Source organism: Grus americana, unplaced genomic scaffold (genome assembly GCF_028858705.1).
Source record: "Grus americana isolate bGruAme1 unplaced genomic scaffold, bGruAme1.mat scaffold_633, whole genome shotgun sequence".
In the NCBI taxonomy this organism is placed as follows: Eukaryota; Metazoa; Chordata; class Aves; order Gruiformes; family Gruidae; genus Grus; species Grus americana.
The window spans coordinates 1,025-69,623 of NW_026561860.1; the positions used below are offsets into that span (position 1 = coordinate 1,025).

The 68,599-nt window shown below is 53.4% G+C and overlaps 3 protein-coding genes and 1 pseudogene across 3 annotated transcripts; all 4 read left to right on the plus strand.

The window, feature by feature from the left end:
* The first annotated feature begins 1,247 nt into the window (after nt 1-1,247).
* LOC129200888 (NEDD8-like) lies at nt 1,248-2,530 on the plus strand (annotated as a pseudogene).
* Nucleotides 2,531-2,794: 264 nt separating this feature from the next.
* LOC129200889 (importin-4-like) lies at nt 2,795-33,276 on the plus strand. The gene is made up of 14 exons (XM_054812139.1): nt 2,795-2,890; nt 2,976-3,062; nt 3,140-3,219; nt 3,308-3,349; nt 4,615-4,793; nt 5,411-5,476; nt 5,774-5,890; nt 28,988-29,089; nt 29,550-29,729; nt 30,348-30,413; nt 30,708-30,809; nt 31,110-31,193; nt 31,497-31,590; nt 33,077-33,276. The coding sequence occupies exons 5-14, from the start codon at nt 4,773-4,775 to the stop codon at nt 33,274-33,276; spliced, it is 1,032 nt and encodes a 343-aa protein (XP_054668114.1). The 5' UTR covers nt 2,795-2,890; nt 2,976-3,062; nt 3,140-3,219; nt 3,308-3,349; nt 4,615-4,772.
* LOC129200887 (NEDD8-like) lies at nt 26,186-27,539 on the plus strand. The gene is given in 6 exon segments (XM_054812137.1): nt 26,186-26,203; nt 26,376-26,414; nt 26,876-26,912; nt 26,915-26,957; nt 27,256-27,407; nt 27,523-27,539. Coding segments are annotated over 6 exon segments (306 nt in total).
* Nucleotides 33,277-37,236: 3,960 nt separating the features above from the next.
* Nucleotides 37,237-46,207, plus strand: LOC129200890 (A-kinase anchor protein 1, mitochondrial-like). Its single transcript, XM_054812140.1, has 10 exons — nt 37,237-37,765; nt 39,662-39,795; nt 40,163-40,289; nt 40,679-40,809; nt 42,038-42,215; nt 42,907-43,057; nt 43,707-43,774; nt 45,268-45,341; nt 45,945-46,010; nt 46,148-46,207. Exons 1-10 carry the CDS (start codon nt 37,237-37,239, stop codon nt 46,205-46,207), a joined length of 1,518 nt encoding a protein of 505 aa, XP_054668115.1.
* Nucleotides 46,208-68,599: the final 22,392 nt, after the last annotated feature.

The following is a 68,599-nucleotide window of genomic DNA, read 5'->3' on the forward strand; positions in this document are numbered from 1 at the left end:
TGGGGTTTCACAGGTTGCTTCGTTGTGGGGCACCACCCGTACCCCTGGATTTGCCTTCATCAATGCATCCTTGTACTAGGAAAGAAACAGAAAATTACCAGTCGTGCCGGTGATGACATGATACTATCCACAGGGCAACAGAGCGCGCTGCTTGTAAGACAATTTAATACAGTAAATAATCCTTCCACACCTTGATTTTTTCACAGTTTCATCACATGCTTTGAGTCGGACCAGGATATCCTTCATTGAGGTTGAAAGTTAATCCTGAATCTGCAGCTAAAAAGTTACAAATAGTTTTTCATAGTTCCACGGTTAAGAATGTTCCAGATAGTTTTTCACCATTCAGGATGTCACAGAGAGTTTTGTAAATAGCGGCCTGATAAATAAATAAATACCCCCCTGACCCGCCCATGTCCTCTGCGCGTGCGTCCCCAGACTTTGTCGATGACGCCATCAGTGACTCCGAGGACGACGCTTACCCGCGCAGAAAGGTCTGGGGAGGGGGTGTGGGGGGTAATTAGTGATGAGGAATCGGGTAATTAGGGGCGCGGGGGCAGCTAATGGGACTTTTGTCGCCTCCAGGCCCAAGACCCGCCCCTTTCCCGCCGCACCCTGGTCCTCTTGGGTGAGTTCCCGGCTCTTAATTACCGCTAATTACGTTAATTGGCCTCCCCCACACCCACTCCCCTTGCGTCTCCGCCCCCCACCACCCCATTGGTCCATTCCATCTGTGCTCACACCCCATTGGTCCGCCAGGCTTCGAGTGGTCCCGCCCATCGCTGCCATTGCCCTCAATGAGGCTGTACCATGTCGGGGGGGGGGGGGTGGTATTCATTGGTTGAGAGGCTTCTAGGAGGGAATGAGGTGTCCAATGGGAGCGTGGCGGGGCAGAGGAGGGGCGTGCTGGGATTGAGTTTCTCAAATGCTAAATTTGGGGATAAAAAAGGCAATTTTTTAATTTATTTTTTTATTTATCCCCTCCCCCCTTTTACCTCCCGCCGCCGTGTTGGTACGCTCCAGTGGCTGGGCGGGCTTTGCGCTCTGATTGGCGGAGAGGCGGCGGCGCCGCCCAATGGCGTGCAAAAAAGAGGGAGGGGAGGTGCGGGACTACAACTCCCAGCATCCCCCTCAGGCGCCGCCATTTTCCCTCTCTTCGCGGCGGGGAGGGGAAGGGACGTAGCAGGCGGGGCATCGGGGAGGGCTCATTTCCGCTTCTGGCTGAGGGGAGAGGAGCCGAGGCAGCCAGGATGCTGATCAAAGTGAAGGTGGTGTCGGTGGGGGCCGAAGGGGGAAACCCCCCCCCCCCACCCCCAGCTGGGCTTCGGGGGTGCGGAGAAGGGGTGTAGGCCGCGCCGCGGGGTATTGGGGGAGCGTGTGGGGAGGGTGTTTGTGTGTGTCTGACTGGCCGGGGCTGTGTCCGTGTGTTTCCTTCCCCCAGACTCTGTCAGGGAAAGAGCTCGAGATCAACATTGACAAGGTAGGAGGCACCGCCCCCTTTCCAGCATGCTCCGGGGCAAGGGGGGGGGGGGGGATGTGTGTGTGTGTGACCAGAGGGGGAGCTCCCCCAGCATCCCATAATGCCTTGAGGAGGTCTTTCAGCATCCCATAATGCCATGGGACAGTCCCCCACCATCCCGTAATGCCCTGAGCAGGTCCTTCAGCATCCCACAATGCCATGGGGAGCTCCTCTACCATCCCGTAATGCCCTGGGGCAGTCCCCCAGCATCCCATAATGCCCTGGGGAGCTCCCCCAGCATCCCGTAATGCCTTGGAGAGTTCCCCCACCATCCCACAATGCCCTGAGCAGGTCCTTCAGCATCCCATAATGCCTTGGGGAGCTCCCCCAGTATCCCACAATGCCCTGGGGAGGTCCTTCAGCATCCCATAATACCCCGGGGCCAGTCCCCCACCATCCCACAATACCCCGGGGCAGGTGGAGCGGATCAAGGAGCTGGTGGAGGAGAAGGAGGGGATCCCCCCCCCAGCAGCAGCGCCTCACCTACGGGGGGAAGCATATGTGAGGGGTGGGGCCTGGGGAGGGGGGGCGGGGCCTGAGGAGGGGGCGTGGTCTGGGTGGGGGCATGGTCTCTGTGGGGGCGTGGTCTGGGTGGGTGGGAGCAGGGAGTGGGGTTTGTGGGGGGGTGTGGCCTGTAAGGGGGAGGAGCTTTTTTGTGGTGGGCGTGGCCTGTGTGTGGGGTGTGGCTTGTGTGTGGGCGGGGCCTTTGGGGTGAATGAAAGGGGGTGTGGCTGGAGGGGCGGGGCCAAGCGTGCCCTTTGACCCTACCACCCCCCACCCCCCCTTTTTTTTTAAAAAAGGAACGACAAGAAGACGGTGGCCAACTACAAGATCCAGCATGGCTCCGTCCTCCATCTTGTGTTGGCCCTGCGGGGGGGGGCGGGGCGGGGCAGTGAGGGGGCGGAGGGGGCGGGGCCTGCACCAAAAGCCGCCCCTCTCCCTCAGCCCCGCCTGTGAGGGGGTGGGGAGAGCCCAGCCCTGCCCTCCCGGTCCCGCCCCTTTCTAAAGTTTTCCTCCCTCGCATGCTCCCCTGTTTAATAAAGTTTCTTTGTGATGTCATGCCGGCAGCCTGTGATGTCATTTGATGCGGGTTTGGGGGGGGGGGGGAGAAAGGGACAAGCGCGCGGCATCGCCCTTTTAAGGGACTCTGTTGTGGGGCCCACCCCCTCGGCCCCTCCCCTTTAGAATCCCTCCCGGCCGCTTGGCGTTGCCCTTTAAAAAAAAAAACCAAACGGGCCTTGTGACTCCTCCCCTTCCGGCACTCGGCCCCGCCCCCTTTTTTTTCCCCTTCTTCCCTTTTTCAAAATGGCGGCGCCCGATCTGGAGCGGCTCCTCGCGGAGCTGCTGGAGCCCGACAGTGACGTCATCCGCCGGGTAACGGGCCCCTGGGGAGGGAGGGGGAGGGGGGGATGACGCAATAGGAATACGCACGCCCCTGACACGTCTTTTCCCCTCACAGGCCACCGCCCGCCTCCGCGAGGCCTTCTCCGACCCCTAGACCCCCGCCCGCCTCGGCCTTCTCCTCACCGGCTCCTCCCGGGCGCAGGTGCGGCCCCTCCCCCTTCTTCCTCCTTCCCCCCCTTTTTTAGTTTTGGGGTTCCCCTGACTCTGCCCCATCCCCAGATCCGGCAACTGGCCGCCGTCCTGCTGCGGCGGAGGCTCTTGGGCCGATGGAAGCGCCTGGACCCGGCTCTGCGCCAGAGGTGGGTGGGTGGTTGGGGGGGGCGGGGCCAGCCGGGAAGGGGCGGGGTTAATGTGCCACGCCCTTCCCCCCCACACCCCCCCCCGCAGGCTCCCGACGCTATTGGCCGAAGCTTTGGAGCGGGAGACTGAGTGAGTGCGAATGGCGGCGGTTTCAGGGGTCCCCCCCACCAATAGTGGTGGTTTCAGGGGCTCCCAAAGTGGGGGTGGTTTCAAGGCCCGCCCCCCCCCCCCGTGGTTTCAAAGCCCTTTGGTAATTTCAATGCTCCCCCCTCCAACTATTGGTGGTTTCAAGGTCCCCCTCCCAAAACTCTTGGTGGTTTTAAGGCCCTCCCCCCACCTCTTGGTGGTTTCAGTGCCCCCCTTTCCAAACTCTTGGTGGTTTCAATGCCCCTTTTTCCAAACTCTTGGTGGTTTCGATGCTCCCCCTCCAAACTCTTGGTGGTTTCAATGCTCCCCCTCCAACTATTGGTGGTTTCAAGGTCCCCCTCCCAAAACTCTTGGTGGTTTTAAGGCCCTCCCCCCACCTCTTGGTGGTTTCAATGCCCCTTTTTCCAAACTCTTGGTGGTTTCAATGCTCCCCTTTCCAAATTCTTGGTGGTTTCAATGCTCCTCTTTCCAAACTCTTGGTGGCTTTGATGCTCCTCCTCCAAATTCTTGGTGGTTTCAATGCTCCCCCTCCAAACTCTTGGTGGCTTTGATGCTCCTCCTCCAAACTCTTGGTGGTTTCGATGCCACCCTTCCAAACTCTTGGTGGTTTCAAGCCCCCCCACCCCGGTCTGGTTCCCCCCCCCCCGCCCCCCCAGGCACACGGTGACGGTGGTTCTGGCCCAGCTGGGGGCCCTGGTTCTGCGCCGGGGGGGGCTCAGCGCCTGGGGACCCCTGGGCACCTGGGTGCAGGAGGTGGCCCGTGACCCCCGGCCCCCCCACCAGGAGGTAAGGGTGCTTTTAGGGGCCCCCCTCATCCCCTTTGGGTGGTCGGGGGGGGGGGGTGGTTTCGAGGCTCCCCCTGTCCCACCTTGCCCCCTAAGTTGCCCCAGTAACACAGGACGGGGTGCCCGGGTGGGAGGGAGGGTAATCAGTGGCGGTTTCGATTCCCCCTCCACCCCCTTTACTCCTCTTGTGGGCCCCAAAGGGTGGTTTCAAGGCTCCCCGTGCCCCCCATGACGTGGGAGGGGGCGGTTTTGAGGGAGGGGGGCAATTAAGGGTGGTTTTTAGTGTCCCCTCCCCAAATTACCCCAGTAGCGCAGCAGGGGGGGCGCCTCAGGAGCGGGGGCAGCACTTAATGTCGGTTTCGAGCCCCCCCCCAAGTGTGCTGTGTGCCCCCCGAAGGGGTGATTTCGAGGCTCCCCACACCCCATTTTACCCCCCCTCATTCTCCCCCCCCCGCCCCCCAGGCGGCCCTGCTGGTGCTGAGTGCGGCGCTGGAGGCGGCCCCCCAAGTCCTGGCCCCCCACGGCCCTGCCCTGGCCGCCCTGTGTCGGGGGGCTCTTGCTCCCGGGGTGCCCCCCAGCCCCCCGGCGTACAGCCTGCAGGCCCTGGGGGGCTGGGGGCCATGTTGGGGGACACCCACACGGTGAGTGGGGCGGGTTGTCGGGGCGGTTTTCCTCCCAAAATGGCGGTTTCGAGTGTGTCGTCCCCCCTCCCCCCCCGGTAAACGGAGGTTTCGAGCTTCCCCGAAAGGACCGTTTTCAGCCCCAAAAGGAGGGTTTCGGGGAGCTGCGGGACTGCGATTTTATTCGCCCCGAAACGGTGGGTTTGGGGTTTCCCAAAACGGCAATTTTCAGCCCCAAAATGGGTGTAGGGCCTCTTCCGAACGGCGGTTTCAGGGAACCCCGAAAGAGCGGGTTTGGGACCCCCAAAACGGTGGTTTCCAGCGTTCCCCGAAGCGGCAATTTTCTACTTTTCCAAAATTACGCTTCAGTGCCCCAAGCGCTGCCTTAAAAATGCCAGATTCGGGGCTTGCCGAAATAGCGGTTTTCGCGCCCCAAACCGGCGGTTTCGCGACACCCCGCGGCAATTCCCGAACCCCTAAAAAAGGCTCCTTGAAACCCCCATTTTTAAGGCCAAACCCGGCCGTTTTGAGACTCCGGAGGGGGGGTTTTGAGGTGCCCCACGGTTGTTTCAGGGCCCCCCTGGTGGTTTCGTGGCCCCCCCAACCCCGTTTTTTGAGGGTTTTTTTACCCCAAACAGGAGCTGCTGCGCTCGCTGCTCCCCGACATCCTGACGGCCCTGAAGAAGCTGCTTGACGCTGACGAGGTGAATTTGGGGCCGTTTTCGGGGGGGGGGGGGGGAGGGGATTTGGGGCCGTTTCAAGGGATTTTGGTGGTTTCGAGGCTCCCCGGAGGTTTCCTGGGCTGGTTTTTGGGGGAGGGGGCGCTTGGGGACATTTTGGGGTGCCGTGGCATTTTTCAGGGGCGCCCCAGTGCCGTTTCGGGGCATTTGGGGCGGTTTCGGGGGGGGGGGGCTTTTGGCAGTTTCGGGGGGGGGGGGGGCTTTTGGCGGTTTCGAGGCCCCTCCCAAAATTCGGGGTGTCGTGTGTTTCCCCCCCGCTAGGAGCGGGGCACCGAGGCCCTGGAGGTGTTGGACGAGTTCCTGGAGGCCGACCCCGCCACCGTGACCCCTCACCTTCGACCCCTGCTTGACCTCTGCGTTCAGGTAACCCCGGGGGGGGTCCCATGGGTGCTGGGGGGGATCCCAGGGGTTTGGGGGGGTCCCATGGGTGCTGGGGGGGAGGGTGTCTGAGGGGGGTCCCAGGGGTGTTTGGGGGGGGTCCCATGGGTTTGGGGGGGGGTCCCATGGGTGCTGGGGGGGTCCAAGGGGTTTGGGGGGGGGTCCCATGGGTGCTGGGGGGGGTCCAAGGGGGGTCCCAGGGGTTTGGGGGGGTCCAAGGGGGATCCCAGGGGTTTGGGGGGGGTCCCATGGGTGCTGGGGGGGTCACCCAGAGGTGCGGCCCCGCAGGTGGCAGGGGACGAGTGTTGGGGTGATGCGGTGCGGGTGAGGGCCTTGGCCACCGTCACCTTTCTCGCCCAGAAACGTCCCAAGGTGAGGAGGTGGGCACTGGGATATACTGGGGGGCACTGGGAGGGGACTGGGATGTACTGGGGGGCACTGGGATATACTGGGGGGCACTGGGAGGGGCTGGGGGGGCACTGGGATATACTGGGGGGGCTGGGGGGGGCACTGCGGGGGGCACTGGGATGTACTGGGGGATACTGGGAGCGACTGGGGGGGGCACTGGGGGGGCACTGGGATATTCTGGGGGCACTGGGGGGCACTGGGGGGGGTACTAGGATGTGCTGGGGGGCACTGGGCGGTCACTGGTCCTTACTGGGCCGTACTGGTGCAGGCGCTGCTGCGGGGGGGGCTGCTGGGGCAGGTTCTGGGGGGGCTCCTGATTCAATCACAAGATTCATCCGCTCTGATTACTTCCCATTTTACTGTCTCGCCAACCACGAACAATCTTTACTATTATTTCGGTAGCACGCTCCTTCTTTTCCCAAGGGGTCCACACTTTACACTTAGCACACTCTACGGCTGTCCCAGATTGAATCCACAATCTCTGTTTATACCATAAAAATTCAAAAAATAATTATTGATTCACAATATTTTTAGGGTGTAAAAGGCAATATTCTGGCTCCCACATTTACCAACAATTCTACTTCAGGGGCTGCATCATTCAGATTTTTAGTTACTCTTTTAACACGGCAATAAAGGACATCCAAACTTACACGTCAATGCTACTATTAATCTCAGATAATTACCCACAAGGGTATCATTAATCATTTGCTTCATCCTTCTCCGGCTGTTTCCCTCGCTGGATAACAGAACCGCGGATCCGGACTCCACACTCGCTTCGTGCGTGATTTTACGTCTCGCACACTCCCACAAATTCAAACACATCAAGTTATATTTGAGGAAAAAAACCCCCAACTTCTTGAAACAGTAACTGTTAAGCTCCTAGACAAGCAGTACCTCCAGACAGTTACTGTTCCAATGTATGCGAATAAGACGCTAGCAGTCCCGCATACGCTCACCCTGCGTTATAACGTAACGACCTACGGGGAGCCAACAGACGAACCGGTTCCAGAAACAGAGTAGTAACTGTTAAACTCCTAAACAACCAGTACCTCCAAACAGTTACTTAAAGAAAATAAAAAAATAAAAGCAAAATGTTTTAAAGAATACCTTTCAATAGATGGTCCTTGTCTGTCCCCGCAGTGATCCGACTGAGGAGAGGAGTCTCTCCGGAGAAACCCCCGGGGGTACCCAAGAGAGTCCCCATCTCAATGGGTCCTGCAGCCGGGCAGAGAGGGTCCCATCTGGGTCACCAATCTGAAGCCAAAAAAAAATTCACTCGATAGCCAATGTGACTATTAAGCAGGTATCCTTCATTGCACCGGGATATTTCCACGAACGTGCGTCTCAGCGAGAAACAAATTGTTCGTGATTTATATTACAAAAAAATTTACATATTCATTATTATTCTGGGAACTCGTGAATATATGCTAATGTCCTGATACGCCTGCGCAGTTTCTTTCTCAGGTGGTTGTCAGGGGTCGTCCTCCTCAAATCTTCCTCTTTCTCCGCTTCTTCAGCGTACACAGTTGGGTGACCTCTTCTTCATGATCTCTGTTTTGCAAGCTCAGCAACCTCGTTATCCGTCCTGCCCAGATGGTCCCAGGCTTGTTGGCATATTGGGCCCCCTTTATCAGGTTGCCTCAAACTTTGTGTCTTTTTTCTAGTTCCTACCCAAGGACTATTCCCTAATTTATGTCTTCTCTTATCCTGTTTCTACATTCCAACTCTTTTACTAATTGTTTTCTTTTGTATTGGAGCATGAGACAGGCGAAGCCTGAGTTGGTGGGGCCTGACTCAAGTGTTGCCAAGTTATATATTCTGTTTTAAAATTGTTCTACGCTAATTAGTTTCCCTTATTCAACCCTGCATGGCCCACTGGTGCAGGAGGCTCTGCGGAGGCAACCCCGGGTCGTTCTGACCCACTTGCCGCTGCCGCCGGGCCTCGTCTCCTGCCGGGTGCTGCCCAGATTGGCCAAGGCAGGCCGCAGCAGGCAGCAAGCGGGCAGCAGCAAGCGGAGGACTTCCGACTGGATGCCCACCGAGTGACCTAGAGCCTGGGGGATGCCAGGGGGAAAAGGTCCTTCGTTGACCGCCGCTGTCAAGGCCCAGCAGGGCCCACCAGCTCCCGGCAGCACCAGGCCGCACGCTGCTGCAGCACCCCGGGGCAGCCCCCCAGGAGGCCCCAGGGCTGGGAAGAAGCCGCAGAGCTGACATACTGCCATGGCTGCCTGCCGTCCCGCTGACCCCGTGCTGTCCCTTGGGCAGTGGGGGGGGCCTTGTGGCTTTCATCGCTCCCCGTGCAGATGGAACTAGATGATCTTTGAGGTCCCTTCCAAGCCAAACCATTCTCTGATTCTCTGATTCTCTGAACCCCTCCAACTACATGAACCCCTTCATACTACATACCCTTCCAGGACAAAGTGGATCCCCTTAACTCCCCCAGCACAGATTTGCCACTGTCCCGTTACAAACTAGACCCCTTTAACCCCTCCCAGCAGAGACCTGCCCTGTCCCAGTTCTGGATCCCTGAGCGGGGCAGGGGCCAAACCGACCAGCTGACGTGGGGCAGCAATAACAACCAGCCCAACCCTGGGGCAGCCAAGTGGGGCAGGAGCAAAACTGCCAGTCCGGCCACCCCGAGGGGGAATCTGGTAAAGCTGTGGCAAATAGAAAGCTAAGAGACCCTGGAGGGAGCAGAAAATGTGAAGATGCGTAAAAGCCACCCACAAATGGTTTTGGAGCCCCAAGGTGAGAGAGCAGCTGGGTGGGGACATGGCAGCCAGACAAGGTCAACCCAGCACCGTTGCTGAAGGTGTTTCTTTGGCAATGCTAGTTCAGAGTCCGCATAGGGCTGTATCTCGGGGGGCAGGTCAAATTCATTGGAAATGAACCTCTAAGCGACCAGGTGCTTTGCTCCACGAGTCTCACGGACAGGGTCCTGTACCTGGGAAGAGTGGCACAGAACCCTCAGCATACGGAGCGTTCCAGCCAAAGCAGTGAACAGGCACGCTTGCAGCCCTGGGCAGGTTTTTATTGAGCCGGCTGGTGCGGCTCGGGGAAGAGGTGGGAGCTCTGCCGGCGGACAAAGAGCCCTTGGCCAGCAGCAGTGGGGAAGTCCAGCGGCTGATGGCTGGGGGAGGTGCCAGGGCCCTGGCAGCTGTGTGGCCTTGAGAGGACACGTCCCCGTGCGGCCCCGTGTCACAAAGGGGCAGTGATGCGGCACCCGCCCGGCGATTGTGACCTCACGGGACCGGGGCTTTATAAGCTGAAAAGCGGGCCAGCGAAAGCCAGTTGGGCTGAGCTGTCCTTTGGGATAACTCGGCTCCTTCCCTCGCTACGTGCACGCCTATACTGTTTTCCAACCATTTCTCCTTTACTGCCCACTTCTCCTCAACTTCCATCTTCTTTCAAAGGTAACTATGATTTGACTTTCCGGACAGATCACGCAGTAGGTAGATACGGGATCAAAGGATAGGCTGGCCTAGACCTTCAGAGCTCTAGGCTGAGCTCTTACTCCTTTAGAGGCTGGCCAGGGCTATGGGTAGAGTTCCTAGCTGCTAATTCTTCTTAGTGACCATATCCTAGGATAGGTGAGTAGGGGGGGGTGACAGTGTAGCCCGAGGCGTTGGGCTCAGCCTAGAATGACAGGAAGCTCAGCCTGCCTGATGGGGTAGGAAGGGAGACAGAGAAGGAGCAGGGCACAGGCAGCCGTTCAAGTAGCGGCCGAAAGCCGATAGGTAACTCCTGCGTACAAGGCGGGAAAGTGTGGGCTGGAGAGGCAGAGGGCTCTGCTGCTGACGGTAGCCACAGGTCAGCAGCAGGTCCTTGTCTCTCTTCCTGTAGAGACTCAAAGCAGCTTGCCCCCAGAACACACCTTCCTGAAAGCCCTGAAAATCTGGAGCGAGTGCTTGCTCAGCTCCCCTCTCGCACCTTGAGAATCAATTCTCGGGCTTCTCTGTGAACCTCATGCTGCCAACATTTCTGACCTTACCACTCTGTGAATACTGAAGGGTTGTTTGTCCTGCCTAGAGAAACAAGGTGATTTAAAACTGCTCTGGGACCCTAAAGCGAACAAGTAGAATCAGTTGACTGTCCTTGGCTTTTTTTTTTTTTTTTTTGCTTTTTTTTTCCTTAAGGTAGGTAGGTGAGTGTGCGCGTTCTTGATTCTTGTCCTCATCTCCCTGATCTTTATCGGGAGTTTTCCATAAATGAAGTCAGGATGCAGATTTGGAGAGCTGACTGTCCCCTACTCTCCCCTTGGTGTCTTAATCCCATCCGGACCTACCGTGGAGAATATCTAGCAAGTTGGAAAAGTCTCTTGTCCTAGCTGCAGCTCTAGGGCAGTGCCTTGGTAGAAGGTGTGACATTTAGACCAGATTCCTGACATGCCAGAAGGAAGTGGAAGTGACTGGTGGTGCGGGGCGGGGTGGGGGGAGCGCATACAGTGTGTGAGCTCCGCACAGGCTCAGCTCGATTTTTGGTGCGGGACTGCGCAGAGCCCTGCCTGTTGGGAAAGGACTGTCGTGCCAGGCTCCCTCCAGTTTGGCAGTGTTTAAGGCCATGGGATTTGACATGTTGCTTTTTTCTGTTCTGTTGCTGCCAGGAAAATCCCAGGCTTACTTCCCGCCATGTACTGAAATGATCCCATTGCCCCTGCAGTCCTGAACTGGCTGTCAAATTGGCAATGGAGAGAGGGTTTTGTGGCGCTTAAACGTGTTGGAAAACGAACGTGGGCTTTAGGAGCAATCCCATGGAGGAAATGAGAGAGAAGGATGTGCTGCATCTTCCAACCATGTGGTGTAGCAGGTTAAAAAAGTCTGTCGTGTGTAAGCATTGTCAGACACGAGGCGTTTTCCTTTAATTTCTGCTCCGTGAAAACTGTAAGCGCTCTGTAGCAAGGCTGTTTTGGGGATGTGGGTAACTGTGGAGCTTTGTGTTCCAGCTGTAGGCTTTCCTTAAGGAAAAGGAAAGGCATGTCAGCCCTGCCTCCTGTAACCCAGGTGAAGCTTGTAAATGGAGGAGCATGAGCGGGACACGAGTCTCAGCAGTGTCCAGGCAGGGAAGGGTTCACACTCTTTCTCTCTAGAGTAAGAGGCAGCTTTCAGCTCTAGAAGTCGGAGGAGTAGCAGCGGTTAACGTAGTCAGTTGAGATGTAGAACAAACTTTGGAGCTGGGTTCCGAAGTAGTGGTGTCTCTACCCAGGCTGCTTTCAAAGCTGGACAAATACCACTCCTCTAAGGGTGTTAGAGCATATTTCCCGTCTTCAGGAAGGCAACATCTTTCTGAGGGACTCGTGGCTCTTGGGAGACACTTGCTTCATCAAGCTGTAGGTGCTCTTTGTTTTGGAATTCCTGCACTGTGTGGGTCAAAGTCAAGGCAGTAGCTGCGTGTTGCTGTTTAGCTCCTGCTCAACTCCAGCCTTCTGTCGTGTGCCCGCGCACCGGTGTCTTGCCATGCTGTGGATGAGAACGTTTGCAAAGCACTTCACCTTCCGTGAGTTCTGTTTTAGAGCTGGAAGCGTGTGTTGTCACCCTATGAAAGTCTCAGGAAAGTGATGCTGCCTTTCAAGCAGAGAACTGGGGAGACCTGCAGTGTCTCAAGTCTGTGTCCTGGAAGGCTTGTGGTCCAGCTGTGTTGTGAACCCAGCCTGGCGCTGGAGAAACTCACAGTGCTGGATGCTGTCCTGTGTGTAGTCCTGACCTGCAAGGGTGAGGCAGGAGAAAGGTGGTGAAATGGCTGGAAGTGTAAAGGTGAGCTCATGTGAAATCGATGAGTCTAACGGTGACAAATGTCCAGATATCCCTAGTCTTAGGTAAGGATCTTGTTCTGTGCTCTGCTGGTAGAGCAGAGATGTGAATGTAAAGAGCGGCTGGAAGAGAAGCCTGTTCGTGCTAATGGAAATACCTCAAGACCTTGATGAAACTTCAGCCTTCCTCTTACCTTGCCTGTGACTCTCTTCACATGCTTTCTGCTGCTCCTTCTAGAGAGAATTGCTGAGGCTCTGGAGAATGCCTTCATACTTCCGCAAAATCATCCCATACGCCATACCCGGCGTGCTGGCACTTCTTGGCTGCTGGTGGATCTATTCCCACAGAAAAAAGCAGGCAAGCTCTTCTGACAAACAAGAAAGCGTAGCTGCTGAAGAAGAGCAGCAGCAAGAAGCGCCAGAGGAGGATTCACCACCAAAGGAAGAAGCGGGCGTTCCCATGAGAGAGGCAGTCTTTGAGGAAGAGGAACACCCCGAGAATGAAACCTCGACCTCCCTGCCATCAGCAGAGTCGACGACACCCTCTCTTCCCTGTCAAACTCATGAGAGGCCAGATCTCTCAGAGGACCATCCAGACCTGTCTGTGACCACACTGCAGCCCAGCACCGTTGCAGAGGACACTGCAAAGCCGGAAGCAACAGGACCTCCGGATGAAAGCAGTGGCCCTGCTTGTGTTTCTCTCCCCCTGACCTCGGAGTGTCAGGGCAGTGCTGCGGTGAGCCTGGTAGAGGATTCAAGCTCTGGTGCCAACCCAGATCAGTGTGCAGCAGGTGGGTATGCATTTGCTCTCAGAATTCCCATCTCTGTAGGATCCCGTGTTAGCTGGGTGATCTTCAGGGTCTGTTGCCAAGGGGCGAACAGGCTGGTCCCCTTTCGGCACAAAGTTAATTCTTGTCTAAAGCTAAGCGTGTGCTTGAGTAGCCCAGTGCAGTGGGCCGTGTCTGGATGTAGGCCAGGCTGTTGAAGACCTTGCTGGTTTGAGACGTGCTCATACAAATGGTTTCTGCTTCAGTTCAGGCAGCTTCTAGGAAGCACTGGGTTCCTCTCTGTGCTTACGGGCTGCTGCCGAATGGAAGCTGGAAGGCAGCAGGTTTCTGAGGGGCTGCTGGATGAAGCAGGGAAGTGCTCTGAGGAACTGTGATCAAATGAGTTGGTTGCAGACCACTTCCCCTGAAGCCTTGTGGTTTGGAAGGGTAGGTGCACGCCAAGAAATCCCTAGAGGGAGCAACGTCCGAGGAGTTCCTCCATCTGTCTCTGTGTTGCTTTTGCCTTCTACATCCTGGATGGTGTGCGCCTGGCAGAATACAACGCTGCCTGAGCAACTGTTAGTTAACCCGTCTGACCTTGGAGATGGATGTGAAAATCCTTTAGAAGAGCCTGTGGTGCCAAGAGCCCCTAATGAGGGGATGTCTTTGGTAGTTGCTACAAGCAGTTGGAACCAAGCTGCTTGCTGCAAGACATGGGGATTGAGTCTGCCGACAATGAAGGATGAAACCCAGCGAGCATTTTCACTTGTGAGAGCAACCCTAGGAAGAAGAGGGTTTTGCCTTGTTGTGAATGCTGGCGTGCCAGGAAGGTACGAGCGTGTGTTGCGGAGCCTGGGGATGGGAAGGGCTGAGAGCTCTGCACTCAGCTGAAGGGTAGGGAGAGGGGCTACAGCGGGTCAAGCTGATCATGGGGCCATGCTGGATAAGAGGTCCTAGAGCTGACCTTCGCCCCCAGGCTGTGAGACTTCAATCCTCATCCTTGTCCGGGAAGCCTATGGCAAACAGCTGCCCTCTTTGCCTTTGCCTTTCTAGGCCTCTGTGCTGTGTACCTAGGGAAGATGTGGCAAATGGGAAGCGGCTGTTGGGTTTCTTTTTCTCTTTGGTCTTGCACTGGATGGTCTGAGTACTTGCAAGCAAGTGAGGCTCTTCCTGCTTCTGCTGGTTCATCTGGAGGGAGGAAGGATCAGCCTTGTGTTACACTGACTGCACTGTATCTGGGCTCTGACCAGGAGGAAGGTGTTTGAGTTTGCCCCCTTGCCAAGTGGGAGGATTCCTGGTATCAGCTGATGGTTTGGAAACAAAACACGGCTCAGCTCTGGCACCTTCTTTCTTCAAGCATCGGAGAAATTTGGGCAAGAGGCAAGCCCCTACCCCAGCTAGTAGTGTGCACAGCTGGCATTCAGGTCACTGGGCAACCCCTCTTGGGGCAGGAATGTAATGTCAGTACAAAGAGCAGAGGAAGAGCTTGCATGTCCCGGGCCCCCCTCCCCGCATGCTGAACTCCCTGTGAAAAGCCCTCCTGAAGCCATGGGGAAAATGCAAAATACCTTGCTGCAGCAGCAGCAGCAGCAGCAGGAGCGCAGGGCTGATGTCAGCATAGCTCTCCTTCAGCTGGTAACTTTGACTTAGTGTCCTGTCTCTGCTGCTGTGTAAGGTGTTGCTATTTTGAAGGACTCCTGCTGAACTCAGGCCTCTGTTGCGTTCCTAGACCTACTTTTGGTCTACTTGACCCCTTCTGAAACAGTGGAGAACCTGATACAGGAACATCCCAACGGAATGCATAGGAAGAGCTCACTGTAAGCTCTCTAGGAAATGCTGCACTTTCCTGGCCTTGTGTCTGGTAGCTGGACTGTGTGGGCTGTCTGAATGCTAACACGTGTGCATGTCCTGTAGGTTTGGCTGTCAAAGGCATGGCTTTTGTGGACAATGACTGTGCCACGAGGAAGGCAGTGACACACCAGCACGCTCATCCAGAAGGAGGCTCCTGCAAGTCCGACTTCACTATCTGGGAAATAGAGGTCCCAAAGGTAACCACCGCTGGCCTGCTCACACCTCCTGCCCTGCCCTACAGAGCCATCTTCTGGTTCTTCCAGTCTGGTACCGGCTCCGTGCCATCCCAGGGAGATCAACAACCACTAAACGGAGAGGATTTAAGCGTTTAGCTCCCAAGATGTGAAGATGAATCTATGAAAATGAGCTGTGCTTACGGATCTCTATCTACCTGACCTTATCCCAGACCAGCTGAACTCTGCCCTGGTCCAGCATTGCCTTTATTATCCCGCCTGGCCCGACACTCCAGGAACTGGGAATGTGGCTGAAATAAGGCACAGAGAAGAGTGTTGTTTGATCTCTGTTCCTCTTCCTAACTGTTGGTTTCTCGACTCTTTCACAAAGGCTTTAGTTGGCCGCTTGATCGGCAGAAAAGGAAGATTTATGAACTACCTGAAGGAAGCGTCTGGTGCCAAAGTTTACGTCACAACACTCCCTTATTTCCGTGACTCCCAAGTCTGTCACATCGAAGGTAAGTGGAATGCCTCTCGATTTGTGCTCTACTATGTAGCTTGGGGGCATCGATGGGCAAGGAAATGAAACAGATGTTGTGGATTTCTGAGTCTAGTGCTTTAGAAAACTCTTCTGCTCAGTGCTGTTACAGCAGAGGTATCTGCCAAGTCTCCTGTGCCTTGGCACGTGAACCCTCTATTCTCGAGGTGAGAATGCTTTTTAACATCTTCGGCTGCTGTAGTTTAACCAATGCCTTTTGCAGGATCACTTCAGGCTTGAAGAAGGAGCTAGGGCATGCATCAGCCAATACAGCAGTCTTGCCTGTGAAGGATGTTAGATTAGATCAGTGGTGGGAGTGTCCTCAGCATATCTGTGCTAGAGACTGACTTTGGGCTTTTTGTCTTCCAGGCTCTGCACAACAAGTAGAAAAAGTACTGAGCCTGATTGGCCAGAAGTTCACAAAGCTGTGTCTCACCAACATCTACGCTCTACCTCCACCAACACCGTTGACACTTCATTCGCTCCTTATGACTGCCTGGGTAAGTCCAAGCTCGCTGGCTACGCTGATGTCCAGGTGGAAGGCTGTTGGTGTTGGTCACTGCTCGCGGAGCGGGCTAGATCCATGTGGCTGGTTCAGAGATGCCCTGTAAACCAGCTTGGTTTTGTGTGGCTCTCCGTTCTCCAGCTTGCGTAACTGTTACGGATCAGATTGATCTCCCTGGTCTTCCACTCCTGCTTCCATTCTGCCTGAGCTGAGAAATGTAGACTTATAGAATCATGTAGGTTGGAAAAGACCTTTCAGATCATTGAATCCAACTGTCAACCTAAGACTGCCAAGTGCACAACTAAACCATGGCCCCGCGTGCCACATTTACACACAGCCTTTAAAATACCTGCAGGGACGGTGATTCCATCACTTCCCTTGGCAGCCTGTTCCAGTACCTGACAACCCTTTTGGGGAAGACATTTTTCCTAATATTCAATTTAAACCTCCCCTGGTGCAACTGGAGGCCATTTCCTCTTGTCCTATCGCTTGTTGTTTGGCAGAAGAGAGAAACCCCCACCTCACTACAACCTTCTTTCAGGTCCTGGGAGAGAGTGATAAGGTCTCCCCTCAGCCTCCTTTTCTCCAGGCTAAACAACCCCAGTTCCCTCAGCCGCTCCTCCTCAGACTTGTTCTCTAGACCCTTCGCCGGCTTCATTGCCCTGCTCTGGACACGCTCCAGCACCTCCATGTCGTTCTTGTAGCAAGGGGCCCAAATCTGAACACAGTTCTCGAGGTGCAGCCTCACCAGTGCTGAGTACAGGGGGACGATCACTGCCCTAGTCCTGCTGGCCACACTATTTCTGATACAAGCCAGGGTGCTGTTGGCCACCTGGGCACACTGCTGGCTCACGCTCAGCCGGCGCTCGACCAACAGCCCCAGGTCCTTTTCCGCCAGGCAGCTTTCCAGCCGCTCTTCTTTCTCAAGCCTCTAGCGTTGCCTGGGGTTGTTGTGAGCCAAGTGCAGGACCCGGCCGAGAGTCTCTTCCTGTACAAGATGGGCCCCGTCCCTGGTCTGATTTCCTTGAGAACAGCATGGAGTGTCAGGGAATAGCTTTCTGCTCCTGATCCCAAGCAGCCTTTGCAAGTGAAATACCAGAGTGCAAGGGCCTTTCCACCCATGGCTGTAAGCCTCAGGAGTTGCTGGCGGAACATGGAGTTGCTGTGAAGGAAGCTTGTGTTGCAATGAACACTAATGAGACTTTCTTTCCTCCACACGGCAGCTCTTCCTCCCAGATGGAGTTCCTGTAGAAGTGGTCGTGGCAAACCAAGTCGATGCTGGACACATGTTTCTACAGCAGTATACACACCCCACTTTCCACGCCCTGCGTAGCCTTGACCAGCAGATGTCCGCCTGCTACTCTCAACCTGCAATTCCAACCCTGCCAACTCCAGTAGAAGGCAAGTAACTTGGTTGCTCACAAATGGTTCACTTGAGAAACTTCTAGGGTCATGCGAAAGCCTGATGCCCCCGAGTTCGGCTTGGGAAGTTTCCCAGTGGATGAGAATGTGCCAGTTCAGAGAGTTGCTTGCCTAGCTGCTGCCGGAGTAGAGATGTTGCTCTGCTCTTCCTTATCCCCCTCGTGCCTGCAGTGCCCCCCTCCCCAGCCACTTAGCTGCATGTTGAACTTCAGAATGAGATCAAGTCCGCCTCAGGGCATTTCCAACCAACTTGGCCCCTGGAGGATTTTTGCTGACAAAGCGTGGGACTCCTCCCAAGTGTCCATCGTGTCACTGTCTGCACATGGTGTCAAGTGGAGGGTGCATCACAAGGAAGGGGGAGGGGTTCTTAGCGCTTCCTTTCCTTCTTGGAGACAGAGCTCACTGTTAGTGGCCAAAGGCTGGAAGGGAACTGGATACCTGGCTAGAAGAGCATGGCAGTGGCAGACAGAGACTTGAGAGTACAAGCCAGCTCTCCGGTGTGCCAGCGGCAGGCTTGTCTGATGGAGGGCTGGGGGGATGTGGAAGGAAGATGGCAGCAGCATGAGAAGAAATGCTGTTGCTTCTCAGTAGAGAACTGTGCAGCACTAGGAATCAGCCTGAAGCGCTGATTTCTGGGAAGCCACTTCAAGGGAGCTCTTCTGTTCTGCAGTTGGTATTATCTGCGCGGCTCCAGGCCTGGGTGGGGCATGGTTACGGGCTCAAGTCATCAGCTACTTCGAAGAGACCGGTGAAGTGGAGCTCAGATACGTGGACTACGGAGGATACGACAAAGTGAAGGTCGACACGCTCAGACAAATCAGGTCTCGAACTGCTCTTATCTGGCTTGAATCTTCATCAGAGGCATCCGTATCATTTGAATTGCTTATAGGATTTTCCAGAGCTGAAGTGGGAAATGGTAGAAAGGTTTGTCTCAGCAGCGGGTGTGGAGCCCTTGGGAGCACAGCAAGCTCTTGCAAGGCTTTTTTGAAGGGGAGGGAGAGGCAATTGCAAATTCTCCCACCTCAGCATGGAAGCTGAGCAAAAGGAGGCCTTCAGGAGGCCCCAGAGTGTAGTTAATTGATGAGGTAGGAATAAGATGCAGATTCTCTATGCCCCAGCCCCATGGGCTGGGAGAGCCATACTGGATGAGGGTTTTCTTACACAAGCCCAGGAAATACTTGATTGTGCCCCAGAGGTGGGAGAAAAGCAGTACAGCCTCCATGAGGGAGGTGGTTTTTGCTTGGAGCCCAGTCCAACTTGGCATGCTAATCAGACAATTTATTGCTGTTGCTGCTGCTGCTGCTGCTGCTGCTTAGATTGCTGGGAGAGTAGTCTCGTTTTTGGGGGGTTTTTTTTGACTGTCATTAATTTTCAACTGAATATCTGTTAGAGCAATTAATTAATCAGTGTCACCTTCAAGAATACAGGAGTAACTTAAAGGCATGTTCTTACGATGTGATCGATTCTCTTTTCTTTAAGGTCTGATTTCTTATCACTGCCTTTCCAAGGAGCGGAAGTTTTACTGGACAACGTGGTACCGCTTCCAGGTAATGAGACTCTCGTGACGTACCGTTGGTGGTGCTCCTGCAGGTTTCCATGGATGCCAGCTGTGTACAAGCAATGACTCTGTCTCAGCCTTCTCCCTCCCCTCTTGCAAGCTCAGCCTCTGATGGGACTAGAGCGAGGACTGGAAAAATTGTATTTTCTTCTTGTAAATGTGCTAGCATGGCATAACCCGTCCGACGCCAGGGGAAATGGAGAAATGGCCAGGCTTTTTTGTGCATGGAGGAGAGAAGGAATGACTCTCCTAAGCAGCAAGTTGGCAGGACTGGCAGGGTAGAGGTGAAGTAGCTGTACCTACGCTGCCACCTTCTGTCACAGAGTAGCTGTAGATGCCAACTTAGGTTTTGATCTGCTAGACAAATATCTGGCATTTCCCTATGAAAATGACGGAGGTGTCTAGTTCTGTGTTCAAAAGACCAGCCTCCAAGCCCTGGAAGAATGTCAGTCAGTCACTGCCTAGAGATGCTTTCTGGTTTGCTTTTTTCATTCCCCCTGCCCCCACTCCCCCCCCATTCTTTCTGGTGATGTTAGAGATGCAGGCTGTGATGGTGTCTCCAAAGCTGCCCTTCTGGGTGCGGGAGGGGTGGCTGTAGGGGCTCAGGGTCAGGCCAGGTTTCAGCCCTGGGTTTGTGGCTGGCAGCACTGCAGGAGGTACAGGCCCTGCCAAGACTAGAGGGATGGCAGGGTTTAAGCTGCTTCTAGCAGAAGTCAGTGTTTTGCGTGTTCCCCGAGGAGATCGACCTCCTTCAGGATTTGTGGGCTTGTCAGGAGTCGTTCACTTGCTGCTGGAGATGGTCTCGGGGTGGGGAGCACGAGGGAGAAGCTGTATTTTGCAGCAGTTTGGTAGGAAATAAGCAACTGTCCTCCAGAATGAACACACTTCTGCCCAGTCGATTGTAACTGTATTGCCCGGGACAGAAGGGTTCCCTGCTGCATTTACAGGTGTGGAGTTAGCAACAGTACCCACCTAAGCTGTGCGGGCTGAGAGACTGGAGCTGCCGGTGCTTGCAAAGAGGGCATTTGGCACTGTTCAGGTGCCAGCCAGCCTGCGGTACAAATGCTTTTGAGCTCCCCGTGACAGTCCTGCGCTCTGTGCAGGGTCCGTAAAGTCCTGAAGCCCCTGAGCTGAGTTTATTCAGGATCAAAGTACTCCTGGCAGCAGGAAAGGTACCGCAGAAGTATACTTCTCTGTCTTGCAAGCCTGCTAATTCATCAGCCACTGATGTTCACGTTCACTTAGCTGGTGGCTTTTGAAAGCGCTTTGCCCTTTCCCTTTGGCAACACAGCAGGCATACTACTTGTGTGACCTCCAGCTTAATAGACGGGGTCCAGCAAGTGCCCACAGCAAGGGCAGGTGAGGATTCTCTGGCCTAACTGATGTAGGAGGTGCGACAAGATGAGCTGAATAGTCCCTTCTGGCCTTTAAAGCCCGTGACTCTCTCTCTCAGTTGTTTTCTCCTGCTCTCTTCTTTCCACAGGCCAGGATCACTTTTCCTCCGAGGCTGACACCGCTGTTGTTGAGATGACCGAAGGCGCAGTCCTAGTGGCGCAGGTACCTGAGAGCTGTCTGGAAAAGCCTTGTTGCTGATTTGACGGCTGCTGTTATCCTCTGTGCCCCCTAGCCCACCGTGTGTGTGTGTGTGTGTGTGTGTGTGTGTGTGTGTTCAAATCCAAAACAAAGGCCGAGCTTGTAAGGCCGGCTGCTGTAAGGGTTCTTGTGGAGCCATCTGGGTGCTGAGAACTTCCTTGTGTAGCATCGGCACCGCTCCGGACGCTGTGGCTGGGAAGGGTTGAGTATTCCCTCTTGTTGCTGATGCGGCCGAGTGGGAAGCTGATGGCATTCGTGATGCTCAGTCTCAGAGCTTCCTTTGCTTTAATGCCGTGCTCAAAGGCGTCACTAGTTCTAGCAAGGGCACGGATTTGAGTGACTCGAGACAACTTGCCAGCAGGCTGTCCCAGCTGCCTGGTAGCAGTAGCTACCTTTCCTCCAGCCTCCACCCAAGTTGGTGTTTTGAGGACCTGAGATGCAGTCACTGATGCTAGCCTTGCATCCTCCATGGCTCGGACCCGAGAATTGCTGAGAATTGCTCACACTCATGACCTGAATTAATTGATGCAGGCTGATGCCTGCAAACTAATGTTTTTCTGTCTTTCCAGGTCACAAATTATGACAACGCAACAGGTCTGCCGCTGATCCAGCTGTGGAACTTGGTGGGAGACGAGGTGCGTATGTTGACATACCTATTTCTTCAACGCTGTGAGAGTTTCTGATTATGCAGACTTGTGATCAGGAACTCGCTGATAGTTCTTTCTAGTGGCTTGTTCACCTTTCTCCTTTTTTTTTTTCCCCCCTCCCTTTAGGCGGTGTCAGTGAACAGAGCTCTGGTGGAAAGAGGACTGGCTCAGTGGCTTGTCTACTAGCCATGTCCTAGGCACCTTGGGAACTCTTGCGGCGAATAAATCTTGTTTTGCACTATTACAACTTGGTTTGGCAAGTTCTCATTGACTTGGTTTGGCAAGTTCTCATTGACCTATTGACACCTGTGTGCGGAGTTTTGGTGGTCCATTCCAAGGCGTCTTGCTGAACCGCAAACACATGCCTCATCTCAGTGAAATGACAACGGGACGTACTGGGATGACGATAACCTGTTAGAGAGGGATGGGATCCACCTGTCTAGAAGAGGCGAGGGAATCTTTGGCAGCAGGCTGGCCAACTTGGTGAAGCGGGCTTGAAACTGAAGGACTCAGGGGCTGGCGTCTGTACGGTTATGTGCAGAAGAGTGGCGAGGAGATAGGCGATGGAGGTCAGTACAGCTATTTCCCAGACTCCGTACAGCAATTTCCCAGATTCCTTATACTAAATCCCTTTATGCTTTGTTCAGGCAGCAGAGATTTCTGTTCCACATGATAGTAGGTTGTTACTTATGTGGTTTCTGGCTAGGTTCCTCTGTCACACGCCTTCTCTGTAGCTGACCATGCACTATTCACGTGTCCACTTGCCAGGCTGTCCATTAGCCATCACATCAGGTGCCAGGGATCTGCCCGCTTGCTGCTTGCCTCGCGTGGGGACTACTGGGGAACCCCCGCTGGGACGTGGATGTAATAAAGGCCTTTTGATCATCTGTGCGTGCATTGTGTTTGTGTATCCGATCCTGCTTGGGTCTGGCTCGGTGTCACCACTGGCGGAGGCCAGTGCGGTGTCGCCGCCTGGATCTGACAAGCGGCGTAGTCGGCAGGATACACAAGCAGCCCTGCCGTGGTTGAGAAAGGCGAAAGGGGAAGGTGAGAGCTGAGATGGAGCTGCTCGTGCATATGGTGTGCCAGGGTGGCCCCAGATGGAGCAGTGGGGGTCGGTAGCTGCGTTGCTTGCCAAGCTAGCCAGCCTGGAAGATTGGCCATAGCTGTCAAGGGGTTAAGAAGTAACCCTGAGGGTCACTGAATTGGCTTTAAGAAGCCTGCCTTTCTGCGATGCCTCAGGGGCATGCCGGAAGTTGGCAGGGAAGTTAGGGTGGGCTCTGCTCACCAGGAGAAAAGCATTAGATGATGATGGATCAGTTTGTCTTGGGTTTGCATGGCAAGGGTTTGGGAGCGGGGGGGGCCACAGGGGTGGCTTCTGCGAGAAGCTGCTAGAAGCTTCCCCTGTGTCTGCCAGAGCCAACGCCAGCCGGCTCCAAGACAGAACCACAACTGGCCAAGGCTGAGCCAATCAGCACCTCTGTGATAAGAGAGTTAAGAAGGAAAAATACAAGTTAGAGGGAGCTTTTGCAGCCAGAGAGAGGAGGGAGAAGATGTGAGAAACTTTTCAGACACCAAGGATTGTGCAGAAGGAGGGGGAGGAGGTGCTCCAGGTGCCGGCACAGAGATTCCCCTGCAGCCCGTGCTGAAGACCATGGTGAAGCAGGCTGTCTGCCTACAGCCCATGGAGGAAAGATGATGGGGTGTAGAGATTCCACCTGCAGCCTGTGGAGGATCCTACAGTGGAGCAGGTGGAGACACCTGAAGGAGGCTTTGACCCCGTGGGAAGCCTGTGCTGGAGCAAGCTCCTGGCAGGAGCTGTGGATCCGTGGAGAAAGGAGCCCACGCCAGAGCATGTTTGCTGGCAGGACTTGTGACCCTGTTGGGGACCCACGCTGGAGCAGTCTGTTCCTGAAGGTCTGCACCCCATGGAAGAGACCCACGCTGGAGTAGTTTGTGAAGAACTGTAGCCCGTGGGAAAGACTCATGTTGGAGAAGTTGGTGGAGGACTGTGTCCCATGAGAGGGACCCCACGCTCCAGCTGTATGGAGCTGCCCAGATGGTCCCAGGCTTGTTGGCATATTGGGCCCCCTTTATCAGGTTGCCTCAAACTTTGTGTCTTTTTTCTAGTTCCTACCCAAGGACTATTCCCTAATTTATGTCTTCTCTTATCCTGTTTCTACATTCCAACTCTTTTACTAATTGTTTTCTTTCCTACTGGAGCACGAGACAGGCGAAGCCTGAGTTGGTGGGGCCTGACTCAAGTGTTGCCAAATTATATATTCTGTTTTAAAATTGTAAATTTGGTTCTTCCCCGTCCAGCTCTCTTGGCTGTCCAGATCTCGCTGTCCAGCTCGTCTGGGTGTGGCCCACACCATGCGGGGCCTGGGGGTTAATTACTAGGACTTAATTTCCCTTTAATCTTCACCTGTCAAGACGGATTGGAAAGTTACTATTGTGCCTTTTCTCATCTATCAATTGCTCTGCTGCTCCTTCCCCAGCGCTTCCTCCTCACCTTGACACAATTACAGCCCCCTCCTTTACGCCCTACGAAGACGGAGCTGCGGGCTCTGCAGAGACAGGGAGAGGAAAAGGTCTCCTGGGGAAAATGGCTGCATCTGAATAAAGCTGGAACCACCATCCCAGTCCTGTGGTGTCCTTCGCACAGGGAGCACCCAGAGCAGGCTGAGCAGCAGCATCAGTCCTGGTCTTTAGTGCTGCCTGCAGTAGAAAGCCCAAATGTTTCCTTTTATACCTAGTTCCACAAGTTGCAGAAAGAGGATCTCTTCCGTTAATAGGTATCTGCATGTTTTAGTTAAGATTTAGTTTTAACTCCCACCATATACTTTTCTTCAAAATGCTGTGTTTCCACAGACTGTTGCTTTTCTCAGTGTTTGCCCTCAAAAAGGAGAAAAAAAAAAAAAAAAGAGACAAACTGTCAAGAACCGTGAAAGAAAGCTTAGGAGCCCTGCTTATTTCTCCACTCCCAGAACCTCTCACTCACCTCACTCACGCCGGTCCCCCTTGTTACCGCTCAAAGGGCAATAACAACTTTCCAAACAGCAATGCAGTTTAGAAAGCCAACATTGGTTTATTCAGCGCTGGGTGCATGGGGGATCTCTCCTCCTAACATGCACACCTAGCCTTTAATCCCTTATACATTTATACACTTAGGTTACAAAACCATTACAAAATCACATTTCCATCACATAGTTACCTTATTGTTACCTGACCGTAACCCCCATTCCCCGTCCCCCTGTGCTGCTGAGGGGGGGCAGAGGTTGAAGCCGGGAGTGAAGTTGAGCCTGGGAAGATGGGAGGGGTGGGGGCAGGTGTTTTCAGATTTGACTTTATTTCTCATTCCTCTCCTCTGTTTCGCTTAGTAATAAGTGAGATGAATTTCCTCTCTAAGTTCAGTCTGTTTTGCTCGTGACGATAACTAGTGAGTGATCTCTCCCTGTCCTTATCTCGACCCAGAAGCTTTTTGTTATACTTTTTCTCTCTCCCCTGTCTAGTGAACAAGGGACATGATAGAGTGGCTCTGGTGGGCACCTGGCCCCCAGCCAGGGTCAACCCACCACACCTGGCAACTCCATGTGGGACACAAAAGGTATTTGTTGCACTACAGCGCAGTCTGCGGTAAAGAAAACTGGCCTTGCGCTTTGATTCCAACACCGCATCCTCAAACAAAACGAGGCTGTTCCCTTTGAGGAACAGGGATGGAAATCTCACCTGCCATCCCAAAGTTATGCTGTGGCATTGCTTCACTTTTGGCCCCTTTCCTCAGGCTTGGTAACTCTTTTGCAGAGCCTGCTTTTTCCTCTTTGTAACAGGGGATGTCTGGGGTTTCACAGGTTGCTTCGTTGTGGGGCACCACCCGTACCCCTGGATTTGCCTTCATCAATGCATCCTTGTACTAGGAAAGAAACAGAAAATTACCAGTCGTGCCGGTGATGACATGATACTATCCACAGGGCAACAGAGCGCGCTGCTTGTAAGACAATTTAATACAGTAAATAATCCTTCCACACCTTGATTTTGTCACAGTTTCATCACGTGCTTTGAGTCGGACCAGGATATCCTTCATTGAGGTTGAAAGTTAATCCTGAATCTGCAGCTAAAAAGTTACAAATAGTTTTTCATAGTTCCACGGTTAAGAATGTTCCAGATAGTTTTTCACCATTCAGGATGTCACAGAGAGTTTTGTAAATAGCGGCCTGATAAATAAATAAATACCCCCCTGACCCGCCCATGTCCTCTGCGTGTGCGTCCCCAGACTTTGTCGATGACGCCATCAGTGACTCCGAGGACGACGCTTACCCGCGCAGAAAGGTCTGGGGAGGGGGTGTGGGGGGTAATTAGTGATGAGGAATCGGGTAATTAGGGGCGCGGGGGCAGCTAATGGGACTTTTGTCGCCTCCAGGCCCAAGACCCGCCCCTTTCCCGCCGCACCCTGGTCCTCTTGGGTGAGTTCCTGGCTCTTAATTACCGCTAATTACGTTAATTGGCCTCCCCCACACCCACTCCCCTTGCGGCTCCGCCCCCCACCACCCCATTGGTCCATTCCATCTGTGCTCACACCCCATTGGTCCGCCAGGCTTCGAGTGGTCCCGCCCATCGCTGCCATTGCCCTCAATGAGGCTGTACCATGTCGGGGGGGGGGGGTGGTATTCATTGGTTGAGAGGCTTCTAGGAGGGAATGAGGTGTCCAATGGGAGCGTGGCGGGGCAGAGGAGGGGCGTGCTGGGATTGAGTTTCTCAAATGCTAAATTTGGGGATAAAAAAGGCAATTTTTTAATTTATTTTTTTATTTATCCCCTCCCCCCTTTTGCCTCCCGCCGCCGTGTTGGTACGCTCCAGTGGCTGGGCGGGCTTTGCGCTCTGATTGGCGGAGAGGCGGCAGCGCCGCCCAATGGCGTGCAAAAAAGAGGGAGGGGAGGTGCGGGACTACAACTCCCAGCATCCCCCTCAGGCGCCGCCATTTTCCCTCTCTTCGCGGCGGGGAGGGGAAGGGACGTAGCAGGCGGGGCATCGGGGAGGGCTCATTTCCGCTTCTGGCCGAGGGGAGAGGAGCCGAGGCAGCCAGGATGCTGATCAAAGTGAAGGTGGTGTCGGTGGGGGCCGAAGGGGGAAACCCCCCCCCCCACCCCCAGCTGGGCTTCGGGGGTGCGGAGAAGGGGTGTAGGCCGCGCCGCGGGGTATTGGGGGAGCGTGTGGGGAGGGTGTTTGTGTGTGTCTGACCGGCCGGGGCTGTGTCCATGTGTTTCTTTCCCCCAGACTCTGTCAGGGAAAGAGCTCGAGATCAACATCGACAAGGTAGGAGGCACCGCCCCCTTCCCAGCATGCTCCGGGGCAAGGGGGGTGTGTGTGTGTGTGTGTGTGTGTGTGTGACCAGAGGGGGAGCTCCCCCAGCATCCCATAATGCCTTGAGGAGGTCTTTCAGCATCCCATAATGCCATGGGACAGTCCCCCACCATCCCGTAATGCCCTGAGCAGGTCCTTCAGCATCCCACAATGCCATGGGGAGCTCCTCTACCATCCCGTAATGCCCTGGGGCAGTCCCCCAGCATCCCATAATGCCCTGGGGAGCTCCCCCAGCATCCCGTAATGCCTTGGAGAGTTCCCCCACCATCCCACAATGCCCTGAGCAGGTCCTTCAGCATCCCATAATGCCTTGGGGAGCTCCCCCAGTATCCCACAATGCCCTGGGGAGGTCCTTCAGCATCCCATAATACCCCGGGGCCAGTCCCCCACCATCCCACAATACCCCGGGGCAGGTGGAGCGGATCAAGGAGCTGGTGGAGGAGAAGGAGGGGATCCCCCCCAGCAGCAGCGCCTCACCTATGGGGGGAAGCATATGTGAGGGGTGGGGCCTGGGGAGGGGGGGCGGGGCCTGAGGAGGGGGCGTGGTCTGGGTGGGGGCATGGTCTCTGTGGGGGCGTGGTCTGGGTGGGTGGGAGCAGGGAGTGGGGTTTGTGGGGGGGTGTGGCCTGTAAGGGGGAGGAGCTTTTTTGTGGTGGGCGTGGCCTGTGTGGGGGGTGTGGCTTGTGTGTGGGCGGGGCCTTTGGGGTGAATGAAAGGGGGTGTGGCTGGAGGGGCGGGGCCAAGCGTGCCCTTTGACCCTACCACCCCCCACCCCCCTTTTTTTTTAAAAAAGGAACGACAAGAAGATGGTGGCCAACTACAAGATCCAGCATGGCTCCGTCCTCCATCTTGTGTTGGCCCTGCGGGGGGGGCGGGGCGGGGCAGTGAGGGGGCGGAGGGGGCGGGGCCTGCACCAAAAGCCGCCCCTCTCCCTCAGCCCCGCCTGTGAGGGGGTGGGGAGAGCCCAGCCCTGCCCTCCCGGTCCCGCCCCTTTCTAAAGTTTTCCTCCCTCGCATGCTCCCCTGTTTAATAAAGTTTCTTTGTGATGTCATGCCGGCAGCCTGTGATGTCATTTGATGCGGGTTTGGGGGGGGGGGGGGAGAAAGGGACAAGCGCGCGGCATCGCCCTTTTAAGGGACTCTGTTGTGGGGCCCACCCCCTCGGCCCCTCCCCTTTAGAATCCCTCCCGGCCGCTTGGCGTTGCCCTTTAAAAAAAAAAAAACCAAACGGGCCTTGTGACTCCTCCCCTTCCGGCACTCGGCCCCGCCCCCTTTTTTTTCCCCTTCTTCCCTTTTTCAAAATGGCGGCGCCCGATCTGGAGCGGCTCCTCGCAGAGCTGCTGGAGCCCGACAGTGACGTCATCCGCCGGGTAACGGGCCCCTGGGGAGGGAGGGGGAGGGGGGGATGACGCAATAGGAATACGCACGCCCCTGACACGTCTTTTCCCCTCACAGGCCACCGCCCGCCTCCGCGAGGCCTTCTCCGACCCCTAGACCCCCGCCCGCCTCGGCCTTCTCCTCACCGGCTCCTCCCGGGCGCAGGTGCGGCCCCTCCCCCTTCTTCCTCCTTCCCCCCCTTTTTTAGTTTTGGGGTTCCCCTGACTCTGCCCCATCCCCAGATCCGGCAACTGGCCGCCGTCCTGCTGCGGCGGAGGCTCTTGGGCCGATGGAAGCGCCTGGACCCGGCTCTGCGCCAGAGGTGGGTGGGTGGTTGGGGGGGGCGGGGCCAGCCGGGAAGGGGCGGGGTTAATGTGCCACGCCCTTCCCCCCCACCCCCCCCGCAGGCTCCCGACGCTATTGGCCGAAGCTTTGGAGCGGGAGACTGAGTGAGTGCGAATGGCAGCGGTTTCAGGGGTCCCCCCCACCAATAGTGGTGGTTTCAGGGGCTCCCAAAGTGGGGGTGGTTTCAAGGCCCCCCCCACCCCCCCCGTGGTTTCAAAGCCCTTTGGTAATTTCAATGCTCCCCCCTCCAACTATTGGTGGTTTCAAGGTCCCCCTCCCAAAACTCTTGGTGGTTTTAAGGCCCTCCCCCCACCTCTTGGTGGTTTCAGTGCCCCCCTTTCCAAACTCTTGGTGGTTTCAATGCCCCTTTTTCCAAACTCTTGGTGGTTTCGATGCTCCCCCTCCAAACTCTTGGTGGTTTCAATGCTCCCCCTCCAACTATTGGTGGTTTCAAGGTCCCCCTCCCAAAACTCTTGGTGGTTTTAAGGCCCTCCCCCCACCTCTTGGTGGTTTCAATGCCCCTTTTTCCAAATTCTTGGTGGTTTCAATGCTTCCCTTTCCAAATTCTTGGTGGTTTCAATGCTCCTCTTTCCAAACTCTTGGTGGCTTTGATGCTCCTCCTCCAAATTCTTGGTGGTTTCAATGCTCCCCCTCCAAACTCTTGGTGGCTTTCATGCTCCTCCTCCAAACTCTTGGTGGTTTCGATGCTACCCTTCCAAACTCTTGGTGGTTTCAAGCCCCCCCCCCCGGCTGGTCCCCCCCCCCCCCCCCCCCAGGCACACGGTGACGGTGGTTCTGGCCCAGCTGGGGGCCCTGGTTCTGCGCCGGGGGGGGCTCAGCGCCTGGGGACCCCTGGGCACCTGGGTGCAGGAGGTGGCCCGTGACCCCCGGCCCCCCCACCAGGAGGTAAGGGTGCTTTTAGGGGCCCCCCTCATCCCCTTTGGGTGGTCGGGGGGGGGGGGTGGTTTCGAGGCTCCCCCTGTCCCACCTTGCCCCCTAAGTTGCCCCAGTAACACAGGACGGGGTGCCCGGGTGGGAGGGAGGGTAATCAGTGGCGGTTTCGATTCCCCCTCCACCCCCTTTACTCCTCTTGTGGGCCCCAAAGGGTGGTTTCAAGGCTCCCCGTGCCCCCCATGACGTGGGAGGGGGCGGTTTTGAGGGAGGGGGGCAATTAAGGGTGGTTTTTAGTGTCCCCTCCCCAAATTACCCCAGTAGCGCAGCAGGGGGGGCGCCTCAGGAGCGGGGGCAGCACTTAATGTCGGTTTCGAGCCCCCCCCAAGTGTGCTGTGTGCCCCCCGAAGGGGTGATTTCGAGGCTCCCCACACCCCATTTTACCCCCCCTCATTCTTCCCCCCCCGCCCCCCAGGCGGCCCTGCTGGTGCTGAGTGCGGCGCTGGAGGCGGCCCCCCAAGTCCTGGCCCCCCACGGCCCTGCCCTGGCCGCCCTGTGTCGGGGGGCTCTTGCTCCCGGGGTGCCCCCCAGCCCCCCGGCGTACAGCCTGCAGGCCCTGGGGGGGCTGGGGGCCATGTTGGGGGACACCCACACGGTGAGTGGGGCGGGTTGTCGGGGCGGTTTTCCTCCCAAAATGGCGGTTTCGAGTGTGTCGTCCCCCCTCCCCCCCCGGTAAACGGAGGTTTCGAGCTTCCCCGAAAGGACCGTTTTCAGCCCCAAAAGGAGGGTTTCGGGGAGCTGCGGGACTGCGATTTTATTCGCCCCGAAACGGTGGGTTTGGGGTTTCCCAAAACGGCAATTTTCAGCCCCAAAATGGGTGTAGGGCCTCTTCCGAACGGCGGTTTCAGGGAACCCCGAAAGAGCGGGTTTGGGACCCCCAAAACGGTGGTTTCCAGCGTTCCCCGAAGCGGCAATTTTCTACTTTTCCAAAATTACGCTTCAGTGCCCCAAGCGCTGCCTTAAAAATGCCAGATTCGGGGCTTGCCGAAATAGCGGTTTTCGCGCCCCAAACCGGCGGTTTCGCGACACCCCGCGGCAATTCCCGAACCCCTAAAAAAGGCTCCTTGAAACCCCCATTTTTAAGGCCAAACCCGGCCGTTTTGAGACTCCGGGAGGGGGGGTTTTGAGGTGCCCCACGGTTGTTTCAGGGCCCCCCTGGTGGTTTCGTGGCCCCCCCAACCCCGTTTTTTGAGGGTTTTTTTACCCCAAACAGGAGCTGCTGCGCTCGCTGCTCCCCGACATCCTGACGGCCCTGAAGAAGCTGCTTGACGCTGACGAGGTGAATTTGGGGCCGTTTTCGGGGGGGGGGGAGGGGAGGGGATTTGGGGCCGTTTCAAGGGATTTTGGTGGTTTCGAGGCTCCCCGGAGGTTTCCTGGGCTGGTTTTTGGGGGAGGGGGCGCTTGGGGACATTTTGGGGTGCCGTGGCATTTTTCAGGGGCGCCCCAGTGCCGTTTCGGGGCATTTGGGGCGGTTTCGGGGGGGGGGGGCTTTTGGCAGTTTCGGGGGGGGGGCTTTTGGCGGTTTCGAGGCCCCTCCCAAAATTCGGGGTGTCGTGTGTGTCCCCCCCACCAGGAGCGGGGCACCGAGGCCCTGGAGGTGTTGGACGAGTTCCTGGAGGCCGACCCCGCCACCGTGACCCCTCACCTTCGACCCCTGCTTGACCTCTGCGTTCAGGTAACCCCGGGGGGGGTCCCATGGGTGCTGGGGGGGATCCCAGGGGTTTGGGGGGGTCCCATGGGTGCTGGGGGGGAGGGGTGTCTGAGGGGGGTCCCAGGGGTGTTTGGGGGGGTCCCATGGGTTTGGGGGGGGTCCCATGGGTGCTGGGGGGGTCCAAGGGGTTTGGGGGGGGTCCCATGGGTGCTGGGGGGGGTCCAAGGGGGGTCCCAGGGGTTTGGGGGGGTCCAAGGGGGATCCCAGGGGTTTGGGGGGGTCCCATGGGTGCTGGGGGGGTCACCCAGAGGTGCGGCCCCGCAGGTGGCAGGGGACGAGTGTTGGGGTGATGCGGTGCGGGTGAGGGCCTTGGCCACCGTCACCTTTCTCGCCCAGAAACGTCCCAAGGTGAGGAGGGGGGCACTGGGATATACTGGGGGGCACTGGGAGGGGACTGGGATGTACTGGGGGGCACTGGGATATACTGGGGGGCACTGGGAGGGGCTGGGGGGGCACTGGGATATACTGGGGGGGCTGGGGGGGCACTGCGGGGGGCACTGGGATGTACTGGGGGATACTGGGAGCGACTGGGGGGGGCACTGGGGGGGCACTGGGATATTCTGGGGGCACTGGGGGGCACTGGGGGGGGTACTAGGATGTGCTGGGGGGCACTGGGGGGTCACTGGTCCTTACTGGGCCGTACTGGTGCAGGCGCTGCTGCGGGGGGGGGCTGCTGGGGCAGGTTCTGGGGGGGCTCCTGATTCAATCACAAGATTCATCCGCTCTGATTACTTCCCATTTTACTGTCTCGCCAACCACAAACAATCTTTACTATTATTTCGGTAGCACGCTCCTTCTTTTCCCAAGGGGTCCACACTTTACACTTAGCACACTCTACGGCTGTCCCAGATTGAATCCACAATCTCTGTTTATACCATAAAAATTCAAAAAATAATTATTGATTCACAATATTTTTAGGGTGTAAAAGGCAATATTCTGGCTCCCACATTTACCAACAATTCTACTTCAGGGGCTGCATCATTCAGATTTTTAGTTACTCTTTTAACACGGCAATAAAGGACATCCAAACTTACACGTCAATGCTACTATTAATCTCAGATAATTACCCACAAGGGTATCATTAATCATTTGCTTCATCCTTCTCCGGCTGTTTCCCTCGCTGGATAACAGAACCGCGGATCCGGACTCCACACTCGCTTCGTGCGTGATTTTACGTCTCGCACACTCCCACAAATTCAAACACATCAAGTTATATTTGAGGAAAAAAAACCCCAACTTCTTGAAACAGTAACTGTTAAGCTCCTAGACAAGCAGTACCTCCAGACAGTTACTGTTCCAATGTATGCGAATAAGAGGCTAGCAGTCCCGCATACGCTCACCCTGCGTTATAACGTAACGACCTACGGGGAGCCAACAGACGAACCGGTTCCAGAAACAGAGTAGTAACTGTTAAACTCCTAAACAACCAGTACCTCCAAACAGTTACTTAAAGAAAATAAAAAAATAAAAGCAAAATGTTTTAAAGAATACCTTTCAATAGATGGTCCTTGTCTGTCCCTGCAGTGATCCGACTGAGGAGAGGAGTCTCTCCGGAGAAACCCCCGGGGGTACCCAAGAGAGTCCCCATCTCAATGGGTCCTGCAGCCAGGCAGAGAGGGTCCCATCTGGGTCACCAATCTGAAGCCAAAAAAAAATTCACTCGATAGCCAATGTGACTATTAAGCAGGTATCCTTCATTGCACCGGGATATTTCCACGAACGTGCGTCTCAACGAGAAACAAATTGTTCGTGATTTATATTACAAAAAAATTTACATATTCATTATTATTCTGGGAACTCGTGAATATATGCTAATGTCCTGATACGCCTGCGCAGTTTCTTTCTCAGGTGGTCGTCAGGGGTCGTCCTCCTCAAATCTTCCTCTTTCTCCGCTTCTTCAGCGTACACAGTTGGGTGACCTCTTCTTCATGATCTCTGTTTTGCAAGCTCAGCAACCTTCTTATCCGTCCTGCCCAGATGGTCCCAGGCTTGTTGGCATATTGGGCCCCCTTTATCAGGTTGCCTCAAACTTTGTGTCTTTTTTCTAGTTCCTACCCAAGGACTATTCCCTAATTTATGTCTTCTCTTATCCTGTTTCTACATTCCAACTCTTTTACTAATTGTTTTCTTTTGTATTGGAGCATGAGACAGGCGAAGCCTGAATTTACAGGGCCTGACTCAAGTGTTGCCAAGTTATATATTCTGTTTTAAAATTGTTCTACGCTAATTAGTTTCCCTTATTCAACCCTGCATGGCCCCACTGGTGCAGGAGGCTCTGCGGAGGCAACCCCGGGTCGTTCTGACCCACTTGCCGCTGCCGCCGGGCCTCGTCTCCTGCCGGGTGCTGCCCAGATTGGCCAAGGCAGGCCGCAGCAGGCAGCAAGCGGGCAGCAGCAAGCAGAGGACTTCCGACTGGATGCCCACCGAGTGACCTAGAGCCTGGGGGATGCCAGGGGGAAAAGGTCCTTCGTTGACCGCCACTGTCAAGGCCCAGCAGGGCCCACCAGCTCCCGGCAGCACCAGGCCGCACGCTGCTGCAGCACCCCGGGGCAGCCCCCAGGAGGCCCCAGGGCTGGCAAGAAGCCGCAGAGCTGACATACTGCCACGGCTGCCTGCCGTCCCGCTGACCCCATGCTGTCCCTTGGGCAGTGGGGGGGGCCTTGTGGCTTTCATCGCTCCCCATGCAGATGGAACTAGATGATCTTTGAGGTCCCTTCCAAGCCAAACCATTCTCTGATTCTCTGATTCTCTGAACCCCTCCAACTACATGAACCCCCTCATACTACATACCCTTCCAGGACAAAGTGGATCCCCTTAACTCCCCCAGCACAGATTTGCCACTGTCCCGTTACAAACTAGACCCCTTTAACCCCTCCCAGCAGAGACCTGCCCTGTCCCAGTTCTGGATCCCTGAGCGGGGCAGGGGCCAAACCGACCAGCTGACGTGGGGCAGCAATAACAACCAGCCCAACCCTGGGGCAGCCAAGTGGGGCAGGAGCAAAACTGCCAGTCCGGCCACCCCGAGGGGGAATCTGGTAAAGCTGTGGCAAATAGAAAGCTAAGAGACCCTGGAGGGAGCAGAAAATGTGAAGATGCGTAAAAGCCACCCACAAATGGTTTTGGAGCCCCAAGGTGAGAGAGCAGCTGGGTGGGGACATGGCAGCCAGACAAGGTCAACCCAGCACCGTTGCTGAAGGTGTTTCTTTGGCAGTGCTAGTTCAGAGTCCGCATAGGGCTGTATCTCAGGGGGCAGGTCAAATTCATTGGAAATGAACCTCTAAGCGACCAGGTGCTTTGCTCCACGAGTCTCACGGACAGGGTCCTGTACCTGGGAAGAGTGGCACAGAACCCTCAGCATACGGAGCGTTCCAGCCAAAGCACTGAACAGGCACGCTTGCAGCCCTGGGCAGGTTTTTATTGAGCCAGCTGGTGCGGCTCGGGGAAGAGGTGGGAGCTCTGCCGGCGGACAAAGAGCCCTTGGCCAGCAGCAGTGGGGAAGTCCAGCAGCTGATGGCTGGGGGAGGTGCCAGGGCCCTGGCAGCTGTGTGGCCTTGAGGGGACACGTCCCCGTGCGGCCCCGTGTCACAAAGGGGCAGTGATGCGGCACCCGCCCGGCGATTGTGACCTCACGGGACCGGGGCTTTATAAGCTGAAAAGCGGGCCAGCGAAAGCCAGTTGGGCTGAGCTGTCCTTTGGGATAACTCGGCTCCTTCCCTCGCTACGTGCACGCCTATACTGTTTTCCAACCATTTCTCCTTTACTGCCCACTTCTCCTCAACTTCCATCTTCTTTCAAAGGTAACTATGATTTGACTTTCCGGACAGATCACGCAGTAGGTAGATACGGGATCAAAGGATAGGCTGGCCTAGACCTTCAGAGCTCTAGGCTGAGCTCTTACTCCTTTAGAGGCTGGCCAGGGCTATGGGTAGAGTTCCTAGCTGCTAATTCTTCTTAGTGACCATATCCTAGGATAGGTGAGTAGGGGGGGTGACAGTGTAGCCCGAGGCGTTGGGCTCAGCCTAGAATGACAGGAAGCTCAGCCTGCCTGATGGGGTAGGAAGGGAGACAGAGAAGGAGCAGGGCACAGGCAGCCGTTCAAGTAGCGGCCGAAAGCCGATAGGTAACTCCTGCGTACAAGGCGGGAAAGTGTGGGCTGGAGAGGCAGAGGGCTCTGCAGCTGACGGTAGCCACAGGTCAGCAGCAGGTCCTTGTCTCTCTTCCTGTAGAGACTCAAAGCAGCTTGCCCCCAGAACACACCTTCCTGAAAGCCCTGAAAATCTGGAGCGAGTGCTTGCTCAGCTCCCCTCTCGCACCTTGAGAATCAATTCTCGGGCTTCTCTGTGAACCTCATGCTGCCAACATTTCTGACCTTACCACTCTGTGAATACTGAAGGGTTGTTTGTCCTGCCTAGAGAAACAAGGTGATTTAAAACTGCTCTGGGACCCTAAAGCGAACAAGTAGAATCAGTTGACTGTCCTTGGCTTTTTTTTTTTTTTTTTTTGCTTTTTTTTTTCCTTAAGGTAGGTAGGTGAGTGTGCGCATTCTTGATTCTTGTCCTCATCTCCCTGATCTTTATCAGGAGTTTTCCATAAATGAAGTCAGGATGCAGATTTGGAGAGCTGACTGTCCCCTACTCTCCCCTTGGTGTCTTAATCCCATCCGGACCTACCGTGGAGAATATCTAGCAAGTTGGAAAAGTCTCTTGTCCTAGCTGCAGCTCTAGGGCAGTGCCTTGGTAGAAGGTGTGACATTTAGACCAGATTCCTGACATGCCAGAAGGAAGTGGAAGTGACTGGTGGTGCGGGGCGGGGAGGGAGCGCATACAGTGTGTGAGCTCCGCACAGGCTCAGCTCGATTTTTGGTGCGGGACTGCGCAGAGCCCTGCCTGTTGGGAAAGGACTGTTGTGCCAGGCTCCCTCCAGTTTGGCAGTGTTTAAGGCCATGGGATTTGACATGTTGCTTTTTTCTGTTCTGTTGCTGCCAGGAAAATCCCAGGCTTACTTCCCGCCATGTACTGAAATGATCCCATTGCCCCTGCAGTCCTGAACTGGCTGTCAAATTGGCAATGGAGAGAGGGTTTTGTGGCGCTTAAACGTGTTGGAAAACGAACGTGGGCTTTAGGAGCAATCCCATGGAGGAAATGAGAGAGAAGGATGTGCTGCATCTTCCAACCATGTGGTGTAGCAGGTTAAAAAAAGTCTGTCGTGTGTAAGCATCGTCAGACACGAGGCGTTTTCCTTTAATTTCTGCTCCGTGAAAACTGTAAGCGCTCTGTAGCAAGGCTGTTTTGGGGATGTGGGTAACTGTGGAGCTTTGTGTTCCAGCTGTAGGCTTTCCTTAAGGAAAAGGAAAGGCATGTCAGCCCTGCCTCCTGTAACCCAGGTGAAGCTTGTAAATGGAGGAGCATGAGCGGGACACGAGTCTCAGCAGTGTCCAGGCAGGGAAGGGTTCACACTCTTTCTCTCTAGAGTAAGAGGCAGCTTTCAGCTCTAGAAGTCGGAGGAGTAGCAGCGGTTAACGTAGTCAGTTGAGATGTAGAACAAACTTTGGAGCTGGGTTCCGAAGTAGTGGTGTCTCTACCCAGGCTGCTTTCAAAGCTGGACAAATACCACTCCTCTAAGGGTGTTAGAGCATATTTCCCGTCTTCAGGACGGCAACATCTTTCTGAGGGACTCGTGGCTCTTGGGAGACACTTGCTTCATCAGGCTGTAGGTGCTCTTTGTTTTGGAATTCCTGCACTGTGTGGGTCAAAGTCAAGGCAGTAGCTGCGTGTTGCTGTTTAGCTCCTGCTCAACTCCAGCCTTCTGTCGTGTGCCCGCGCACCGGTGTCTTGCCATGCTGTGGATGAGAACGTTTGCAAAGCACTTCACCTTCCGTGAGTTCTGTTTTAGAGCTGGAAGCGTGTGTTGTCACCCTATGAAAGTCTCAGGAAAGTGATGCTGCCTTTCAAGCAGAGAACTGGGGAGACCTGCAGTGTCTCAAGTCTGTGTCCTGGAAGGCTTGTGGTCCAGCTGTGTTGTGAACCCAGCCTGGCGCTGGAGAAACTCACAGTGCTGGATGCTGTCCTGTGTGTAGTCCTGACCTGCAAGGGTGAGGCAGGAGAAAGGTGGTGAAATGGCTGGAAGTGTAAAGGTGAGCTCATGTGAAATCGATGAGTCTAACGGTGACAAATGTCCAGATATCCCTAGTCTTAGGTAAGGATCTTGTTCTGTGCTCTGCTGGTAGAGCAGAGATGTGAATGTAAAGAGCGGCTGGAAGAGAAGCCTGTTCATGCTAATGGAAATACCTCAAGACCTTGATGAAACTTCAGCCTTCCTCTTACCTTGCCTGTGACTCTCTTCACATGCTTTCTGCTGCTCCTTCTAGAGAGAATTGCTGAGGCTCTGGAAAATGCCTTCATACTTCCGCAAAATCATCCCATACGCCATACACGGCGCGCTGGCACTTCTTGGCTGCTGGTGGATCTATTCCCACAGAAAAAAGCAGGCAAGCTCTTCTGACAAACAAGAAAGCGTAGCTGCTGAAGAAGAGCAGCAGCAAGAAGCGCCAGAGGAGGATTCACCACCAAAGGAAGAAGCGGGCGTTCCCATGAGAGAGGCAGTCTTTGAGGAAGAGGAACACCCCGAGAATGAAACCTCGACCTCCCTGCCATCAGCAGAGTCGACGACACCCTCTCTTCCCTGTCAAACTCATGAGAGGCCAGATCTCTCAGAGGACCATCCAGACCTGTCCGTGACCACACTGCAGCCCAGCACCGTTGCAGAGGACACTGCAAAGCCGGAAGCAACAGGACCTCCGGATGAAAGCAGTGGCCCTGCTTGTGTTTCTCTCCCCCTGACCTCGGAGTGTCAGGGCAGTGCTGCGGTGAGCCTGGTAGAGGATTCAAGCTCTGGTGCCAACCCAGATCAGTGTGCAGCAGGTGGGTATGCATTTGCTCTCAGAATTCCCATCTCTGTAGGATCCCGTGTTAGCTGGGTGATCTTCAGGGTCTGTTGCCAAGGGGCGAACAGGCTGGTCCCCTTTCGGCACAAAGTTAATTCTTGTCTAAAGCTAAGCGTGTGCTTGAGTAGCCCAGTGCAGTGGGCCGTGCCTGGATGTAGGCCAGGCTGTTGAAGACCTTGCTGGTTTGAGACGTGCTCATACAAATGGTTTCTGCTTCAGTTCAGGCAGCCTCTAGGAAGCACTGGGTTCCTCTCTGTGCTTACGGGCTGCTGCCGAATGGAAGCTGGAAGGCAGCAGGTTTCTGAGGGGCTGCTGGATGAAGCAGGGAAGTGCTCTGAGGAACTGTGATCAAATGAGTTGGTTGCAGACCACTTCCCCTGAAGCCTTGTGGTTTGGAAGGGTAGGTGCACGCCAAGAAGTCCCTAGAGGGAGCAACATCCGAGGAGTTCCTCCATCTGTCTCTGTGTTGCTTTTGCCTTCTACATCCTGGATGGTGTGCGCCTGGCAGAATACAACGCTGCCTGAGCAACTGTTAGTTAACCCGTCTGACCTTGGAGATGGATGTGAAAATCCTTTAGAAGAGCCTGTGGTGCCAAGAGCCCCTAATGAGGGGATGTCTTTGGTAGTTGCTACAAGCAGTTGGAACCAAGCTGCTTGCTGCAAGACATGGGGATTGAGTCTGCCGACAATGAAGGATGAAACCCAGCGAGCATTTTCACTTGTGAGAGCAACCCTAGGAAGAAGAGGGTTTTGCCTTGTTGTGAATGCTGGCGTGCCAGGAAGGTACGAGCGTGTGTTGTGGAGCCTGGGGATGGGAAGGGCTGAGAGCTCTGCACTCAGCTGAAGGGTAGGGAGAGGGGCTACAGCGGGTCAAGCTGATCATGGGGCCATGCTGGATAAGAGGTCCTAGAGCTGACCTTCGCCCCCAGGCTGTGAGACTTCAATCCTCATCCTTGTCCGGGAAGCCTATGGCAAACAGCTGCCCTCTTTGCCTTTGCCTTTCTAGGCCTCTGTGCTGTGTACCTAGGGAAGATGTGGCAAATGGGAAGCGGCTGTTGGGTTTCTTTTTCTCTTTGGTCTTGCACTGGATGGTCTGAGTACTTGCAAGCAAGTGAGGCTCTTCCTGCTTCTGCTGGTTCATCTGGAGGGAGGAAGGATCAGCCTTGTGTTACACTGGCTGCACTGTATCTGGGCTCTGACCAGGAGGAAGGTGTTTGAGTTTGCCCCCTTGCCAAGTGGGAGGATTCCTGGTATCAGCTGATGGTTTGGAAACAAAACACGGCTCAGCTCTGGCACCTTCTTTCTTCAAGCATCGGAGAAATTTGGGCAAGAGGCAAGCCCCTACCCCAGCTAGTAGTGTGCACAGCTGGCATTCAGGTCACTGGGCAACCCCTCTTGGGGCAGGAATGTAATGTCAGTACAAAGAGCAGAGGAGGAGCTTGCATGTCCCGTGCCCCCCTCCCCGCATGCTGAACTCCCTGTGAAAAGCCCTCCTGAAGCCATGGGGAAAATGCAAAATACCTTGCTGCAGCAGCAGCAGCAGCAGCAGCAGCAGGAGCGCAGGGCTGATGTCAGCATAGCTCTCCTTCAGCTGGTAACTTTGACTTAGTGTCCTGTCTCTGCTGCTGTGTAAGGTGTTGCTATTTTGAAGGACTCCTGCTGAACTCAGGCCTCTGTTGCGTTCCTAGACCTACTTTTGGTCTACTTGACCCCTTCTGAAACAGTGGAGAACCTGATACAGGAACATCCCAATGGAATGCATAGGAAGAGCTCACTGTAAGCTCTCTAGGAAATGCTGCACTTTCCTGGCCTTGTGTCTGGTAGCTGGACTGTGTGGGCTGTCTGAATGCTAACACGTGTGCATGTCCTGTAGGTTTGGCTGTCAAAGGCATGGCTTTTGTGGACAATGACTGTGCCACGAGGAAGGCAGTGACACACCAGCACGCTCATCCAGAAGGAGGCTCCTGCAAGTCCGACTTCACTATCTGGGAAATAGAGGTCCCAAAGGTAACCACCGCTGGCCTGCCCACACCTCCTGCCCTGCCCTACAGAGCCATCTTCTGGTTCTTCCAGTCTGGTACCGGCTCCGTGCCATCCCAGGGAGATCAACAACCACTAAACGGAGAGGATTTAAGCGTTTAGCTCCCAAGATGTGAAGATGAATCTATGAAAATGAGCTGTGCTTACGGATCTCTATCTACCTGACCTTATCCCAGACCAGCTGAACTCTGCCCTGGTCCAGCATTGCCTTTATTATCCCGCCTGGCCCGACACTCCAGGAACTGGGAATGTGGCTGAAATAAGGCACAGAGAAGAGTGTTGTTTGATCTCTGTTCCTCTTCCTAACTGTTGGTTTCTCGACTCTTTCACAAAGGCTTTAGTTGGCCGCTTGATCGGCAGAAAAGGAAGATTTATGAACTACCTGAAGGAAGCGTCTGGTGCCAAAGTTTACGTCACAACACTCCCTTATTTCCGTGACTCCCAAGTCTGTCACATCGAAGGTAAGTGGAATGCCTCTCGATTTGTGCTCTACTATGTAGCTTGGGGGCATCGATGGGCAAGGAAATGAAACAGATGTTGTGGATTTCTGAGTCTAGTGCTTTAGAAAACTCTTCTGCTCAGTGCTGTTACAGCAGAGGTATCTGCCAAGTCTCCTGTGCCTTGGCACGTGAACCCTCTATTCTCGAGGTGAGAATGCTTTTTAACATCTTCGGCTGCTGTAGTTTAACCAATGCCTTTTGCAGGATCACTTCAGGCTTGAAGAAGGAGCTAGGGCATGCATCAGCCAATACAGCAGTCTTGCCTGTGAAGGATGTTAGATTAGATCAGTGGTGGGAGTGTCCTCAGCATATCTGTGCTAGAGACTGACTTTGGGCTTTTTGTCTTCCAGGCTCTGCACAACAAGTAGAAAAAGTACTGAGCCTGATTGGCCAGAAGTTCACAAAGCTGTGTCTCACCAACATCTACGCTCTACCTCCACCAACACCGTTGACACTTCATTCGCTCCTTATGACTGCCTGGGTAAGTCCAAGCTCGCTGGCTACGCTGATGTCCAGGTGGAAGGCTGTTGGTGTTGGTCACTGCTCGCGGAGCGGGCTAGATCCATGTGGCTGGTTCAGAGATGCCCTGTAAACCAGCTTGGTTTTGTGTGGCTCTCCGTTCTCCAGCTTGCGTAACTGTTACGGATCAGATTGATCTCCCTGGTCTTCCACTCCTGCTTCCATTCTGCCTGAGCTGAGAAATGTAGACTTATAGAATCATGTAGGTTGGAAAAGACCTTTCAGATCATTGAATCCAACTGTCAACCTAAGACTGCCAAGTGCACAACTAAACCATGGCCCCGCGTGCCACATTTACACACAGCCTTTAAAATACCTGCAGGGACGGTGATTCCATCACTTCCCTTGGCAGCCTGTTCCAGTACCTGACAACCCTTTTGGGGAAGACATTTTTCCTAATATTCAATTTAAACCTCCCCTGGTGCAACTGGAGGCCATTTCCTCTTGTCCTATCGCTTGTTGTTTGGCAGAAGAGAGAAACCCCCACCTCACTACAACCTTCTTTCAGGTCCTGGGAGAGAGTGATAAGGTCTCCCCTCAGCCTCCTTTTCTCCAGGCTAAACAACCCCAGTTCCCTCAGCCGCTCCTCCTCAGACTTGTTCTCTAGACCCTTCGCTGGCTTCATTGCCCTGCTCTGGACACGCTCCAGCACCTCCATGTCGTTCTTGTAGCAAGGGGCCCAAATCTGAACACAGTTCTCGAGGTGCAGCCTCACCAGTGCTGAGTACAGGGGGACGATCACTGCCCTAGTCCTGCTGGCCACACTATTTCTGATACAAGCCAGGGTGCTGTTGGCCACCTGGGCACACTGCTGGCTCACGCTCAGCCGGCGCTCGACCAACAGCCCCAGGTCCTTTTCCGCCAGGCAGCTTTCCAGCCGCTCTTCTTTCTCAAGCCTCTAGCGTTGCCTGGGGTTGTTGTGAGCCAAGTGCAGGACCCGGCCGAGAGTCTCTTCCTGTACAAGATGGGCCCCGTCCCTGGTCTGATTTCCTTGAGAACAGCATGGAGTGTCAGGGAATAGCTTTCTGCTCCTGATCCCAAGCAGCCTTTGCAAGTGAAATACCAGAGTGCAAGGGCCTTTCCACCCATGGCTGTAAGCCTCAGGAGTTGCTGGCGGAACATGGAGTTGCTGTGAAGGAAGCTTGTGTTGCAATGAACACTAATGAGACTTTCTTTCCTCCACATGGCAGCTCTTCCTCCCAGATGGAGTTCCTGTAGAAGTGGTCGTGGCAAACCAAGTCGATGCTGGACACATGTTTCTACAGCAGTATACACACCCCACTTTCCACGCCCTGCGTAGCCTTGACCAGCAGATGTCCGCCTGCTACTCTCAACCTGCAATTCCAACCCTGCCAACTCCAGTAGAAGGCAAGTAACTTGGTTGCTCACAAATGGTTCACTTGAGAAACTTCTAGGGTCATGCGAAAGCCTGATGCCCCCGAGTTCGGCTTGGGAAGTTTCCCAGTGGATGAGAATGTGCCAGTTCAGAGAGTTGCTTGCCTAGCTGCTGCCGGAGTAGAGATGTTGCTCTGCTCTTCCTTATCCCCCTCGTGCCTGCAGTGCCCCCCTCCCCAGCCACTTAGCTGCATGTTGAACTTCAGAATGAGATCAAGTCCGCCTCAGGGCATTTCCAACCAACTTGGCCCCTGGAGGATTTTTGCTGACAAAGCGTGGGACTCCTCCCAAGTGTCCATCGTGTCACTGTCTGCACATGGTGTCAAGTGGAGGGTGCATCACAAGGAAGGGGGAGGGGTTCTTAGTGCTTCCTTTCCTTCTTGGAGACAGAGCTCACTGTTAGTGGCCAAAGGCTGGAAGGGAACTGGATACCTGGCTAGAAGAGCATGGTAGTGGCAGACAGAGACTTGAGAGTACAAGCCAGCTCTCCGGTGTGCCAGCGGCAGGCTTGTCTGATGGAGGGCTGGGGGGATGTGGAAGGAAGATGGCAGCAGCATGAGAAGAAATGCTGTTGCTTCTCAGTAGAGAACTGTGCAGCACTAGGAATCAGCCTGAAGCGCTGATTTCTGGGAAGCCACTTCAAGGGAGCTCTTCTGTTCTGCAGTTGGTATTATCTGCGCGGCTCCAGGCCTGGGTGGGGCATGGTTACGGGCTCAAGTCATCAGCTACTTCGAAGAGACCGGTGAAGTGGAGCTCAGATACGTGGACTACGGAGGATACGACAAAGTGAAGGTCGACACGCTCAGACAAATCAGGTCTCGAACTGCTCTTATCTGGCTTGAATCTTCATCAGAGGCATCCGTATCATTTGAATTGCTTATAGGATTTTCCAGAGCTGAAGTGGGAAATGGTAGAAAGGTTTGTCTCAGCAGCGGGTGTGGAGCCCTTGGGAGCACAGCAAGCTCTTGCAAGGCTTTTTTGAAGGGGAGGGAGAGGCAATTGCAAATTCTCCCACCTCAGCATGGAAGCTGAGCAAAAGGAGGCCTTCAGGAGGCCCCAGAGTGTAGTTAATTGATGAGGTAGGAATAAGATGCAGATTCTCTATGCCCCAGCCCCATGGGCTGGGAGAGCCATACTGGATGAGGGTTTTCTTACACAAGCCCAGGAAATACTTGATTGTGCCCCAGAGGTGGGAGAAAAGCAGTACAGCCTCCATGAGGGAGGTGGTTTTTGCTTGGAGCCCAGTCCAACTTGGCATGCTAATCAGACAATTTATTGCTGTTGCTGCTGCTGCTGCTTAGATTGCTGGGAGAGTAGTCTCGTTTTTGGGGGGTTTTTTTTGACTGTCATTAATTTTCAACTGAATATCTGTTAGAGCAATTAATTAATCAGTGTCACCTTCAAGAATACAGGAGTAACTTAAAGGCATGTTCTTACGATGTGATCGATTCTCTTTTCTTTAAGGTCTGATTTCTTATCACTGCCTTTCCAAGGAGCGGAAGTTTTACTGGACAACGTGGTACCGCTTCCAGGTAATGAGACTCTCGTGACGTACCGTTGGTGGTGCTCCTGCAGGTTTCCATGGATGCCAGCTGTGTACAAGCAATGACTCTGTCTCAACCTTCTCCCTCCCCTCTTGCAAGCTCAGCCTCTGATGGGACTAGAGCGAGGACTGGAAAAATTGTATTTTCTTCTTGTAAATGTGCTAGAATGGCATAACCCGTCCAACGCCAGGGGAAATGGAGAAATGGCCAGGCTTTTTTGTGCATGGAGGAGAGAAGGAATGACTCTCCTAAGCAGCAAGTTGGCAGGACTGGCAGGGTAGAGGTGAAGTAGCTGTACCTACGCTGCCACCTTCTGTCACAGAGTAGCTGTACATGCCAACTTAGGTTTTGATCTGCTAGACAAATATCTGGCATTTCCCTATGAAAATGACGGAGGTGTCTAGTTCTGTGTTCAAAAGACCAGCCTCCAAGCCCTGGAAGAATGTCAGTCAGTCACTGCCTAGAGATGCTTTCTGGTTTGCTTTTTTCATTCCCCCTGCCCCCACTCCCCCCCCATTCTTTCTGGTGATGTTAGAGATGCAGGCTGTGATGGTGTCTCCAAAGCTGCCCTTCTGGGTGCGGGAGGGGTGGCTGTAGGGGCTCAGGGTCAGGCCAGGTTTCAGCCCTGGGTTTGTGGCTGGCAGCACTGCAGGAGGTACAGGCCCTGCCAAGACTAGAGGGATGGCAGGGTTTAAGCTGCTTCTAGCAGAAGTCAGTGTTTTGCGTGTTCCCCGAGGAGATCGACCTCCTTCAGGATTTGTGGGCTTGTCAGGAGTCGTTCACTTGCTGCTGGAGATGGTCTCGGGGTGGGGAGCACGAGGGAGAAGCTGTATTTTGCAGCAGTTTGGTAGGAAATAAGCAACTGTCCTCCAGAATGAACACACTTCTGCCCAGTCGATTGTAACTGTATTGCCCGGGACAGAAGGGTTCCCTGCTGCATTTACAGGTGTGGAGTTAGCAACAGTACCCACCTAAGCTGTGCGGGCTGAGAGACTGGAGCTGCCGGTGCTTGCAAAGAGGGCATTTGGCACTGTTCAGGTGCCAGCCAGCCTGCGGTACAAATGCTTTTGAGCTCCCCGTGACAGTCCTGCGCTCTGTGCAGGGTCCGTAAAGTCCTGAAGCCCCTGAGCTGAGTTTATTCAGGATCAAAGTACTCCTGGCAGCTCAAAGGTACCGCAGAAGTATACTTCTCTGTCTTGCAAGCCTGCTAATTCATCAGCCACTGATGTTCACGTTCACTTAGCTGGTGGCTTTTGAAAGCGCTTTGCCCTTTCCCTTTGGCAACACAGCAGGCATACTACTTGTGTGACCTCCAGCTTAATAGACGGGGTCCAGCAAGTGCCCACAGCAAGGGCAGGTGAGGATTCTCTGGCCTAACTGATGTAGGAGGTGCGACAAGATGAGCTGAATAGTCCCTTCTGGCCTTTAAAGCCCGTGACTCTCTCTCTCAGTTGTTTTCTCCTGCTCTCTTCTTTCCACAGGCCAGGATCACTTTTCCTCCGAGGCTGACACCGCTGTTGTTGAGATGACCGAAGGCGCAGTCCTAGTGGCGCAGGTACCTGAGAGCTGTCTGGAAAAGCCTTGTTGCTGATTTGACGGCTGCTGTTATCCTCTGTGCCCCCTAGCCCACCGTGTGTGTGTGTGTGTGTGTGTGTGTGTGTGTGTTCAAATCCAAAACAAAGGCCGAGCTTGTAAGGCCGGCTGCTGTAAGGGTTCTTGTGGAGCCATCTGGGTGCTGAGAACTTCCTTGTGTAGCATCGGCACCGCTCCGGACGCTGTGGCTGGGAAGGGTTGAGTATTCCCTCTTGTTGCTGATGCGGCCGAGTGGGAAGCTGATGGCATTCGTGATGCTCAGTCTCAGAGCTTCCTTTGCTTTAATGCCGTGCTCAAAGGCGTCACTAGTTCTAGCAAGGGCACGGATTTGAGTGACTCGAGACAACTTGCCAGCAGGCTGTCCCAGCTGCCTGGTAGCAGTAGCTACCTTTCCTCCAGCCTCCACCCAAGTTGGTGTTTTGAGGACCTGAGATGCAGTCACTGATGCTAGCCTTGCATCCTCCATGGCTCGGACCCGAGAATTGCTGAGAATTGCTCACACTCATGACCTGAATTAATTGATGCAGGCTGATGCCTGCAAACTAATGTTTTTCTGTCTTTCCAGGTCACAAATTATGACAACGCAACAGGTCTGCCGCTGATCCAGCTGTGGAACTTGGTGGGAGACGAGGTGCGTATGTTGACATACCTATTTCTTCAATGCTGTGAGAGTTTCTGATTATGCAGACTTGTGATCAGGAACTCGCTGATAGTTCTTTCTAGTGGCTTGTTCACCTTTCTCCTTTTTCTTTTCCCCCCTCCCTTTAGGCGGTGTCAGTGAACAGAGCTCTGGTGGAAAGAGGACTGGCTCAGTGGCTTGTCTACTAGCCATGTCCTAGGCACCTTGGGAACTCTTTCGGTGAATAAATCTTGTTTTGCACTATTACAACTTGGTTTGGCAAGTTCTCATTGACTTGGTTTGGCAAGTTCTCATTGACCTATTGACACCTGTGTGCGGAGTTTTGGTGGTCCATTCCAAGGCGTCTTGCTGAACCGCAAACACATGCCTCATCTCAGTGAAATGACAACGGGACGTACTGGGATGACGATAACCTGTTAGAGAGGGATGGGATCCACCTGTCTAGAAGAGGCGAGGGAATCTTTGGCAGCAGGCTGGCCAACTTGGTGAAGCGGGCTTGAAACTGAAGGACTCAGGGGCTGGCGTCTGTACGGTTATGTGCAGAAGAGTGGCGAGGAGATAGGCGATGGAGGTCAGTACAGCTATTTCCCAGACTCCGTACAGCAATTTCCCAGATTCCTTATACTAAATCCCTTTATGCTTTGTTCAGGCAGCAGAGATTTCTGTTCCACATGATAGTAGGTTGTTACTTATGTGGTTTCTGGCTAGGTTCCTCTGTCACACGCCTTCTCTGTAGCTGACCATGCACTATTCGCGTGTCCGCTTGCCAGGCTGTCCATTAGCCATCACATCAGGTGCCAGGGATCTGCCCGCTTGCTGCTTGCCTCGCGTGGGGACTACTGGGGAACCCCCGCTGGGCCGTGGATGTAATAAAGGCCTTTTGATCATCTGTGCGTGCATTGTGTTTGTGTATCCGATCCTGCTTGGGTCTGGCTCGGTGTCACCACTGGCGGAGGCCAGTGCGGTGTCGCCGCCTGGATCTGACAAGTGGCGTAGTCGGCAGGATACACAAGCAGCCCTGCCGTGGTTGAGAAAGGCGAAAGGGGAAGGTGAGAGCTGAGATGGAGCTGCTCGTGCATATGGTGTGCCAGGGTGGCCCCAGATGGAGCAGTGGGGGTCGGTAGCTGCGTTGCTTGCCAAGCTAGCCAGCCTGGAAGATTGGCCATAGCTGTCAAGGGGTTAAGAAGTAACCCTGAGGGTCACTGAATTGGCTTTAAGAAGCCTGCCTTTCTGCGATGCCTCAGGGGCATGCCGGAAGTTGGCAGGGAAGTTAGGGTGGGCTCTGCTCACCAGGAGAAAAGCATTAGATGATGATGGATCAGTTTGTCTTGGGTTTGCATGGCAAGGGTTTGGGAGCGGGGGGGGCCACAGGGGTGGCTTCTGCGAGAAGCTGCTAGAAGCTTCCCCTGTGTCTGCCAGAGCCAACGCCAGCCGGCTCCAAGACAGAACCACAACTGGCCAAGGCTGAGCCAATCAGCACCTCTGTGATAAGAGAGTTAAGAAGGAAAAATACAAGTTAGAGGGAGCTTTTGCAGCCAGAGAGAGGAGGGAGAAGATGTGAGAAACTTTTCAGACACCAAGGATTGTGCAGAAGGAGGGGGAGGAGGTGCTCCAGGTGCCGGCACAGAGATTCCCCTGCAGCCCGTGCTGAAGACCATGGTGAAGCAGGCTGTCTGCCTACAGCCCATGGAGGAAAGATGATGGGGTGTAGAGATTCCACCTGCAGCCTGTGGAGGATCCTACAGTGGAGCAGGTGGAGACACCTGAAGGAGGCTTTGACCCCGTGGGAAGCCTGTGCTGGAGCAAGCTCCTGGCAGGAGCTGTGGATCCGTGGAGAAAGGAGCCCACGCCAGAGCATGTTTGCTGGCAGGACTTGTGACCCTGTTGGGGACCCACGCTGGAGCAGTCTGTTCCTGAAGGTCTGCACCCCATGGAAGAGACCCACGCTGGAGTAGTTTGTGAAGAACTGTAGCCCGTGGGAAAGACTCATGTTGGAGAAGTTGGTGGAGGACTGTGTCCCATGAGAGGGACCCCACGCTGGAGCAGGGGCAGAGTGTGAGGAGTCCTCCCGCTGAGGAGGATGGAGCAGCAGAAACAACGTGTGATGAACTTACTGCAACCCCTATTCCCCCTCCCACTGGGCCGCTCGGGGGGGGAGTAGGTCAATATCAGGAGTAAAGTTAAGCTGGGGAAGAAGGGATGAGTGGGGGGAGGTGTTTTAAAATTTGGGTTGATTTCTCATTGCTTGATAATAAATTAGATGATTTTTTTCCTAAGTGTAGTCTGTTTTGCCCGTGACGGTAATTGGTGAATGATCTCTCCCTGTCCTCATCTTGACCCATGAGCCTTTCGTGATACTGTTTCTCCCCTGTCTACTTAAGGAGGGGGAGTGATAGAGCGGCTCTGGGGGGCACCTGGCCTCCAGCCAGGGTCAACCCACCACACGTTGCAATAGTGGGCGCAGGGCCAGAGAAACAGTTTAGAGCGATTCAAAAGGGTAAAGCCAGGAAGTTGGGTGGAGTATTAAAATGAGGGGACAACTGTGGACGGATTTATTGCAAGCAGGAGCGACAAGGGATGGACAGGATGCAATTCCAGTGCCATCTCCTCCTGTGGACATTGCCACGTTCCTTGCTTTCCCATCACCAGAGAAGCTGCTGCGACTAGGACCAAAGTGCTCTGGGCTGATAGCTCAGCAGACAGATACATCTGATGTAGAGAAAGCAGCTACAACTCTCCTCAGGATATCCTTGGTCTTCAAAGATGAAGCCCCAGTGAAAACAGCAGTGCATGAAACAACGGATGCCTTGATGAGAACAGCCTTCACTTCATCACTTGACGAGAAGAGCACTTCACTGCCACATTTCAGTTGGATGCATTCATTGCAAGCCTCTTGATCCACACGGGACTACTTCAGAGAGAAGAGAAGATCAAAGAAAACCAAATAAAAAAAGTCAGTCGCCAAAGGGAGCTGCTCCGGTGCCGGCCCGACCGACAGCGGAGAGGCAGATCTAGGGGCACAGGGGGTTTTCCTGACTTTCCAGAGGCAGGGAAACACCAAGGGAGTGGAAGAGACCCACCATGAGCCGGCAGCTCTGGTGGGAACCGCTGACGAGGCCTGGGCGTTGCCAGAGCAACGGCGCCCACCCCCACGCCTATAAAAAGCAGCCTAGGGAGCACCAGCGACCCAGAGCGCGGCGAACAGAGCGGGCAAACAGAGCGTGGCGCGGCAGTTTGCGCGGCAGTTCGTGCGGGAGGGCGCGCAGGGAGGGCCTAGTCGCCGTACAGGCTCAAGAGGGGACTCCATTGGTGGTCATCAGCCCCTCAGAAGGAGCTGAGCTATGGCACCCAGGCAGAAAGCTCTGACCTCTGCGCTCGCCAGAATGGATGTGGCAACCCAGACAGAGCTGCCACAACAACATGCAGCCCCCCCAGCTCTCAGGATGCAGGGCGTGCCAGAGCCTGTCGCTGGTAGCGGACGGCAGCAGTGAGAATGGCTGCGTGAGGTGTGACCAGGTGGATGATCTGCTCGGCCTGGTGGCAGAACTACGAGAAGAAGTAGAAAGGTTAAGGAGCATCAGAGAGGCTGAGAGAGAGAGAGAGAGAGAGAGAGAGAGAGACTGGTGGAGTCAAGCTCTGCCCTCCCGGAGACAGAAACAGGGACAGCCACCAGACAGAACCCAAGGTGAAGGGCACCCTGTATCCTCCCCCTGCCAGGCAGAAGGCAGTAGCTTAGAAAGGAGTGAATGGAGGCAGGGACGCACTTGGCGCGGCAGGCAAACCTCCTCCTCCTTGCCCACCTCGCCTTCCCAAGTGCCTCTGTACAACAGGTACGAGGCTCTGGCTGTGGAAGGCCACTCAAAGGAGGATATGGACGATAGTCGAGCTACACCAGAGGTATCAGCAAGGCCAGAAGGGCCCACACCCTGTATTGTGACCACCTCCACGAAGAAGCAAAGGCGGGTTCTACTTGTAGGTGACTCCCTTCTGAGGGCTACAGAGGGTCCGATATGCAGGGCGGACCCTCCTCTTAGAGAAGTCTGCTGCCTCCCTGGGGCCCCTGTTAAAGACGATACGAGGAAACTCCCCAGCCTGGTACAGCCCTCTGACTACTCCCCACTACTGCTCCTCCATGTGGGTGGGGACAAAGCTGTGACGCATAATGCAAAAGCAATCAAAAGAGACTTCAGGGTCTTGGGACGGTCGCTGAAGGGATCTGGAGCGCAGGTTATTTTTTCCTCCCTCCTTCCAGTTGCGGGCAGCGATGTTGGGAGGAACAGACAGACACAGTCCATAAAGACATGGCTCTGTGGCTGGTGTCAGCACCACAGTTTTGGGGTTTTTGACAATGGGTTGGCCTACACGGCACCAGGCTTCAGGAACTCTGATGGGATTCCCCTCTCTCAAAGGGGAAAAAGGCTTTTTGCCCAGGAGCCTGCCAATGAGTCTGGTGGCCCTTGGACAATCGGTAGGGTCATTTGAGTATTCTCCCTTATTTGGCAAAACAAGGAAGAGGTTTCCAAGGCACACCTTAGCACTTGCGACCCACACATTACTCTCTTGTCCCCTGGAGAGGCTTTGGGACTTTTCTTAAGTTTAGTTGAGGACAGGAAGTCATCAGCAGGATGGGAAATCGCTGAGATGGGAAGTTGTTGTGGCATGAAAAAGCAAACCAGTGCAAGGCTGGCTGAAGCAGGTGCTTGAGGAATTATCACAGTGGGGACAGACCCCCTAGGGCACAGTTTGTCCCAAACCAACCCCAGACTCCCCAACTGACACAGGCGGTAGGGCACCAGGCTCCTGCTCGTCCTCAATGAGCTTACCCTCCGGGTAAGCCCCCAACCGGCTCTGCCTGCCAATATCTCAGCCCATCACTCCTCTTTGCTTCCCCCAACACAGAGGTTCCCCCTACAGATACCGATGGAGTTGGAGGTGCCTGGCGTGAGCTTCACCGCCCTGGCCATGCCACCACCTGTCACTGCTGACGTGCTGCCGGGGCTGCCGATGTTCTGTCAGCCTGCCCAGCTCCACCCATCACCTACCAGCTGGCCCAGGCAACCGTCTGGCAGGAGGCACAACCTGGGGCAGCTGGTGCAACTCTCCTGCCTCGTACTGCTTGCCCCATGGTGCAGCTCCCTGCCGTGGCTGCTCCCTGTCCCCTGCCCACGGCTGGGGACAGCAGGTGGTGACAGGGACGCTGGTGCCCCACCAGCCGATGGGCCTAGGGCCATGGGCCGTGGTTGATGGGAAGCCCTGGCACCACGCGGCTCAGCACTGGGTGCAGGGCCTCCCTGTGGTCCACACCCTGCCCGGCAGCACCAAGAAGCTGTTGCAGCCCTCCAACAATGGCATGGGGCTCATCGAGGACAGTGTCCCCAATGTCAGCCCCCACCACTCCATCACAGCTTTACCACACAGCAGAAACCAGGCAGAGCCCAAAGGTGAGCTCTGGGGATTGGCAGAGCCCGCGAGCAGGCATCCCATGCTTAGGAAAGCTTGCAAGGACACCGTCCCCGATATCCCCAGAGTTCCCAACAGCCCCTGCTTGACTGCCCTTCTCAATGAGCTCCCTGACTTCTCTGAGTACGTGGCAAAGGGTGGCTGCCCCAAGGAGCAATCAGCGGTGGTGGGGCTGAGGGACCGTGTGTGTGTCGAGGGGGTTGGTTGTTTTTCCTTTTGAAACCTCTTTCTTTGAAATAAGAAAGGGAAGAAAAGACATTAAGCATCTACAAAGAGACAAGGCTCTACCAGAAGTGTAGGATCTAGTAGCAAGAAGGGACTGTCAGAAGTGACTCGAGTCAGAAAACGGGAAGGGTCAGCAAGTCCTTAAGCACAATTCACAAAAGTGAAGCAATCCTGGCAGCGTAGTACTTTTGGCCATCCAAATACTTGATCGGCAAGGGGTCAGTCCTTCAAACAAGAGGACAGCAGAGCAAGGAAAATGTGAAAAGGGAAGACATATTTTGAAAGACAATGCCTGAAGAGGCACCTCATTTGGAGGAAGGAGAGACTGGAAGAGATCTCCAGGCTCACCATAAACTTACTGAACGCCATATGAAGCACTAAGGGGTTGGCTGGTTGCTTTCTACTTTCTTTGTTCCCATTGGAAGGCTGTTGCAGAACCCAAATCTTCCCAGCATTAAGAGTTTACTTCCAGTTTTCTGCTTCAATTTACTCAGGGCCAGGCGGTATGCTTTTTTTCAAGCTTAGTAACTCTTCTCCCTTCATGCTATTTCCTGCTTCTGCATTCACAGCAGTCACCCCGCTCTTCGTCCACTTGCTCTTCTAGCCCAAGCAAATCAAGGACTCCCGATGTCATTGCGCATCTCCATCTCCCATGTCCCAGCAATCCCTGCAGCTCTCCTCTGCCATCATTCCCAGGGGAGTTCATCTTTCTTGTACGGGAAGGACCAGCAGGGCAATGACGTCAGATGAGCTGTGCTCTCTTCAGTGGCATTCACCCCCCTCTACGCTCCCTGAAAATACTTTGCCTGACACACTGCAGTGTAGCACTTTGCTATCTCCACATCACACCGCTGGCTCCCAGCAGCTCTCTTCTGCTTCCCTTTAGGCGAAGGTCTTCTGCCCCCTCCTCACTTCTGGCCAGATGAAGAACATCCAACCGATGGCTCTGAAATACTTCCCCCTCCTCTAAATATCTTCTTGGTGGGCTCAGCTTTCTGCCCTTCAACTTAGTAGCTTATCAGAAGAGGACAAGGATAGCACTGTTTTTTCCCCAAGTAAGCAAATACTTAAACTGTTCATTTAAATATCAAAATTAAGAGGAAGGGAAAAAATGACAGCAAAGTGGAAAGTGAAAGTTTAATTTGGTGCTTATGCTGCAGCTGTAGCAGAGGGCTGCTACTGAGCTGTCTGATCACCATAAAACCAAACACCTAAGTGGGGTTTCTCTTTCCTCTCCAGAGGGTTTATCACCTGGAGCAGGCTGAAGTTCTGATCCTGCAGACTGCTCCCCAGTGCTTGTCTGCTCCCTCTGGGCACCAAAGACAGCTCTTTGAATTCTTTTGCAGGTACAAGCTTGGTTTCCTTTCCAGTCGGAACGAAATGAAACCAGACATTTAGCAAGAAATGCAGCATGATGCTCCCTGCCTTGCGCTCACTTTTCTCTAATACTAGTTCAGTATTTTAGAATATTTGAGGATATTAAATTAGAAACTTTAACATGCAAAAAAAATAACAAGAAAGAAAGAAAGAAAGAAAGAAAGAAAGAAAGAAAAGAAAGAAGAGGGAGGAATTCTCTTCTACCTTGACTGTTAGTTTCTTAAGCTGCCAGTAAACGTTAATGTCTTTGTATTACAAGGCCACGATTGCAACATTTCTGCAATTTGTGGATGTCATTGAGATATTGCCTGCCATTCAACAGTTCAGGTGCTCCACCTACACTTATTCATGGATGTTTCATTTTTTTTTTTAAATGTTTAAAAGATTAGAGTCCACCCCTCCAAGGTATAATGGCCAAAAGAGCACATTTTAGATGAAATTAACTTAGTATTAATGTTGGTGGTGGTTTTGTTGTTATTGTTGCTGTTCTTATTATTTATTACCTTCTTTTTCTGTCACATTAAACTCTCTTGATGTCAACCCACGAGTTTTACTTTTTATTTTGTGATGCTCTCCCTCATCCCACTGGGGCAGGGGGGTGAGCAAACGGCTGTATGGTTGGTTTAGCTGCCTGCCGGGCTCCACGACGACAGCAAATTGCTAAACAGACTACCACACTGTGGCAATCATGCACGAAGGAAAATTTTAGGTTGTTATGCAGAGCTTTAACCAGAGTCCTGGCAACTTACTTTGGGACATGAAAGGTGTTTGTGTTGTCTGAAACAGGAAAGAAGGAGGTCACATTTAGACTGCGTATTCTGAGCTGTGTATTCATTAGTGCTTATTGCTTGAGAATAAGGTAACTAGGGATTGGAGAAGAGGAGGACTGTCCTTGGAACCTTCGAAGGTATTGAATTAGAATGAGGTATACTTAGAAAAGATGTGGCAAAGGGATCTCGACCAGAGGAACGCTTGTTAACAAGGAGATGTACATCCTTGAAAGTCAAAAGCCAGTGAAATTACTCTAACTGGTGTCCTTAGAATGGACTGTCCCCTTAGAATATGAAAACCACACCTCCAGTGCTAACACCACCCCCTCCCCAGATAAAGACTGACTCACTGGACATGCGTAGTGAATGTAGAAGGTACTGTGTCTTGAAATGGAAGCGAGCAAAGAGTTCCCCAGCTGTAGTTTAGAAGCTGTGACTAGTAGGCAGAACACCCGGGACTGTACAAATCTCCAATGGAACTGCCACTGGTGTGCTAGCTTTGGGGGAAACTGCCTAGCACCCATCTTTGCACAAACATGGACGAAACAATATCTCGTCTCGGTGTGTACGACTGGCTGCTTACACACTGGGCTAAGGAAGCTGACTTCAAGGGACAACATTTGCACTACAGTCCCATGTGCAGTAAAGAAAACCGGTCTGTCAGCTCGATTCCAATGCCGCATCCTCAAACGAAACGAGGCTGCTACTCCTAGCAGTGCAGTGACGAGCGATGCTGGGGCGGCTCGGGGGGCTCTGGCAGTCGGGGTACCCCGTGCCGGTGCCCGGGGGGGTCTGTCTCCATCTCCTTCCCCTCCCCAGCTCTGGGGTCCCTCCCGGGGCTGCACTGCCCAGGCCCAGCTCCAGCCTGGAGCTCCCCACCACCACCCCCCAGGCACCCAGCAGGCAGGAGACACCCCCACACCTGCCTAAGGGCCTGGCTGGCCTCACGGGCAGCCCCAGCCCTCAGCTCAGCCAGGCCGCAGCTGGAGCAGAGACTGCGCCTGGCCAGACCAACATGGCCGCCAGGCAGCCCTGTGCCCCAGGCCTACAGCTCCCAGCATGCCCTGGGAACAACACGGCCACCAGGCAACCCTGTGCCTCAGGCCTACAGCTCCCAGCATGCCACGGGGTGCTCCTGCTTGCAGTCTGACCCTGCAGGGACACCGTCCCCCGGCCCGGGCCCCACAGGCCCAGAGCTGGACAGAGGGACGGTGGGAACAAGGGGCAGGGAGTGGAGGAAGGAAGAGTGGTGGTGAGGAGGCGGCAGAGGGAGAGAGCGGGAAAGAGCTGGAAGGGAAGGGCAGAGCGGGGTGCGGGAAGAAAACTAGTGCTAGGCAGCAGGCCAGAGGGACGGAGAGAGAAGAAGAAGGGCAGGGAGGAGGCCAGAGGGACGGGCCGACACAGGCAGGGCGAGGGAGCGGGACGGGGGCGCAGAGAGAGAGAAGAGGAGTGCGAGAGACATGGGCCAGGGAGCAAGACCGAGGGACGGAGGGGAAAGGGTGAGAGGGAAAAGGGAGAGAGGAAGGGAGAGGCAGGGTCCGAGAGCAGGACACAGAGCAAGGGGAGGACGGGAAAGACTCCCGAGCGACTGAGAAACAGAGGGATGCGGGTCAGGAGAAGGAGGCGGAGAAGGACAGAGCAGCCATGGCCGCCAGGATGGAGACGGAGGGAGAGCAAAAGGGGATGGGGAGCAGGAGGGAGGCGCAGAGAGAAGGGAGAAGCGCAGCCCACTGAGGCGCTCCCCAGGAAGGGGCACATGAACGTCACAGAGCTTTGCTTCCTCGACAGCAAGACCAAGACTGACCTCTAGCCCAGACCAGAGACGGGGGAGGACAAAACGAACCCAAAATCACCCCAAATCGCCCTCCCATCTCCACCATCGGGGAAGATGGGGCAGCACACACATGTCAGCATTGCAAGGCCATCGCTTGCCCTTGGAGACAAAAATCACCTCCCAAAAACCCATGGTTAGATGGGAAGCCATGGTGGGAATGGAAAATCAGCACTGAGGACAGGAAGTGATCATCAGGATGGGAAATCGCTGAGATGGGAAGTTGTTGTGGTATGAAAAAGCAAAGCAGTGCAAGGCTGGCTGAAGCAGGTGCTTGAGGAATTATCACAGTGGGGACAGACCCCCTAGGGCACAGTTTGCCCCAAACCAACCCCACCCTCACCAACCGCCATGGCCAGTACAGCAACAGGCTCCCACTCGTCCTGGTGCTCCTGCCCTCCGGGTAAGCCCCCAGCCGGCTCTGCCTGCCCATATCTCAGCCCATCACCCCTCTTTGCTTCCCCAACAGAGGAAGGACTCTTCCTCTGCAGCAGGGAGAGTCAGGTGGGAAGCAGGGCTGTGTGCCTGGCAGGCAGGAGCTCTGCAGGCAGCTCTGCCCTCTGTTTGGCTCCGGGGCGGTACCCAGGGGTGTTTGGGATCCCTTTTGCTGGAGAGAGAAGAGCTGGCTTGGGGCTCACTCTTTCTCTGTCCTTTCCCAGTGCACAGGCAACCTGAAGGAGCAAAGAGAGCCCGGGTGACGCGACTGCCCTCCCTCAAACTCCTGGAGGAGGAGCTGAGCAGCCACCGTGCGGTGAGTGTCTCTCTGGCCTGGGCTGTGTCCCCCAAGCCCTGCAGAGCCTCAGACAGTGGCCCAAGGGGCACCTTCCCTTGCCACACAGAGCATCTCATGGGCTGCAAAAGGGATGCTTGGGAGAGCCAATGTGACTGTTAAGCAGGTATCCTTTACTGCAGCGCTGGGAGTCGCACCGGGATATTTCCACGAATGTACGTCTTGACGATAAACAAATTGTTTGTGATTTATATTACAAAAGAGTTTACATATTCCTTAGGTTTCTGATAAATTTAATACCTATTCATTATTATTCTGGGAACTCATGAATATATGCTAATGTCCTGATACGCCTGCGCAGTTTCTTTCTCAGGTGGTCGTCAGGGGTCGTCCTCCTCAAATCTTCCTCTTTCTCCTCTTCTTCAGCGTACACAGTTGGGTGACCTCTCCTTCATGATCTCTGTTTTGCAAGCTCAGCAACCTTCTTATCCGTCCTGCCCAGATGGTCCCAGGCTTGTTGGCATATTGGGCCCCCTTTATCAGGTTGCCTCAAACTTTGTGTCTTTTTTCTAGTTCCTACCCAAGGACTGTTCCTTAATTTACGGCTTCTCTTATCCCGTTTCTACATTCCAACTATTTTACTAATTGTTTTCTTTTGTATTGGAGCATGAGACAGGCAAAGCCTGAATTTACAGGGCCTGACTCAAGTGTTGCCAAGTTCTATTCTGTTTTCAAAATTGTTCTACGCTAATTAGTTTCCCTTATTCATTCCTCCCTGTTCATTAAAGTTGCAAATTCTTTTGCAAGAAGGCCTATAATATATTCTCTTTTTGTGGTGTTCTCTTAAAGTATTTCCCTGGCTCTACTGCATGTCTTATCTTATTTCGTTTCCAGTTCGCATATTCTCCTGAAGTTCGCCTGCTACACCAAAATGCACATTGTATTAATACACAAGTCAGGATTATCATCAGTCCTATAAGCAGGACAAAACCAAATAACTGCCGGAGCCAGGTCAAATTAGGTAGCCAGGAAGTTAACTTGTGCCAAATTTCTTCAAAACCCCATGAGGTATCGTCTTTAGTTATTTTATGCAATACTTCGCTTTGTCTGCGGATTTCTGTGGAGATTCTACCGCTTTGGTCTATGTACATACAACAGCTTATATTTGTGGTTGCACAAACACCACCTGGTGAAGCTAATAATAAATCAAGGGCCATTCGGTTTTGAATTACTTCTTTTGACAGACTAGTTATTTCAATTTGCAAGGCCTGTATTGCATCAATGGTTTTGTTCTCAATGTTTTCTCTTACCGCCGAAATGTTCACTCTAGTTTTTTCTAGTTCACTTACCCCTAGCCATGGGAGAAACCACCTTACAAAACTATGGAACTTAGTAAACCTACCCGCTCTGGCATTATGAGTTTTCTTTATCCTTTTGAGGGAAGTTGTTGTTCGTTCATCCTGTGGGTGTAGTTTGTCAACGATAGTAATGTTAGGAGCGAAAGCTCCAAGAGTACAAGCTCCTTTCCATCCTAGGGGCAATATCTTCAAAGCCAGTGTACCACATAGCCAATACCCTCCCGTTCCTAATGGGACCGGGAGTCCAGTAGAGTTCAATCTTTGAAAAACAGGATCAATCAGTGTCATATTTAAAGAAATGGACTTGTTCCATTTTAAATATTCTCCTACAAAGGTGCCCTTTCCTGAACTTACCAAACAGCTATTACTCGAGGTATAATTTGCTATCCCATCTACCTTCCATTCCTTGTTCCATTTGGATTGGGAATCTTTTCTAAGGGTGGTGTTGGCCCAATAAACGGGATTTGTCCAGGAGACATTGGATGGAAGCGGAACTCCTATTAAGGCTATTCCGTGGCCGGAATATTTAGGCATCTGGGTGTAGATCCAACAATCATTTTATGTTAACGTTTTTGTTATCTCTCTAGCTTTGTTGGTTTTACAGGGAAACACCTCTGGCCAGCCTGAGAGGGTATCCGTTAACACCAACACCTATCTGTATCCGCCTTTTCTGGGGAGTTCAGAAAAATCTATTTGCCAGTGTTGCTCCGGACTAGTATTTTTTTCTATTACACCCATCTGAATTTTGTTTGACGTATCTGGGTTATTCTTTAAACAAATTTCGCACCTTTGGGTTACTTGTTTCACAGCGGTGTACAAATTTTGACTTCTTAGTTTCTGGTTTAATTCTTTATATAAAGCATCTATACCCCAATGTGTTTTCTTATGTTCATCTAAAACTAATTTCCATAGCAAATTAGAGGGTACTATTATTCGTCCATCTGGAATATAAAACTTTTCCTTTGTTACCTTCTAAATCATTGATTAATTTTTTATCTTCTTTGGAATACTTATCTGGCTCTAAATCAGAATTTGGAATTTGAAGTTTACCGTCCAGAATTAACGCTGCCATCACTTTACCTTTTTCTGCTGCCTTTCTAGCCTCTGAGCCTACCAATTTATTGCCAATCTCTTGGTCGGTGTTACCTTTTTGGTGCCCTCTACAATGCATAATAGCTACTTTTTCTGGAAGATTTACGGCTTCTAGTAACTTTAGAATTTCTTGGGCATGTTTAAGATATTTTCCTGGAGCAGTGAGAAGTCCTCTTTCCTTCCAGATAGCACCATGGGCACGTACAACCCCGAAGGCATACTTTCAGTCTGTCCAGATATTAATCTTCTTCCCTCTTGCCAGCTCTAATGCTCGGGTTGGGGCAATGATTTTAGTCTTTTGTGCTGATATCCCCGCAGGTAATGATTTTGCTTCGATTACCCTTTGGGTTGTGGTCACAGCATATCCCGCTTGGCGTTCTCCGTGTTTCACAAAGCTGCTTCCGTCTGTATACCAGGAGTCCTCGGCATCGTGGAGCGGCTCCTCTTTTAGATCAGGGCGGCTGGAATGCACTGCTTCCATCATTTTTAAACAGACATGGACCACCGGCTCCGAGATTTCCCCGCTGAGGAAAGAAGCTGGGTTCACAATGTTAGTGGTGACTATAGTTACGTCATCTTGTTCCACTAGTATTGCTTGGTATTTCAGAAATCTAGAGGGGGAAAGCCAATGTCCTCCTTTTTGTTCTAACACATCTGAAACCGTATGAGACACCATGACTGTCATTTTCTGGCCCATTGTGAATTTGCGTGCTTCCTGTACATTCAGGGTAACCGCAGCTACTGCTCGTAGACATCCAGGCCACCCTCTGCTTACATCATCCAATTGCTTGGAAAAGTAAGCTCCTGCTCTTTTATAAGGGCCTAGTTGTTGGGCCAGCACCCCTAAGGCTATTCCTTGCCTCTCATGAGAAAGTAGCCAGAAGGGTTTAGACACGTCAGGAAGACCTAGGGCCGGTGCTCTCATCAGTTCTGGTTTCAGTTGTTCAAAGGCTCTTTTTGCTTCTCCCGTCCAGGTCACCTTTAACTGATTATCTTTTAGTAACTGATACAGTGGTTTTACAAAGAGTCCATAATTGTATATCTATAATCTGCACCATCCTGTCATATCTAAAAAGGTCCTAAGTTCTTTCGCAGTTCCTGGCAATGGCGTGCGGCAAATAGCTTCTTTTCGACCTTTACCGAGTTCTCTTTGTCCTCCAGAGATCTCAAATCCGAGATAAGTGACTTGTGGTTGAATCACTTGGGCCTTTTGCTGGGAAACTTTGTACCCACTCAGTCCTAGAAAATTTAACAAGCTCCCTGTCCATTGGGCACAATCCTCCTTGGTAGTTGTAGCTACTAGTAAATCATCCACATATTGTAATAAAGTCCCTGTCCGAGATGGAGGAGTCGGTGTTTCGAGTTCTCGGGCCAACTGGTTCCCAAAGATAGTGGGGCTATTCTTAAATCCTTGAGGTAACATCGTCCAGGTTAATTGTGTTTTTCTGCCTGTTTCAGGATTTTTCTATTTAAACGCAAACAGCTCCTGACTTTCTACTGCCAAGGGCAGACAGAAGAAAGCATCCTTTAGGTCCAGTACGGTAAACCAAATTTGATCATTTTTCAGTTGAGTTAATAATGTATAGGGGTTTGTAACCACTGGGTGCAAATCATCTACAATCTTATTTATTGCTCTTAAATCCTGTACTAGCCGATAATTTTTCCCATCCGGTTTCTTCCCCGGTAAAATTGGGGTATTAAATTCTGATTCGCACTATATGAGTAACCCATATTCTATAAAGTTGAGTATTAACCTTTTTAATTCCTTTTGGCCTCTATTTTTAATGGGTATTATTTTTGTCTTACTGGATTTGTTCCAGGTTTAAGGATAATTCTTAGGGGTTCCGCTCTTCTGGACCTACCCGGGACCTCATTAGCCCATACCAAAGGTGTCGCTGCATTCTTCACCTCCTCGGGAATTCCTTTGTTAGTCTTGGGTTGTTCCTGCAACATCAAAACTCTTGCCTCGATGGCTTGAGATTCAGGGATTCATAATTGAACTTCCCCATCTTTAAAGGTGATCTGCATTTCCAATTTACTCAATAGGTGCCGTCCCAGGAGTGGTGTAGGACATTCAGGCATATATAAAAATTGGGGAGTTACCCATTGTTTTCCGAGCTTAAAATTGAAAGGATGGGAAAAGGCACGCTGTTCCGCTTTCCCTGTGGCACTCACAACGTTTACTGTATCATCGCTCAATTTTCTTTGACAAGTATTTAACAGAATAAGTCGCCCCAGTATCTACAAGACAATCTCTTTTCCTTTTGCCCAGCTCTCCTGTAACCAGGGGTTCTGCTGGGGAGGTTTCCCCCGGTCCCCTTCAGGACTTAGTTCAGGGGAACTGACGTGGCAAGGGAGCTGCTTCTTGATTGTATCGTGCCTCTTCCAGAACCTCTGCACTGATAGGAACAGGACCCCTAAAACGGTCCTTACATTTCTGACAATCTCATTTTCAAGGTCCCGGTTTTTACAATATGCACGCTGATTATTTTCTAAGGTATTACTGTTTGTTGGTTTGGGTTTTTGGGTTTTTTTTGTGCTGGAGGGGCCCCGCCTCTCCCCCATAGTATTGCCGTCCTCCCCTGAAGTTACTGTTTGCTGACGCTCCCTGCAGTGCAGCTCTCAGGTTCCCCTCTCTTTCCCTGTCTCTCCGTGCCTGTCCCCGCTCTCTTTCGTTTTCTCGTTGCTCTAACTTCCTTCCCTTTCTCTCTGTTATCAAAAACCATCCATGCAACCTCCAACATCTTGCATTAATTGCAAATCATCCTCTTCATCACGCCCGCACTTCAAACCCCGTTGTCCCGTGCTCCAAGCAGAGCAACACCTTCACAGCCTCCCGCTGCCTTTTCCTGCTTTTCTAATGCTGATGCCAGGGGGTCTTGCAGGGTAAACCCACAGTCCTTCAGCCACTTGGGATGATTTCATAAGGTGAAAAACAAATCAACATAAGGTACCTCATCCTATTTCTTCTCCCTTCTACAAAACGACATCAATTGTAACATTGTATTATATTCCAAATTCTTATTCTTGGGCCGTTTTTCCTGATTATCCAATGTATATATCGGTCACCAGTGATTATAATATTTTATCAGAGTTCTCTTACCTGTTATATCTCCCGGTGAACCTTCTATTTCTTTCCAATGTCTCAGTATGCATCCTAATGGACCCTTTTTCAAAACTTCTCCGCTCTGATTACTTCCCATTTCACTGTCTCGCCAACCACAAACAATCTTTACTATTATTTCGGTAGCACGCTCCTTCTTTTCCCAAGGGGTCCACACTTTACACTTAGCACACTCTACGTCTGTCCCAGATTGAATCCACAATCTCTGTTTATACCATAAAAATTCAAAAAGTAATTATCGATTCACAATATTTTTAGGGTGTAAAAGGCAATATTCTGGTTCCCACATTTACCAACAATTCTACTTCAGGGGCTGCATCATTCAGATTTTTAGTTACTCTTTTAACACGGCAATAAAGGACATCCAAACTTACACGTCAATGCTACTATTAATCTCAGATAATTACCCACAAGGGTATCATTAATCATTTGCTTCATCCTTCTCCGGCTGTTTCCCTCACTGGATAACAGAACCGCGGATCCGGACTCCACACTCGCTTCGTGCGTGATTTTACGTCTCGCACACTCCCACAAATTCAAACACATCAAGTTATATTTGAGGAAAAAAAAAAACCAACTTCCTGAAACAATAACTGTTAAGCTTCTAGACAATCAGTACCTCCAGACAGTTACTGTTCCAATGTATGCGAATAAGACGCTAGCAGTCCCGCATACGCTCACCCTGCATTATAACGTAACGACCTACGGGGAGCCAACAGACGAACCGGTTCCAGAAACAGAGTAGTAACTGTTAAACTCCTAAACAACCAGTACCTCCAAACAGTTACTTAAAGAAAATAAAAAAATAAAAGCAAAATGTTTTAAAGAATACCTTTCAATAGATGGTCCTTGTCTGTCCCCGCAGTGATCCGACTGAGGAGAGGAGTCTCTCCGGAGAAACCCCCGGGGGTACCCAAGAGAGTCCCCATCTCAATGGGTCCTGCAGCCAGGCAGAGAGGGTCCCATCAGGGTCGCCAATCTGAAGCCAAAAAAAAATTCACTCGATAGCCAATGTGACTATTAAGCAGGTATCCTTCATTGCACCGGGATATTTCCACGAACGTGCGTCTCAACGAGAAACAAATTGTTCGTGATTTATATTACAAAAAAATTTACATATTCATTATTATTCTGGGAACTCGTGAATATATGCTAATGTCCTGATACGCCTGCGCAGTTTCTTTCTCAGGTGGTCGTCAGGGGTCGTCCTCCTCAAATCTTCCTCTTTCTCCTCTTCTTCAGCGTACACAGTTGGGTGACCTCTTCTTCATGATCTCTGTTTTGCAAGCTCAGCAACCTTCTTATCCGTCCTGCCCAGATGGTCCCAGGCTTGTTGGCATATTGGGCCCCCTTTATCAGGTTGCCTCAAACTTTGTGTCTTTTTTCTAGTTCCTACCCAAGGACTATTCCCTAATTTATGTCTTCTCTTATCCTGTTTCTACATTCCAACTCTTTTACTAATTGTTTTCTTTTGTATTGGAGCATGAGACAGGCGAAGCCTGAATTTACAGGGCCTGACTCAAGTGTTGCCAAGTTATATATTCTGTTTTAAAATTGTTCTACGCTAATTAGTTTCCCTTATTCAACCCTGCATGGCCCCACTGGTGCAGGAGGCTCTGCGGAGGCAGCCCCAGGTCGTTCTGACCCACTTGCCGCTGCCGCCGGGCCTCGTCTCCTGCCGGGTGCTGCCCAGATTGGCCAAGGCGGGCGGCAAGCAGGCCAAGCGTCCCACGCCAGCCAGCACCCCCAAGAGGAACGAGACCTCCCCGCGGGACAATATGCCACGAAAGAAGAAGAAGGAGAAGGATAAGAAGGATAAGAAGAAGAAGGATAAGAAGAAAGGGATGGTGTGCCAGGTGGCAAACTACATGAAAACCCCCTGGGAGGGGAAGCCAGATGGGGACGGTGCAGCGGCAGGCCGCAGCAGGCAGCAAGCGGGCATCAGCAAGCGGAGGACTTCCAACTGGATGCCCACCGAGTGACCTAGAGCCTGGGGGATGCCAGGGGGAAAAGGTCCTTCGTTGACTGCCACTGTCAAGGCCCAGCAGGGCCCACCAGCTCCCGGCAGCACCAGGCCGCACGCTGCTGCAGCACCCTGGGGCAGCCCCCAGGAGGCCCCAGGGCTGGGAAGAAGCCGCAGAGCTGACATACTGCCATGGCTGCCTGCCGTCCCGCTGACCCCGTGCTGTCCCTTGGGCAGCGGGGGGGGCCTTGTGGCTTTCATCGCTCCCCGTGCAGATGGAACTAGATGATCTTTGAGGTCCCTTCCAAGCCAAACCATTCTCTGATTCTCTGATTCTCTGAACCCCTCCAACTACATGAACCCCCTCATACTACATACCCTTCCAGGACAAAGTGGATCCCCTTAACTCCCCCAGCACAGATTTGCCACTGTCCCGTTACAAACTAGACCCCTTTAACCCCTCCCAGCAGAGACCTGCCCTGTCCCAGTTCTGGATCCCTGAGCGGGGCAGGGGCCAAACCGACCAGCTGACGTGGGGCAGCAATAACAACCAGCCCAACCCTGGGGCAGCCAAGTGGGGCAGGAGCAAAACTGCCAGTCCGGCCACCCCGAGGGGGAATCTGGTAAAGCTGTGGCAAATAGAAAGCTAAGAGACCCTGGAGGGAGCAGAAAATGTGAAGATGCGTAAAAGCCACCCACAAATGGTTTTGGAGCCCCAAGGTGAGAGAGCAGCTGGGTGGGGACATGGCAGCCAGACAAGGTCAACCCAGCACCGTTGCTGAAGGTGTTTCTTTGGCAATGCTAGTTCAGAGTCCGCATAGGGCTGTATCTCGGGGGGCAGGTCAAATTCATTGGAAATGAACCTCTAAGCGACCAGGTGCTTTGCTCCACGAGTCTCACGGACAGGGTCCTGTACCTGGGAAGAGTGGCACAGAACCCTCAGCATACGGAGCGTTCCAGCCAAAGCAGTGAACAGGCACGCTTGCAGCCCTGGGCAGGTTTTTATTGAGCCAGCTGGTGCGGCTCGGGGAAGAGGTGGGAGCTCTGCCGGCGGACAAAGAGCCCTTGGCCAGCAGCAGTGGGGAAGTCCAGCAGCTGATGGCTGGGGGAGGTGCCAGGGCCCTGGCAGCTGTGTGGCCTTGAGGGGACACGTCCCCGTGCGGCCCCGTGTCACAAAGGGGCAGTGATGCGGCACCCGCCCGGCGATTGTGACCTCACGGGACCGGGGCTTTATAAGCTGAAAAGCGGGCCAGCGAAAGCCAGTTGGGCTGAGCTGTCCTTTGGGATAACTCGGCTCCTTCCCTCGCTACGTGCACGCCTATACTGTTTTCCAACCATTTCTCCTTTACTGCCCACTTCTCCTCAACTTCCATCTTCTTTCAAAGGTAACTATGATTTGACTTTCCGGACAGATCACGCAGTAGGTAGATACGGGATCAAAGGATAGGCTGGCCTAGACCTTCAGAGCTCTAGGCTGAGCTCTTACTCCTTTAGAGGCTGGCCAGGGCTATGGGTAGAGTTCCTAGCTGCTAATTCTTCTTAGTGACCATATCCTAGGATAGGTGAGTAGGGGGGGTGACAGTGTAGCCCGAGGCGTTGGGCTCAGCCTAGAATGACAGGAAGCTCACCCTGCCTGATGGGGTAGGAAGGGAGACAGAGAAGGAGCAGGGCACAGGCAGCCGTTCAAGTAGCGGCCGAAAGCCGATAGGTAACTCCTGCGTACAAGGCGGGAAAGTGTGGGCTGGAGAGGCAGAGGGCTCTGCTGCTGACGGTAGCCACAGGTCAGCAGCAGGTCCTTGTCTCTCTTCCTGTAGAGACTCAAAGCAGCTTGCCCCCAGAACACACCTTCCTGAAAGCCCTGAAAATCTGGAGCGAGTGCTTGCTCAGCTCCCCTCTCGCACCTTGAGAATCAATTCTCGGGCTTCTCTGTGAACCTCATGCTGCCAACATTTCTGACCTTACCACTCTGTGAATACTGAAGGGTTGTTTGTCCTGCCTAGAGAAACAAGGTGATTTAAAACTGCTCTGGGACCCTAAAGCGAACAAGTAGAATCAGTTGACTGTCCTTGGCTTTTTTTTTTTTTTTTTTTGCTTTTTTTTTCCTTAAGGTAGGTAGGTGAGTGTGCGCGTTCTTGATTCTTGTCCTCATCTCCCTGATCTTTATCAGGAGTTTTCCATAAATGAAGTCAGGATGCAGATTTGGAGAGCTGACTGTCCCCTACTCTCCCCTTGGTGTCTTAATCCCATCCGGACCTACCGTGGAGAATATCTAGCAAGTTGGAAAAGTCTCTTGTCCTAGCTGCAGCTCTAGGGCAGTGCCTTGGTAGAAGGTGTGACATTTAGACCAGATTCCTGACATGCCAGAAGGAAGTGGAAGTGACTGGTGGTGCGGGGCGGGGTGGGGGGAGCGCATACAGTGTGTGAGCTCCGCACAGGCTCAGCTCGATTTTTGGTGCGGGACTGCGCAGAGCCCTGCCTGTTGCGAAAGGACTGTCGTGCCAGGCTCCCTCCAGTTTGGCAGTGTTTAAGGCCATGGGATTTGACATGTTGCTTTTTTCTGTTCTGTTGCTGCCAGGAAAATCCCAGGCTTACTTCCCGCCATGTACTGAAATGATCCCATTGCCCCTGCAGTCCTGAACTGGCTGTCAAATTGGCAATGGAGAGAGGGTTTTGTGGCGCTTAAACGTGTTGGAAAACGAACGTGGGCTTTAGGAGCAATCCCATGGAGGAAATGAGAGAGAAGGATGTGCTGCATCTTCCAACCATGTGGTGTAGCAGGTTAAAAAAAGTCTGTCGTGTGTAAGCATCGTCAGACACGAGGCGTTTTCCTTTAATTTCTGCTCCGTGAAAACTGTAAGCGCTCTGTAGCAAGGCTGTTTTGGGGATGTGGGTAACTGTGGAGCTTTGTGTTCCAGCTGTAGGCTTTCCTTAAGGAAAAGGAAAGGCATGTCAGCCCTGCCTCCTGTAACCCAGGTGAAGCTTGTAAATGGAGGAGCATGAGCGGGACACGAGTCTCAGCAGTGTCCAGGCAGGGAAGGGTTCACACTCTTTCTCTCTAGAGTAAGAGGCAGCTTTCAGCTCTAGAAGTCGGAGGAGTAGCAGCGGTTAACGTAGTCAGTTGAGATGTAGAACAAACTTTGGAGCTGGGTTCCGAAGTAGTGGTGTCTCTACCCAGGCTGCTTTCAAAGCTGGACAAATACCACTCCTCTAAGGGTGTTAGAGCATATTTCCCATCTTCAGGACGGCAACATCTTTCTGAGGGACTCGTGGCTCTTGGGAGACACTTGCTTCATCAGGCTGTAGGTGCTCTTTGTTTTGGAATTCCTGCACTGTGTGGGTCAAAGTCAAGGCAGTAGCTGCGTGTTGCTGTTTAGCTCCTGCTCAACTCCAGCCTTCTGTCGTGTGCCCGCGCACCGGTGTCTTGCCATGCTGTGGATGAGAACGTTTGCAAAGCACTTCACCTTCCGTGAGTTCTGTTTTAGAGCTGGAAGCGTGTGTTGTCACCCTATGAAAGTCTCAGGAAAGTGATGCTGCCTTTCAAGCAGAGAACTGGGGAGACCTGCAGTGTCTCAAGTCTGTGTCCTGGAAGGCTTGTGGTCCAGCTGTGTTGTGAACCCAGCCTGGCGCTGGAGAAACTCACAGTGCTGGATGCTGTCCTGTGTGTAGTCCTGACCTGCAAGGGTGAGGCAGGAGAAAGGTGGTGAAATGGCTGGAAGTGTAAAGGTGAGCTCATGTGAAATCGATGAGTCTAACGGTGACAAATGTCCAGATATCCCTAGTCTTAGGTAAGGATCTTGTTCTGTGCTCTGCTGGTAGAGCAGAGATGTGAATGTAAAGAGCGGCTGGAAGAGAGGCCTGTTCATGCTAATGGAAATACCTCAAGACCTTGATGAAACTTCAGCCTTCCTCTTACCTTGCCTGTGACTCTCTTCACATGCTTTCTGCTGCTCCTTCTAGAGAGAATTGCTGAGGCTCTGGAAAATGCCTTCATACTTCCGCAAAATCATCCCATACGCCATACCCGGCGCGCTGGCACTTCTTGGCTGCTGGTGGATCTATTCCCACAGAAAAAAGCAGGCAAGCTCTTCTGACAAACAAGAAAGCGTAGCTGCTGAAGAAGAGCAGCAGCAAGAAGCGCCAGAGGAGGATTCACCACCAAAGGAAGAAGCGGGCGTTCCCATGAGAGAGGCAGTCTCTGAGGAAGAGGAACACCCCGAGAATGAAACCTCGACCTCCCTGCCATCAGCAGAGTCGACGACACCCTCTCTTCCCTGTCAAACTCATGAGAGGCCAGATCTCTCAGAGGACCATCCAGACCTGTCCGTGACCACACTGCAGCCCAGCACCGTTGCAGAGGACACTGCAAAGCCGGAAGCAACAGGACCTCCGGATGAAAGCAGTGGCCCTGCTTGTGTTTCTCTCCCCCTGACCTCGGAGTGTCAGGGCAGTGCTGCGGTGAGCCTGGTAGAGGATTCAAGCTCTGGTGCCAACCCAGATCAGTGTGCAGCAGGTGGGTATGCATTTGCTCTCAGAATTCCCATCTCTGTAGGATCCCGTGTTAGCTGGGTGATCTTCAGGGTCTGTTGCCAAGGGGCGAACAGGCTGGTCCCCTTTCGGCACAAAGTTAATTCTTGTCTAAAGCTAAGCGTG

What these genes read in the sequence shown, in the direction of transcription:
- LOC129200890 (XM_054812140.1), top strand. Translation starts at nt 37,237, where the DNA reads ATGCCTTCATACTTCCGCAAAATCATCCCATACGCCATACACGGCGCG. An exon ending in CAACGTGGTACCGCTTCCAG is followed by an intron (nt 43,775 to 45,267) that starts GTAATGAGACTC and finishes TTCTTTCCACAG; the next exon opens with GCCAGGATCACTTTTCCTCC. An exon ending in GCGCAGTCCTAGTGGCGCAG is followed by an intron (nt 45,342 to 45,944) that starts GTACCTGAGAGC and finishes CTGTCTTTCCAG; the next exon opens with GTCACAAATTATGACAACGC.
- LOC129200889 (XM_054812139.1), top strand. Translation starts at nt 4,773, where the DNA reads ATGTTGGGGGACACCCACACG. An exon ending in TTCAGGTAACCCCGGGGGGG is followed by an intron (nt 5,891 to 28,987) that starts GTCCCATGGGTG and finishes GTTCTGGCCCAG; the next exon opens with CTGGGGGCCCTGGTTCTGCG. An exon ending in TGCTTGACCTCTGCGTTCAG is followed by an intron (nt 30,810 to 31,109) that starts GTAACCCCGGGG and finishes GCGGCCCCGCAG; the next exon opens with GTGGCAGGGGACGAGTGTTG.